Raw genomic sequence first — 52,727 nt, 5'->3', positions numbered from 1 at the left:
ATATATGTATACCTGGATTTGCTTGTGTTCTTCCATGATGTAGGAGAAATTGCATCTCCATAAATGAAACCACTGCTCACAACTCGTTTATTCTGCAAACATTCATTGAGCATCGCTCTCTGGAAGGCCCTGTGTTAGTCGTGGAGATATTAGGATAAGCCCAACCCATAGGATGGTTGAGCCTAGGAGCAGCGGCCATATCGGGAAGGTGGTGAGGTGTCCTCTAAATCCTACAGAACAAGTAGAAAAGGGTTAGGCAGAAGGTGGGGCTCCAGATGAGAGCAGTCGACTGTAAATGTCCTGAGCCAAGCCAGCCTGTGGCTTTGGAAGCTGCACTTCCCTCTATGGGAGTTGCCTGCACTGAAGCTGGGTGGTGGCAGGGGCCAGGCTCTCAGATGCTGTGTCTTAGGGCTGCGAGCAGAGCCTGGATTGGAAAACTTCTCTGAGCAGTTCCTTTTGGATGGTGGATCAAGCAGAGAGAAATCTCCACCAGGGGCAGGTATGGAAAGTGTCCTGCACTCCTGTCCTAGTTGCAGTTGAACACAGTGCAGGAACTAGGTGATTTATACCCACCACGTGCAAGGGTTTCCTGAGAAATAAGAGTGAATCTCCCATGAGGTGAGGCCCAGAAGCCACTGGCCAGGCACTCTTATGCCTGACTGGGACAAGCAGAGCCAGCCCCTTTAAAATGCCATTTTAAGTAGGTTATCTTGAGGGTAATTAGGCCAATTGTAAGCAAGGGCTGGATTTTTGGTGGGGAGGGGGATTAACGAAAGTAGGGGTATGAATGGAAGAGCAGCTGGGAGAATGGGAAGAGTTTTGTCCTTGAGTCAGATTCTACAAGCTTTGAGTTGCATCCAGCTGGGAAAGACTCCCACACAGCCACATGAAATAATAGATCATCTAGGATGGAAATCTTACCTAGTTTTATCTTTCAAGCAACATTTATGGCTGAATTGGTATTCCTTGTACTATTGTGCTGCATACTCTGTGAGGTATCCTAGATGACAACAAAAACAATAACTTTCCCAGAGGAGAGGCTAGGAGGATCTGAGGTCCAAATAGTGATACAGATAACTGCCAAGCATTAAAAGTCTAATACATGTCAGACACTGTGCCAAGTGCTTTGCATGCATTGCATACATTTCAACAGTCCTACAAGACAAACTCATTAGGACACCCATTTCACAGATGATGAACCTGAGGCTCGGAGGGCTTGGTAATTTTCCTGTCACCACATGGCTAGTAAGCAACAGGGCTGGGGCGGGATCCCTGGTGTTATGGGTAAAATTGTGTCTGCCACAAAATTCCTAACCCCCAGTACCTCAGAATGTGACTGTATGTGGAAATGGGATCTTTACAAAGGTTGTTAGGTTAAAATCAGGTCATTAGAGCAGGCCCTACTCCAGTATGACTGCTGTCTTTATAAGAAGAGAAGATTGGAACACAGATATGCACAGAGGAAAGACCAAGTGAAGACACAGGGAGAAGATGGCCATCTACAAGCCCAAAAGAGAGGCCTCAGGAGAAACCATCCCTGCCCACACCCTGATCTTGGACTTCCAGCCTCCAGAACTGTGAGGAAATGAGTTTCTTGTTGTTTAAGCTGCCCAGTCTACTTTACTTTGTTAGGGCAGCCCAAGCAAACTAATACACATGGTCTGAATTCCTGTAGAGCTCACACGGTTCTCACTCCTCCCAACCTAAAGCGGGCCTTCTGTCTCAATTCATTTCTCTTACCATGACTCTGTAATGTCTCTCAGGCAACCAAACGATGGGCCCCAGGCTGGTGGTACTAAAAGCAGGCATAAAGAAGTGCTAGGGATTGAATTGTGTCCCTCCAAAATTTACATATTGAAGTCATCATGCCCATGTGATGGTATTTGGAGATGGGGCCTTTGGGAGGTAATTAGGTTAAGATGAAGTCTTGAAAGTGGAGCCCCTCATGATGGGATTGGAGCCCTTATAAGAAGAGACACCAGACCCTCCCCTCCTTCCAGACACATGGAGAACGTGGCTGTCTACAAGCCAGGAATAGAGCCCTCGCCAGACACCCCCTACACTGGCATCTTGATCTTGGACTTCCCAACCTCCAGAACTGTGAGAAAACAAATGTCTGTTGTTTAAGCTACCCAGTCGATGGCATTTTATCATATATAGCAGAACGAGCTGACTAACACAAGAAGGAAGGTGACAATGCACATCAAACACAAATTGGGGATTGGCTGTGGTCCCTTGAGAGCCAATTCTGCCCAGGTGCCAACATTTTTGCACAGTCCCAGCACTTTTCTGCAATGCTGTGGCCTTCTCCTAGTCTTCGCCCATCTGTCCTCCTATCCAACTCTGGAATCTGGCCTGTTTCCCAGCTCTTCATGGCTGCATCCTCTGAAGGCTGCACCCTGCTCCCAGTGGGACAGCCAAGAATCACCTGCCCTACCCCTAACATACAGCATATTTACTCGTTGCAGACATCCCCTTACTGTTCGTGTCCCTCACTCTGGATCCCCTCTGACAGCAAAATCCCTTTGACTTTAAATACTGATCTTTATACACCTAATCATCCCTTTGGATGTCTTCAGCACATTCTCCAAATGTTTTCCAGATAAGCTGGTGGTTGGAAACTGATTTGGCCCATAAGGTACCAGTTCCTAGGATATCATCCTGAAGTGAGAGTTTTTGAAACCATCCTGAAATTACAGTAGGATGTTAATGGGCTGTCTCATTTGAAACTAGACACTTAACACATACATAGATGAATGAGCTTTCCCACATGGTCAAAAACCAAAGCTTCTTACATTAGTGAGCTCAGACTACCATAACAATATACCATAGACTGGGTGGCCTAAACAACCGAATCTATTTCTCATATTTCTGGAAGCTGGGAAGTCGAAGATCAGGGTACCGGCAGATTCAATGCCCGGTGAAGGCTCTCTTCCTGGCTTGGAGATGAACACCTTCACCGTGTGTCCTCACATGGCAGAAAGAGAGAGCAAGCAAGGTCTCTGGTGTCTCTACTTATAAGGGCAATAATTCCATCATGAAGGCCCCACACTTACAACCTCATCTGAACCTAATTACCTAATGGCTGAAGGCCCCATTTGCAAATACATCACATTAGGAGTTAAGACTTCAACATGTAAATTCATATTTCAACATTATATTAGGGCATAGGGGGGAAACAGTTCAGCTTATGTCATCTCCCTCATAAATGGTAGATGAGGAAAGACCATGGAAATCACTGTGGAGCAAAGATCTACTAAAGCTAAATTTCTAAAGCCCTGAAATCCTCAGAGGAGCAGTTCCTTGGTGTACATGATAGCTCTGATTACAAATGAAAGAAAAGACCATCTTTTCAGTGCTTGTGACCTATGTATCTGCCCCACAGGCAAGTCCTGGCTTTCAGTGTGTCTAATGGCACCTGTACAAGTAGATGTTTTGGTGTGTGGAGTGTAGCAGAGACTGAGGGGTTAAGATTTTGCCCATGCATCAAAAGCAGGAAAAAATTTTCGACCTACTGACATTTGAGGTTACTGCAAAGGATAGTGCAGAAAAGTGCTACTGAATTAAAAAGGCTCCCCACTGAGGTTTATGGGATCCTTGGCAAACTACATGGGGTGATGTATTTGAAAGCATGTGTCATATAGTAGGCACTTAATAGCCAAGATATGGAGTCAACCTAAATGTCCACCAATGGACAATTGGATAAGGAAAATGTGGTATATATACACCATGGAATACAACTATGCCATAAAAAAGAACGAAATTCTCCCATTGGGGCAACACGGATGAGCTTGGAGAAACTTACATTGAGTGAAATAAGCAAAGCACAGAGGGATAAATACCGCATGTATCGTTCACAAGTGGGAGCTAGGAGAGAAAGAAGGAAGGGAAGAAAGGCCACAGTGGTGAGCTGGACTTGCAGAGGGAGAGAATATGCCTAGGGATACAAAGTGGAGTGGGAAAAGGGGGATGGGGAGGGAGGTCGGGGATAATTGGGTGGCGGACTTGGGGTATAATCACCACTTGTGGTAATGGGCATCCTGCCAGTATGGATCTGGCCATCACATCTTGGGCACGAGTGGTGACAATTAGCTTCGTACCCCATGAATATTCATAACCAATAAAAGAAAATGAAAAATTAGTAAAAAGGAAAGAATTGAAAAACTTAGGGGACATCTGGCCTTCTCAGAACCTTCTAGCAATGGATACGGCTGTTTTCCTAACAAATTAAAATAGTTGCTTTTCGTTGAGCACCTATTATGGAACAGTTTATGGGGAATGCTTCAAGTGCTCTTAGACATCTTGCCTTCCTGTCTTTCCTGGACACAGGGACAGTACGTTGCCAGTCCACTTGTAGTTAGCAAGAGTCATGTGACGTTTCCTTACCACTGAAACATGAGCAGGAGCGTTGTTTGTCACATCTAGGCATTTGAGAGCCAGTGGGCCATTTCCATCCTCTCTCGCTCCTTTCATCAGCAGACCCGGCGATCCCACACTGAGACGGTAGGACCCCAGGAATAGAAGCAGCCTGGATCTCTGGGTCACCTGAGACTGGAGAGCCTCTGCCAAGCCACATCAGAGTTTCTGTGCACAAAAAACAAACTTTTGTTCTGTTTCAAGCCATTCAAATTTTGGGTTTGTCTGTTGCATCAGTTTGCAGTTACTTTAAATAATACACAGCTACTATTTACGTTGTTAAGCTTACTTAGATATTTTAATTGCAAATGTAATAGTGCCTATATTCTTGTTGTGAACAATTTTTTTATACAGACAAATCACATTTTCTATCTTTAGAAAGATCTTTCACAATTTAGCCACCTCCTTAGAGGCCACCACAGTTAATAATCTGGCGTATACTGTTTTAAAGCTTATTCTACAATGTTTCATACATTGATGTGCTACGAAAATATATAGTATTTTTTAACACACATGAGTAATGATGTACATGCTGATCTGTCACATGCCTTTGCCACTTAATAAGAAGGATGCAAGGTGTCCTGCAGATCCTGCTCTTTTGGTCTTCTCATGGCTTTCAGTGAATAGGCCAAAGAAAGGAGTTACAGCGTTTGCTGGGGTTAATGATCCTGACTACCAAGGCGAAGTTGGGCTACGACTCCACAAAGGAAGTCAGGAAGAGTATGTCTGGAATACAGATGATCATTAGGGTGTCCCTTAGTATTACCATGCCCTGATATTAAGGTCAGTAAGAAACTACAACAAACCACTCCAGGCAGGACTATTAATGGCCCAGATATATGAAAAATAGAGGCCTGAGTCACCTCACCAGGCAAAGAACTATGACCAGCTGAGGTGCTTGCTGAAGGCAAAGGGAATACAAAAAGGGTAATAGAAGCATATAGTTATAAATACCAGCTACACCCACACGATGAGTATTTTGTCCCTGTTTTGTTATCAATATGTTTGTCAGCAAAAATGCCTTTGAATTGATACAGGATATGTGTTTCACGACTCTCCTTCCTATTGCTCAGTAGTATACCATTGTATGGATGCACCATCGTTTGTTTATCTTTCACCCATGGAAGGATATTCAGGCTATCTTCAGATTTTGGAAAATATGCATAGAACTTTTATAAACCTTCACGTGTGGGTTTTTGTGCGAACATACTTTTTTACTTCTCTCAGGAGTGGCATTTCTGAGTCGTATGGTTAGTGCCTGTTTCTGAGAAATCACCAAATGATCTTCCACATGGCTGTACCATTTCAAAACTCCCACCAGCAATATAAGAGATTTAAATTGTTCTTTATCCTTGCTCGCAACTAGTTGTGTCAGAATTTTTAAAATTTTGTAGTTGTACCACATTTTCCGTATCCACTCATCTGATGATGGGCATTTGGGCTGGTTCCAACTCTTGGCTATTGTAAAGAGTGCTGCGATGAACATTGGGGAACAGGTATACCTTCGACTTGATGATCTACACAATGGAATACTACTCAGCTATAAAAACGAATGAAATACTGCCATTTGCAACAACATGGATGGACCTTGAGAGAATTATATTAAGTGAAACAAGTCAGGCACAGAAAGAGAAATACCACATGTTCTCACTTATTGGAGGGAGCTAAAAATTAATATATAAATTCACACACACACATACACACACACACACACAAACCGGGGGGGGGGAAGAAGATATAACAACCACAATTATTTGAAGTTGATACAACAAGCAAACAGAAAGGACATTGTTGGGGCGGAGGGGGGGAGGGAGAAGGGAGGGAGGTTTTGGTGATGGGGAGCAATAATCAGCTACAATGTATATCGACATAATAAAATTTAAAAATAAATAAATAAATAAATAAAAAATAAAAAAAATAAAAAATAAAAAGAATTTTTAAAATTTTAATCACTTTCAAATGTGTATAGTGTTATCTCTATGTACAAGTCTGGTTTAAAGGCTCAAATAAAATCACGCTGAAACGAATACTATTTTTGAGATACATTTTCAACCTTAAGTGAGAATGCCGTAGATAGGAATCTAGAGTAAGTCACATACTCACTTGCTGTCAAGGACGGATTCTCAGAGTGACTTTGGCAGCATGGGTATCAGATCTAGAAATAAACTGATGATTCCTTCCCAGGCCTTTGTACAGAATGAAAGCATGATTTAGAGAAGTAATTGGACATTATCCAATTAATAAAAATCACTCTCCATTTGTTCTCTTGCCTAGCTAATTCTTGCTAGAATCTAAATTTAAAATAAGGCAACTCAGCCCTGTATGAACGGCATTATAGGCTTTCTTTCTATGTGAAGATCCAAAAATAAATTGATTTGTATCGTGAAGAGTAAATTACCATGTAAAATGCATATACTGAATCTAAAGTTAGATATCCTTATCTATGTACCCCAGCAAGCAAAAACAAAGGGACAAAAGGATAATCTTAAGTCTCTCTATTTTTTAATGAAGTATTTGAGTGTGTTTTCTAGACATCTTCTAATATTACCAATCATGATTGTTTCCAGCAATATGTGAAGTTCTTAAAATAACTTAAGGTTTTCTGACCATAGGGACATTTCACACAGTGCTACCTGGTCTGATTGTTATTCAGGAGTTTAAATAATTGTGTGGTTTCTGAACCTCAAGTCTTTTTTTTTTTTTTTAAGTTTAATCTAATGTAAAGGTTAATTTAAAGCTCTTAATGTCACATTGCATTGTATGAGTGTATTTTCCACCACAGAGGATGCTACCACATTTACTGTTAAAGGTTCTGGAGCCCTTCACTGGTTTTCCCAGTTAGGTTAAATACAGCAGGCAGCAGGGAAGGCAGAAATCAACTGGATATGTTAGCCAAAGCCACAAAACCTCATCTTTATGGAAAAATGAGGTATCCTATTTCTCTCTATATATATCAGCACAAAGAGGATAGATAATTCCCAGCCCAAGGGAAAACAAGAAGGTACCAATATTTGGGTTTACTTTTAAAAGTTCATGGAAAAATAGAATTAAAAGATAGGCTGGCTGTTTAGCTCAGTTGGTTAGAGTGCAGTGTTATCACACAGACATCAGTGGTTTGGTGTTTGGCTCCCTGTACTGGCCAGCCACAAAAAGAACACAAAAAGAAAAAAAAAAATCTACGAAAAAATATATAATAATAGTACTAATCTGTCCACGAACTTTTTGAACTACCCTCATACACTTTTATTTATAGGTGTAAATTCAGGTAATATTTTAAAAATAATTATTTATATAGCAATCTCTGTTTCTATTGGTGTAGTGGATTGAATTATGTCCCCCCCCCCCCAAATTCACTGAAGCTTGAATCGTGTCCCCTGAGTTTTATGTATCAGAAACTTGGCCACCACTGTGAATGTTCGTAGAGTGGGAACTCCTGTCATGGTAATTGAAAGGTGGAGCCTTGAAGAGGTGATTGGATTGCAGGACTGTGCAGTGGTGAATGGATTAAAAATGGTGGTCACGGGCGTGGTTCTGAGGGCTTTAAAAGAAGAGAGAGTCTGCCTGTCTTTCTCTTTCTGTTCTCTCTGCTTCCATCATCTTGCAATGTGAGACCCCTGGGTCACTGTCGCCAGCACCAGATGGACTTTTGACTTCCCAGCCTCGGAAACTGTAAGCAATAAATTTTGTTTTCTTTATAAATCAGCCAGTTTCAGGTATTTTGTTATAAGCAACAGAAATGGACTAATCCAATTGGATTTCCAGGCACACTGGAAATTCAGTCTTCGATTTTCAAGAGTAAGTGCAGAAACAGTTTTTCACTCAAATACACAACAACAAAGGCTGAAATCCTGTGGACGCAGGTCTTTTTCTTTTCTCCTACAAAGTGCTTACATTTTATACAGGAAAGCCTTGTTCTCTGAGTCATAATGTATTTAGTTTCTTAGATCAGCAAATATTTAAACAGCAAAACTTCCTTGTTCATCAGGAAATGAGGATAAAAGAGATTTATTACTTATCCAAATGCATAGAGCTGAGCCCTTTGTATAAACAGAATTAATCTGAATTCCAACTGTAGAATCATGTACTATATAACTTTTCCAGGCATCTTTTTTATGCTCCATTTTAAATGTGACTAACATTCAGGTGAATTCTATGAGCAATTTCTTTACCTGATCACAGGAAAAAATTAATTTAAAATATTTTTGTCCCAAAAAATATACTTGGAAAAAAATTGTAGGGTGGGGCAGAAAATATTGCTAATGATTTTTAAGTACAATACTATCTTTTAAAACTTTTGAGATCTACAAATGGAGTTAAATTGTTTTACAGATGGCAGGTTGGGGTGATTACTACAGGAAAACAAATTCTTAAGTTCCAAAGTCTCTTTGAACAAACTCACTAGTTTTCTTCTCCATTATCTTCACATTTACTGACTTTCTATCATGCACAAGTTTATCCTCAGAGACCATGTTAAGCAGAGAAATGTACCTGTCAATGTGCAAACTTTATGTGATTTGAAATAGTTCATCCCAGTTAGACACAGATTATATACACATCTTATATATAATGTAGGGACTGTGTAGACATTATCTGGAATTTTAACAACTGTGAATCCCACAGAATCTGGCTTTAGCACAATTAGGTTGATAGCATAATTCCAATGAATAGTGAGTAAGGTGTTGACAGAGAGAAGAAAGGAAGGTCCATTTAAAGATGCCCTATTATGGAAATCCACCACTTCATGGTGAAATGGTATCTGATTCAACAAGACATTTTGAGGCCCCTCACAAAATGTATGTCAGGACTCTGCACTCTCAGCAGAAATTGGGGAATCATGTATTTGTTTATTCCATCAGCATCCATCTCTTCTTCATCAGGAGCCACCTCTCAGAGGTAACTCTCTCTAGAAGAAAGCAAGAAGGAAAAGGTGGGATACTGTAAGATTACTCTTGCATAAAGCTGGTGAAAACCTACATGGGTGGATCTTCCCAAAAGGAACTGCGGTAAGAAGAAGCAAAAGTGTATGGAGAGACCCCCAAAAGTGTGTAAAATTATATTTATGTCCTCCTCATTTCTTCTTCCTTAATTCACTCAAATTCAGTAAATACTTATATTCAGGAAGGTCTAAATACCTGGTGGGGGAAAGACCCATCTCTCTCTCTCTCTCTCTCTCTCTCTCTCAAATCTCAAGCAACATTATCAATCTCATTAAAAAACAAAACAAAACACAGGTTCTTCCCAGACAAAATATAGACACGAAATTTTGCTTATTGTAGCAGTCCATTTCTATTGCTTATAACAGAATACCTGAAACTGGGTAATTTATAAAGGAATGAAATTTATTTCTCACAGTTCGGAGGCTGGGAAGTCCGAGGTCCAGGGAACACATCTGGTGAGGACCTTCTTTTGGGTGGTGACTACAGTGACGCAGGGTGTCACATGTTGAGAATGGACTAAGCAAGAGAATTAGGTTTCTCAATTGTTCTCCTTATAAAGCCATCAGAACCATGCATATGATTAATCCTTTCATGATGGCACAGTCCTCACAGTCTAGTCACCTCTTAAAGGCCCCACCTTTCACATATCATAATTGGTTTCCCCATGTACTTAACACTGTTACAATGTGGGTTAAACTTCAGTGAGTTTTGGGGGTACATTCAATCCACACCCTTTGTAATCTTTGAAAAGTTATTGAACTTCTGGGAAAGCCATCCAGCTCACAAATAAAAGTCCATATATACTACATACAGTACTGTGCTAAGCACTTGGAAAGCATTCACAGAAAGAGTAAAACCTTAACCCTGCCATTAAGAACGCTGTAATTAGTGAAACATAAAGAAAAACGTGTAACACTGTTGTAAAAGAAATGAAGTAAGACCTGTCTGGGTATTACAGATAAACTTTCAGAGAAAATGCAGAAAAGAGGATGTGATAAATACTTACTGAGAATGACCTGGACAGGCTCCTTTGGGGACATATTGCTCTTTGGGATCTTAAAGACACCTTAGCTTCGATGAGTAGACAGAGAAAGTCACCTTGAAACCATGGAGTAGCACAGATAACATTTTCACCTCCTGCTACTTACAAAGCATTATCTCCACAACACTGATAAGAACTTTCAGATTCCCAACATTGACGTGTAAGAGAAAAAGCCCAAAGAAACCAAATAGAATGTCAAAAAGTACTGTCAATTAGTGAGGGACTAAGATATACTTTTATGAGAAGGCAGCAGGAAAAAGATTAGGAGAAAACATAACTCATTAAGGGGAAATTAGCCATGAAAATCGAAGTTCAGAGAATCTAGAACTTAATAAATGATTTTGCAATAAGGTCCGCTATTTTAACAGCCACTAGAAAAGTTCGTTAGAATCTAGCTCTGGCCCATAGAAGATTCAAAATGACACAGTATGCCACATAGCTTCTCCTAGTTGCAAGAGAGACCGAAATTGCAATTTTTTTAGCTCAGTACATTGTCACTGGAACAGAATTGCAGCTCCATGAAAGAGAAATAATGGGAGAACGGACACAGATAAGGTGGGTGGCAGCATTTACTATACGATATGATAATTTATTCAAATCCACATGTTATGCATGCTAATCATGCTTGCTAAATTTCTTGCGTTTCTGCATTCAAAAAGGAGGGCAAACCTATGTGGAAAATCACCACCCTCTCAATGAGGCTACAACATATTCACCCTCACTGCATTTAAAACATATTACTTTCAAAAATACTATATATATATAATAGATATTATATATCTATAAGTATTGCATCACAGGTAGAAAAAAGAAATCTGAATCTGTAAATTTTTATCTGTCCCTCATTAGGTTCCCCAAATCTCATGTCATTGAATAAGCTCGACCCCCTTTTCATCCCTCCAAGGCAGAAAGAGAAAAATCCTATTTTCTTAAAGCCAATGAAGGGAGATGCATAAGCCGAAATGATATATTTGCCTCCACGACATTCTTAGTGGGAAACATTCACCCTAGCACCTACTCTTTACACGTTGGAGGATACAATAATCGAATCTGAGAACCTTTATAAATCAATATAAAGTGAGACTCAAGAATATGAAACAGCCCTTAAAGGGAATGTTTGCTACTAGGTCATAGAGCATATTGATCGAAGACAAGTTTTGAGAACGCACTGAGATGGCTTCATTACTCAAGGCTACTTCTCACAAGAGAAGATGGTTACATGTGGAAGACAAAAGTTTGAATTCAGGTCACTTAGAAGGGCTTGTGTTCCCAAATTCATTGAGACGCTTGTTATATCTGAGAGGTGTAAGGAATTTCTTAAATAATTCAGTAGAGAGATGTTTTAAAAATATAGATAACCTTTAATCTGTTTCTGATTTAAGCAATTTATCGAGTGCATGATCAATAAATCTACTAGTGGGCTCTTCTCTGGGGTAATGGAGAGACAAGTTGCCCTAGAGGCTAAATGTCTCCAGCATTATTGTGACCTACACAGCATCCTCCTTGCTAACAGAACCCTAATTTTATGCATGGATTAGCATGAGTGCTTCATGGAAATGAAATCCATTCCTGTCTCCTGGAGAAAGAGTGAGGGTAGGATAGATTTAGATTTGTTGAAGCCAATCGGGTTGATACTTCCATTGTTTGGCTTAACAATGGGATTGGGACTGAATTCTGTCCGAAAAGACAAGACAGGAAGGTTGCTGGAGTGATTCTCTGAACTGTTTTTTTTACAACCCTAAGGAGGAGACACCTTGAAGATTTCCATCTGGAGTGTGGCAGAGAAAGTCTGTGCATCTTCCATTTGTGGCCACCATCTTGGTAAGACCCTGATGTGGAAACCAACATTCAGGAGGACAGAGTGGAAAACTGGAAAGGAACCCCAACAGTAATGACATGGCTGAGCTTGAGCCACTCTTATATATAGAATTATTCAGTTTTTAAAATTTATTGATAATTTGACTTGATGTTTCTGAGCACAGCAGCCAAAAGGGACTCAGATCTTTCTCATGACCATTGATATTTCAGTGGTTCATGATTTCATTCACTGTCCCAAGTGATTGGCCAAGAAAAATGAATACCAGATGATGAGAAGGTAGAAGAGTCACTAAAATACAGAATTGTTTTGAAAAGCATTAAAGTAACAGGCATGAGGTTGTTGTCTTTAGAAAGACCTGTTTCTGGGACTGGCATCTGAAAACTTGATAAGCAGAATAGTCTCTACATTACTAAGTGATAAGGTTCTTCTCTGTGTGTGAAGCACTAAATTCTGCTGTTTTCAGCCTGCCTAGACTGCTTCTACAAACCCCCGATTTCTTTCAGAAAATCCAGAATTTGGGTCATTGTACCTGATGACTCAGGCAGAGATTCTATGTGAAGAGACCCAATAAAAACCATGAACACTGAGTTTTTACTGGGTTTCCTTTGTGCAAAACACAGCACACACATGCTGCTGCATTTCATGGCTGGAGGAAAGGACAGTCAAACACTACAGAAAAAAACATAATCTCAGGTGAGTGCAGAGTTGAGGCCTTCATGCTGGCCAACCTTACATCCCCAACCATAATGTCATTGGGCACCACATGAGGAGACTGGACTCCCACCCAAATTCAGATATTAGTGGAATACTCACTAGTATAAAGAATCCTATTCTTAAAAATAAATAAATAAATTTGTTTTACTGTGATTATACTTTTGCTGTCTGATTATTTCCAAAATGTGTTTGTTTTAGGATGTACTGTTCTTCCTTGTGTAAACAGAAATGCCAAATTCAAGACAATATCAAGCATGAAAGAAGCTTAGAATGGAAACACCCAGCTGTGCATTATCAGTAGAAAAAAATGAAACTGACTACCCCCTTAAGAGTGATTAATGCTGCCAAGAAGCGAGCAGTTCAAGCTGCAGGTCTTGATACTAATAGAGTAATTATCTGCTAACTTTGATGGAGTGTTAGTATGGCGACCGCAAAATACAGCTGCAGAGAAGAAATCTGCTCCATGAGACGAGGGCCCTGGGTAAACCAAGAGGAGAGAATCAAAATAAAGCAATGAGGCAGGAAAGTTGCATCAGGGCTCATCTGTTTTCTTAGCTCCACTACTTTTTGGATAAGCCTGAGAAAAATGCTTAATTTTGCAGAACTTCAGTTTGCAAGAAACTTGCAGAAGAAGGTTATCAACATTGAAATCAGTGTTCAGCACACCACACATCCGCACCCATGAGTTCAGCACTCGACAGACTGATGATTGAAAAGGAAGGTGATATACTCAATAAAACAAATAAATTTGCCATAGTTAGACAGATGAGAAGCTAGTCTACTATTTAGGTGAGACAATGAAACTACATCAGAGACACAGACCTCAAAAACCACTTTTAACCCATTAAAGACAAATACACATACATATATATACACACACATATATCTGTGTGTACCCGTTACTAAACAAAGCATTTGAAAATACACTTATAAACCCTGCAGAAGTGCAAATGCACCCTGGAATTTGTGAACTTTTCAAGATCTTGGCCATATTTTCATTAAAAGTGCAGCTGCTGACTTCTCTCCTGAGCTGTTATTCAATTCCATCTCTCCGCGGTATGATGCCTCTTTCCTAGATGAATATGTTTGAGTCTTGGGTGGATGCTAAACCCATGGTCAAGAAAAGGAAGAAGACAGAAGCTTCTGTCTCATTCTTTCTCTTTTAATCTCTCTCATCCAGGCCACAGACACGGGGGACCCGTTTATTCTCAGTTGCCGATAGGCAACGATATTTGGGAGCAGACTTACAGGTGGGTCAGCTGATCTGCCTGGAGTGTCTTGTCTTTAAAGAATAAGCAAAGAACAGTCATCCAACTGATAGGGAGATTTGGTCTCTTTTCTTATTTTCTACACAGGTGCATCATGGTGGGTTATGGCCTGTGTCCTTCCATGTGTCTAGGAAAAACCTCTTCCCCACTAATGATACCCCAAGAGAAAAGAGGAAGCTCTTTCTTAGGAGAAGGGAGAAACAAAGAAGCTGTCCACAGGAGCCATTTGAGATGTTAAATATTAAATGTCATGATGCCTGTGCTCTGAATGCTAAGATGTATGTGTTCCTCACATGAGACACAGTTTTTCCTCTAGCTTCTCTTGGCCTCTGAAAGGCCAGCTTTCCTTTCCTCATGTAGCTACGAAATATGTTATGCATTTGTCGATCCCTGGAAGTCCTGCCCAAATGTATTTAATGAGACAAGCTGTGAAAAAACCCTGATGTTTACAAGAACCTTATAGGAAAGTGATGTGGGTTGAATCATGCCCACCCAAAGGATATGTCCAAGTTCTAACCCCCATACCTGTGAATGTGGTCGTATTTGGAAATAGAGTCTTTGCAGACATAATCAGTTAGATTAAGATAAGTTCATATTGGAGTTGGAGTAGGGTATGCCCTTACTCCAACACAACTGGAGTTTCTATAAAAATTAGACACAGGGAGAACACCATGAGAAAGACAAATGCAGAGTCTGGAGTGATGAACCTCCAGAAAGATCCAACCCTGAATATACCTTGGTTTCGGGCTTCCAGACTCCAGCATTATGAGAAGTTTCATAGTCCATGGCACCCAGTTTGTGGGAATTTGTTAGGACAGTCCTGCAACAAATACACAAAGTATGGCCAACCCTGCACTATGTACGTTGGGAATTAATTTGAATAGCCCTGGCTGGTGGCTTTCCACTCTGTCCTCTAGTCTCTGTCAACCTGAGGAAAACACACCAAGGACACCTCTATACACCTGTACCAGCCATACATTTAATTTTCTCTTCTTTCTGAAAGAGACAATATTAAGAGCAAAGGAGCAACTTCTGAACTTGGGTGGGATGGTACGGACAAGAAAATCCCCTGATTCACACGCTCTGACAAAATAGAAGCAAGTATGAAAAGAGCCTCTTACACTCAGGGTTCCCTGGAGAAGTTTGCAATCTAACAGAAGATCCTCTCATTTCATTCTGATATTTGTTAGGTCATTTATGACAAGGGCCGTGGAAGTGCGGAGGGGCACCTCTGTGTTGGTAGAAGACTAGCCAAGTTTATCTTCCCTCACATGAAACCAATTAAAATGCAGACGACTAGCAAAAGAGAGCTTTCTGAAGACAGATTTGTTTTCTCGAGGGATTATTTTCCCTCTTAAATGAGCGTCTCTGCTATTTGATCATTTGGAGTTATCTTCAACCTGTTATTAAAATGCAGGGATAACCTTCAAGTCAATAATGTTCTGTCAAATTCTCCATGCCAGCATTGAAACAAATGCTTTAAAAATGCAGAAAAGATCCTCTCAAGACAAACCTATCAGCGTGAAACATTGTTGATCTTTCTCTCTATCTCTCTCTCTGCATGTGTGTGCATGTGTGTAATGTAAACATATTTGTCTGTATAAATGGATGCATGAATGTATGTGTGTGCGTGACTATATTTCATCTCTCAAGATGCTCAGTATCTTGATACAAAAGCAGGCACCTTTTAACTAAGAATCAAAATCACACATTGACAACCCTGATAAAACATTTAGACTAGAAAACACAGCCTGGTGAAAAGCCACGTAGAATGTTTTTACCTTCAAGCAAAGGAGTGCCCAAGAAAGGAAAGCAATGGAAATTTCTGCTTGCTTTGGAAATAGTCAGGAAATGTCACTCTTAAGACAAAGCAGGAACAGCTCTGTCTCAGTCAATTCAGGCTGCTGTAACAAAATATCATAGACTGGGTGGCTTATATGCAGCATACATATATTGCTCACAGTTCTGGAGGCTGAAAGTCCAAGATCAAGGCTTGCAAGATCCTGTGTCTGGTGAGGACCTTCTTTCTGGTTCATAGATGGTGCTTTCTTAAAGTGTCCTCACATGGTGGAAGGGGTGAGGGGACTCTCTGGGGTCTCTTTAATAAAGATGCCCTTCTAGGAGCCACTGTGATTGTACCTGGTGTTTCCCTCCCCTGATGATGGAGAGAAATAAAGACATGTGTTGAGTTCATTTAAATGCCTGAGAGGGAGGAAAACCAGCATGGAATTTACCTAGGAGAAAACAGAAACAAGTAACACAACAGGCTTCTTCCAGAGATTTCACATTTCTGGAAGGAGTTCTTCTTTTCAAAGTTCCACAGTTTCTACCATGTATTGAGCAACCAATCCCATGTGCACCCTTTAAATGGCCACTTCCACCCCTGTACAAAGTTCCCACCCGTGGTGCCATCAAAGTCATGCACAGGACACCCATCTCTGTATTTGTATTTAATTTAGAATAATACCAGCAAAAATTTTAGACTAGCAGTCGGCATTAGTTTCATCAAATGAAAATGTTTTTATGCCTGGACACCTAAAAGTTCAAGATAAGCTTGTATATTTTATAAATGCAAAATGAAAATGTGAACAAGATATTCAAATATAATTAAAGCAAAACATGCCATAATTATTACTGCTATTGCTGAGGATTCCAATCTCCTTTTGTCATTTATCTGCATATCATTGGTGAAAATAAATTTTCAAGTTTTATTTTAGCCATCTGAAGTGATGGTGTTCAATACTGAACCCATCAGCTACATGTGGCTATTTAATTTAAATTGCAATGAAAAATTTAGTTCCTCCTTGGGAACATAAAATGGTGCAGCAGCTGTGGAAAAGAGTCTGACAATTTCTCAGAAAAATTAAACATAGTCTTACTGTATGATCCAGCAATTCCACTCCTGGATATATATGTAAAGTAACTGAATCAGATACTGAAACATACAGCGAGACCTCAAAGTGTCCATGGAAAAATAGAAATGAAAGACAATAGGTATCTTTCCAAAAACTTTTTGAAGTACCCTTGTATTTTTAATTCATGTTCATAGCAGAATTATTCACAATAGGCAAGAGGTGGAAATAACCATCAATTGATGAAAGAATAATCAAAATGTGGTCTATCTATGCAATGCACTATTGCTCCACCTTAAAAAGGGATGAAATTCCAACACACGCTAAAACGTGGATGAACTTTGCAAATATTGTGCTAAGTGAAATAAGCCAGTCACAGAAAAGACATCTACTGCATAATTCCATTCTTTATGAGGGACACAGAGTAGCCAAATTCACAGAGATAGGGGCAGGGGCTGGGGCAGGTAGAGAGGAGAGTCGGGAGTTATTATTTAATGGGTGCAGAGTTTGTCTTTTGCAAGATGAAACAAAAGTCTGGGAGATGGATGTTGGTGATGGCTCCAAAAGAATGTGAATGTACTTCATGTCCCTGAACTGCACACTTAAAAAGGGTTACAATTGTAAATGTGGTTATAAATATTTTACCACAATAAAATGAAAAAACATTACGAAGCTTAGTTTAACACTTGCATTTACCACACTCTAAGTGCTTAATAACCACAGATAGCTAGCGGTACCACAGCAAAAAGGTCAGATCGCCGGGTCTGCTGATGAAAGGAGCGAGAGAGGATGGAAATGGCCCACTGGCTCTCAAATGCCTAGATGTGACAAACAACGCTCCTGCTCATGTTTCAGTGGTAAGGAAACGTCACATGACTCTTGCTAACTACAAGTGGACTGGCAACGTACTGTCCCTGTGTCCAGGAAAGACAGGAAGGCAAGATGTCTAAGAGCACTTGAAGCATTCCCCATAAACTGTTCCATAATAGGTGCTCAACGAAAAGCAACTATTTTAATTTGTTAGGAAAACAGCCGTATCCATTGCTAGAAGGTTCTGAGAAGGCCAGATGTCCCCTAAGTTTTTCAATTCTTTCCTTTTTACTAATTTTTCATTTTCTTTTATTGGTTATGAATATTCATGGGGTACGAAGCTAATTGTCACCACTCGTGCCCAAGATGTGATGGCCAGATCCATACTGGCAGGATGCCCATTACCACAAGTGGTGATTATACCCCAAGTCCGCCACCCAATTATCCCCGACCTCCCTCCCCATCCCCCTTTTCCCACTCCACTTTGTATCCCTAGGCATATTCTCTCCCTCTGCAAGTCCAGCTCACCACTGTGGCCTTTCTTCCCTTCCTTCTTTCTCTCCTAGCTCCCACTTGTGAACGATACATGCGGTATTTATCCCTCTGTGCTTTGCTTATTTCACTCAATGTAAGTTTCTCCAAGCTCATCCGTGTTGCCCCAATGGGAGAATTTCGTTCTTTTTTATGGCATAGTTGTATTCCATGGTGTATATATACCACATTTTCCTTATCCAATTGTCCACTGGTGGACATTTAGGTTGACTCCATATCTTGGCTATTAAGTGCCTACTATATGACACATGCTTTCAAATACATCACCCCATGTAGTTTGCCAAGGATCCCATAAACCTCAGTGGGGAGCCTTTTTAATTCAGTAGCACTTTTCTGCACTATCCTTTGCAGTAACCTCAAATGTCAGTAGGTCGAAAATTTTTTCCTGCTTTTGATGCATGGGCAAAATCTTAACCCCTCAGTCTCTGCTACACTCCACACACCAAAACATCTACTTGTACAGGTGCCATTAGACACACTGAAAGCCAGGACTTGCCTGTGGGGCAGATACATAGGTCACAAGCACTGAAAAGATGGTCTTTTCTTTCATTTGTAATCAGAGCTATCATGTACACCAAGGAACTGCTCCTCTGAGGATTTCAGGGCTTTAGAAATTTAGCTTTAGTAGATCTTTGCTCCACAGTGATTTCCATGGTCTTTCCTCATCTACCATTTATGAGGGAGATGACATAAGCTGAACTGTTTCCCCCCTATGCCCTAATATAATGTTGAAATATGAATTTACATGTTGAAGTCTTAACTCCTAATGTGATGTATTTGCAAATGGGGCCTTCAGCCATTAGGTAATTAGGTTCAGATGAGGTTGTAAGTGTGGGGCCTTCATGATGGAATTATTGCCCTTATAAGTAGAGACACCAGAGACCTTGCTTGCTCTCTCTTTCTGCCATGTGAGGACACACGGTGAAGGTGTTCATCTCCAAGCCAGGAAGAGAGCCTTCACCGGGCATTGAATCTGCCGGTACCCTGATCTTCGACTTCCCAGCTTCCAGAAATATGAGAAATAGATTCGGTTGTTTAGGCCACCCAGTCTATGGTATATTGTTATGGTAGTCTGAGCTCACTAATGTAAGAAGCTTTGGTTTTTGACCATGTGGGAAAGCTCATTCATCTATGTATGTGTTAAGTGTCTAGTTTCAAATGAGACAGCCCATTAACATCCTACTGTAATTTCAGGATGGTTTCAAAAACTCTCACTTCAGGATGATATCCTAGGAACTGGTACCTTATGGGCCAAATCAGTTTCCAACCACCAGCTTATCTGGAAAACATTTGGAGAATGTGCTGAAGACATCCAAAGGGATGATTAGGTGTATAAAGATCAGTATTTAAAGTCAAAGGGATTTTGCTGTCAGAGGGGATCCAGAGTGAGGGACACGAACAGTAAGGGGATGTCTGCAACGAGTAAATATGCTGTATGTTAGGGGTAGGGCAGGTGATTCTTGGCTGTCCCACTGGGAGCAGGGTGCAGCCTTCAGAGGATGCAGCCATGAAGAGCTGGGAAACAGGCCAGATTCCAGAGTTGGATAGGAGGACAGATGGGCGAAGACTAGGAGAAGGCCACAGCATTGCAGAAAAGTGCTGGGACTGTGCAAAAATGTTGGCACCTGGGCAGAATTGGCTCTCAAGGGACCACAGCCAATCCCCAATTTGTGTTTGATGTGCATTGTCACCTTCCTTCTTGTGTTAGTCAGCTCGTTCTGCTATATATGATAAAATGCCATCGACTGGGTAGCTTAAACAACAGACATTTGTTTTCTCACAGTTCTGGAGGTTGGGAAGTCCAAGATCAAGATGCCAGTGTAGGGGGTGTCTGGCGAGGGCTCTGTTCCTGGCTTGTAGACAGCCACGTTCTCCATGTGTCTGGAAGGAGGGGAGGGTCTGGTGTCTCTTCTTATAAGGGCTCCAATCCCATCATGAGGGGCTCCACTTTCAAGACTTCATCTTAACCTAATTACCTCCCAAAGGCCCCATCTCCAAATACCATCACATGGGCATGATGACTTCAATATATAAATTTTGGAGGGACACAATTCAATCCCTAGCACTTCTTTGTACCACCAGCCTGGGGCCCATCGTTTGGTTGCCTGAGAGACATTACAGAGTCATGGTAAGAGAAATGAATTGAGACAGAAGGCCCGCTTTAGGTTGGGAGGAGTGAGAACCGTGTGAGCTCTACAGGAATTCAGACCATGTGTATTAGTTTGCTTGGGCTGCCCTAACAAAGTAAAGTAGACTGGGCAGCTTAAACAACAAGAAACTCATTTCCTCACAGTTCTGGAGGCTGGAAGTCCAAGATCAGGGTGTGGGCAGGGATGGTTTCTCCTGAGGCCTCTCTTTTGGGCTTGTAGATGGCCATCTTCTCCCTGTGTCTTCACGTGGTCTTTCCTCTGTGCATATCTGTGTTCCAATCTTCTCTTCTTATAAAGACAGCAGTCATACTGGAGTAGGGCCTGCTCTAATGACCTGATTTTAACCTAACAACCTTTGTAAAGATCCCATTTCCACATACAGTCACATTCTGAGGTACTGGGGGTTAGGAATTTTGTGGCAGACACAATTTTACCCATAACACCAGGGATCCCGCCCCAGCCCTGTTGCTTACTAGCCATGTGGTGACAGGAAAATTACCAAGCCCTCCGAGCCTCAGGTTCATCATCTGTGAAATGGGTGTCCTAATGAGTTTGTCTTGTAGGACTGTTGAAATGTATGCAATGCATGCAAAGCACTTGGCACAGTGTCTGACATGTATTAGACTTTTAATGCTTGGCAGTTATCTGTATCACTATTTGGACCTCAGATCCTCCTAGCCTCTCCTCTGGGAAAGTTATTGTTTTTGTTGTCATCTAGGATACCTCACAGAGTATGCAGCACAATAGTACAAGGAATACCAATTCAGCCATAAATGTTGCTTGAAAGATAAAACTAGGTAAGATTTCCATCCTAGATGATCTATTATTTCATGTGGCTGTGTGGGAGTCTTTCCCAGCTGGATGCAACTCAAAGCTTGTAGAATCTGACTCAAGGACAAAACTCTTCCCATTCTCCCAGCTGCTCTTCCATTCATACCCCTACTTTCGTTAATCCCCCTCCCCACCAAAAATCCAGCCCTTGCTTACAATTGGCCTAATTACCCTCAAGATAACCTACTTAAAATGGCATTTTAAAGGGGCTGGCTCTGCTTGTCCCAGTCAGGCATAAGAGTGCCTGGCCAGTGGCTTCTGGGCCTCACCTCATGGGAGATTCACTCTTATTTCTCAGGAAACCCTTGCACGTGGTGGGTATAAATCACCTAGTTCCTGCACTGTGTTCAACTGCAACTAGGACAGGAGTGCAGGACACTTTCCATACCTGCCCCTGGTGGAGATTTCTCTCTGCTTGATCCACCATCCAAAAGGAACTGCTCAGAGAAGTTTTCCAATCCAGGCTCTGCTCGCAGCCCTAAGACACAGCATCTGAGAGCCTGGCCCCTGCCACCACCCAGCTTAGTGCAGGCAACTCCCATAGAGGGAAGTGCAGCTTCCAAAGCCACAGGCTGGCTTGGCTCAGGACATTTACAGTCGACTGCTCTCATCTGGAGCCCCACCTTCTGCCTAACCCTTTTCTACTTGTTCTGTAGGATTTAGAGGACACCTCACCACCTTCCCGATATGGCCGCTGCTCCTAGGCTCAACCATCCTATGGGTTGGGCTTATCCTAATATCTCCACGACTAACACAGGGCCTTCCAGAGAGCGATGCTCAATGAATGTTTGCAGAATAAACGAGTTGTGAGCAGTGGTTTCATTTATGGAGATGCAATTTCTCCTACATCATGGAAGAACACAAGCAAATCCAGGTATACATATATATTTTAATTTCACAGAACAACAGAGTTAAAGGGAAAAGGAAGCCAAAAATTACTGATTTCTTACTTTTTTCTCTATTTCTTGACCTCATATTATTTTGTTAAGTTTTTTCATATTTCCAAGTAAATTCCTATTCCGATGCCATGCTCTCTTGTTACAGACCACAAAATAAGATTTCAATTTGTTTTATGAAATAGCAAAACTTTTACTACTGAACTGGATAAAGAGTAATAAATGTGTGATCAATGTCATTCATAAACTTAGTTTCTTAAGCTAATTAAACCTTCCATTTAAAGGAATAACATTTGAAAAATTCCAAACTGAAAACAAGAGAAAGCTCCAAGTTACCCTTATAGTACAGGAAACCAAAGCTGTTTGTTATTCACTCTATTTCTCTAGCCCCACACTATCTTTCTACTTAAAACAGTGACTGCTATTTTCAAACACAGTAGAGAATCTACCTTAGACTTCATCTGGGCTTAGAGAAGCTTCAAGGTGTGCCACTAGAACTGGTACTGGCTGTGGCAGAAGTGCCATTTGTGGTGGCAATTCCGGCCTGGGCGCTTTCTTCCTCATCTCTCAGAGCCATCTGATACAAGTGTGGGAATAAACTGGGGAAAGTAATATTGAACTGGGCCAAATGCTCGAGAACTTCCATCTTGCTGGTTTCAGCGTGGGCACGTGGGCCCCACAGGAACCGATAGCACACAGGATCACTGTTGGGCACCTGCCGGTACTCCAGGTAGTTTTCCTGCACCCAATCTTCGGTGATGAGCTTCCTGGGCTCTCCATAGATGGGGTGCTCCCTCCCAGGACACAACCCCAGCACACCCAGCACATACCACATGCTCTTCTCAGAGGTGCAGTCGCCCTCCATGAAGACCAAGCCCAGGGTGATAATCAGGAGGCCGGTCTTGGGCACGCTCTGGTCATCGCTCTGCATCCCATCGTAGGTGAGGCCCAGGGAGGTGCTGAGGATGTAGGAGTGGCTGGCAGGGTCCACTTCCTTCACTGCAATGCCATAGACAATCTCCATGTACTTAGAGACTTTGCTGAAGATGGCAGGGAATTGGTCCTCGTAATTTTTGAGGACTCCATTCAGCATTTCTTCCTTTGTGATCGGCTCCTTCTTTCGATACTTGAGGAGCAGGAGATTAAACAAATCATACATCATCTCCTGTGGTGCACCCTGGAGCAAGTACTCAGGGAATCCCACATCCTGTGAGCTGCTCGGGCCCTCCTCTTCTTGGATGCTGGGGCTCTCGCTTGCCTGGCTCCATGGAGGGGAGACAGTGGCAGTGGGGGATGAGCAGACACCCTGAGGACTCTGGGGAGGACTTGGTGTTCCAGCAGCAGGCACGCCCTCCGGGGTGCCCGGGATCAGAGGAGAGGTGGAGGCAGAGGAGTTGGAGGAAGAGGAGGTGAAGAAGAACACCTCCATGTCTTCCTCATCACCAGGAACCTGCGCACCCACCAGGGCTGGTGCCTCTCTTTGGGCCCGAAGGTCTTCCTCAAGCTCGCAGAGCTGACTCTTGTCACAATAAGGCATCGCGACTTTCCCTGGGGGCAGAAAACAGGAATGTGGGCTGGAGTTGGGTGACGGGGATGGGGACGCACAGGCCTGGAGGAGGGAGAGAGCGGTTGAGTGGCCTCAGCCTAGAACCACACCCTAGGGGGTTCTGACAAAGGCCTACTTACAGGTCTTCTCTTTAGCTGGTGCTCTAGGGCCTCACAGGGCTCCTGTCCTCCTCGTTGGCCTGTCTCCTGAGGACCTGAAGGGGGAATGAGATGGCCCCTCAGGGTGCAGCCGGCAGAGAATGAGGCTCCAGCACTGACAGTTTTGTGGGCGGGGTCGGGCACTGCGGGGTCCCCTCTGTTCTGGGGCCGGTGGGGCTCTTGTTAACTCATTCAGGGCATGCACCTCACCTTGACGCCTGGCTCTCCTGGGCCTCCTCTGCTGTGACCTGAGGACACTGCCTCAGACCAAGGTCTCACCTCTCAGTTCCTGGAGCTCCTGTAAGAGGAATAGAGGAAGTCCTCAAGCTGCAGACTGCAAGGACACCTTGGACTCCCAGTACCGACAGGAGGGGTGGGCCGGACTCTGTGAGGTCCCCACTGTTCTGTGGTGAATGAATGGTCCCCTTCATACTCACTCAGAGCCCTCACCTTTACGTCGTCAGGACCCGGACCCAACCCATCTGCTGGCCTGAGAAACTCTCAGAACAAGAACTCACACCCCTGATATGGAACAAAAGGCAGAGAGGGGCCCACATCTGGCCACACCTGCCCAGGGCATCCCAGGGAGGACCGCAGGAGGTGCCCAAATTTAGTGGGATCCATGTGTCCTGGAGTGAGCGGTCTGCGTGATATCACCTTTATGTCTGGCAGGTCCTGGGACTCTCCCTCTGCTGACCTGAGGCCACCTTCCTTATGCCAAAGCCCTGTCTCCATGAAACACTGGAAAAGGAAGTGAGAGCGCAACAACCCGCTGTTCCCTGGGTCTTCCCATGGCTGACAGAAGGAACAGGGAGGGGCTGGAGTCCTGTGTGTTCTGGTCTGGGTGGTCCCCTCAGCCCTCACCTTGACTCCTGGTAGGGCCTGGGACAAATCTCTCTGTCGATCTGAGCATGGCCCTCTCAGATCAAGGTCCTCTGCCCTCTGAGACTCCTAAGCCAGAAGTGAGGCTCAGTCTGAAGGCCTCCCCACAGTCTCCTGGGCTGACATCAGGGCCACGGTGGATATTTGTGGGGCCTTCTTTATGTTCTGGGCTGGGGATACCTTCAGTCCTCACCAAAACCTCTTCCCTTGACATATCCTGGGATTCCTCCCTCAGCTGATCAGATGCCTCTCTCCCTTCTGATCCAATCTCACCCCTAAATCCAAGGCCCTCAGCTCCCTGAAAACCCCAAGCCAGAAGTGATAAGGTGTCATGTCCTGGGGGTGTCACCCCTGCCTGGGGTCTCCGAGAGTTGAGAAGAAGGGACCACTGCATTCTATGGGGTCCTTTCTTTTAGGAGTTAGGGGGTACCTTCAACTAGATCGATCACCTTGACTCCTGGCTAAGCCTCAGATGACTCCTTCTGTGACCAGATGTGGCGCTCTCTGCTGACCTGAAGTTGCCCCTCAGACCAAGACCTTCACCTCCCTGAGAGGCCCAAGATAAAAGTGAGGGTGCATCGTATCTGGGCACTTTTGCCCAGGATGTCCCAGGGCAGACAGCAGGGCCTGGGTCCAGACTGTTTTGGGTTGGGGCTTCCCTCAGTCCACCCTCATAGTATTCACCTGTAATCCTGACAGGGTCTAGACCAACCCTCTGCTGAGCTGGCATCACCTCCCTTGGCTCAGGCCAAGCTCTCACGTGCTTGAGGACCCCTTTCCCCACCATGGTGGAATTGACAGCATGTCACACCCAGCTACACCTACCTGGATCCCCTAGGGGTTGAGAACAGGGAAGCTGGACTCTGTGGTGCCTTTTCTGAGATGGGTAGGTATATTTAGTCTTCATGAGGGGTACTTACCTCGACTTCTGAAAAACCTGGCACTTGTCCCTCAGCTGATGTAAGGCTACTCCCCTCAGAACAAAGTCATTTCCTCCCTGACACCCTCCCCAGGCTGAAGTCAGAGGCCGCACATCCAGACAGCCCTATCTGGGTCCTCCCAGGGCCAACAACAGGGGTGGGGAGTTGTTGGGTCCTCGCTATCTGTGGTGGGATGTCCCTACGTTCCTCCCTCTGTGTCCTCACCTGGATGTTTGGCAGGGCCTGGGACTCTTTCCTATGCCGACCTGAGGCTTCAACCCTCAGACCAAAATCCTCACCACCCTCAGAGTCCCCGAGGCAGCAGCGAAGGAGCATCATATCTGGTCACCCTGCCTGGAGCTTCTAGGGCTGACAGTGGTGACAGAGTGGGTTCCTGGGAGGCCTCTGCTGTTCTGGGGTGGCGGTATCCCCAGTCGTCCCTCAGGCAAAGGTGTTCACCTCCCTGACTCCCCAAAAGGAGAAGCAAGGATGCAACACTTCTGGCAACCCTGCCCAAGTTCTCCCAGGGCGGGGCTGGGCCCCAATTTACCTGGGGTCCTGGCTCCCCTGAATCCTTACCTTGACTCCAGGTAGATCCTGGGCCATCCCTCTGCTTTTCTGAGCTCCTGCTCCTAATACCAGGCCCCTGCTCTCTCCCACACCTGGATGTGGAAGTCAGGACACATGCCCATGGCCTCCCAGGCCTGACAACAGGCGCAGGCTTCTGTGGCGTTCCCTCGCTCTGGATTCTAATGCCCCCTGCCTCTTCTCTCTGTGTTCTCACCTGTCTACCCGGAAGAGCCTCGGCCCCCTATCCTCCAATCAAGGCCCACGCCTCTTCCCCATCTCAAAGGCAGAAGTCAGCGGACGTGATTTAGGGCGCCATTCCTGGGGCTTCCGAAGCTGACAGCGGGGGTGGAGATGGACTCTGTGGGTCTCCTCAGTTCTTTCACAGGGTCCCGACATTCGCGCCTGACAGGGCCTGGTCCTGTCCTTATTCAAACCCAGTCACCCATATCACAAAAAAGCTCTGACTTCCAGAGTCGAGTGAAGTGGCATGGGGGAAGGGTGGTTCAGCCTGACAAGTATGTCCCCGAGTGGCTCTCGGCTGACAACGGGGGCACAGCTGGAAGATTCCGGACTCTCAGTCCAGCCTCATTATCTCACTTCGTCTCTAACACAGACAGAGCTGGGTCCCCTCTGCCGACTGGAAGTGTTCACCTCACACCAAGGCCCTCCATTTTCTCAGACCTCCAAGGCGGAAGTGAGAGGACGTGATTTCCGGCACCGTGCTCGGCGTGTCCTGCCTGAAATGGACTCCGTGGGTCCCCTTAGTGAACCCCCTGGAGCCTCAACTTGGGTGCAGGCAGAGGCTGGAGCCCTGTCCCCTGTGACCTGAATCTGTCCCCTCACACCAAGGCCTAACTCCGCGAGTTCCCGAGGTGGGAATGTAGGAGGGGGGCTAAGCCTCACAAGTCTGCCCCGAGTGGTCCAGGGGTGGCAGCAGGGGCACAGCTGGATGATTCTGAGTCCCTCGCCCCGCTGAGAGTCTCACCTCGACTCTAGCACAGACTGATCACGGTCCCCTCTGCCGACTGGAATCATGCACCTCACAGCAACCGCTCAGGTTTCTCAGACGCCCCAAGGCGGAAGTCAGAGGACGTGACTTCCGGCAGCATGCCAGGAGTGTCCCGGAAAAGTGGACTGTATGGGTCCCCTTACTTCACCCTCAAGGTCCTCACCTTCATTCCTAGGAGGCCTGTGACACCTCCCTGGGCCTACCTGAATATGCCCCTCTTGGACCGAGGTCCACACTTCCCCGATTCCTTGAGGCAGAAATGGACTTGTGTAAGTGAATCCTTGTATAGGTGAAAATTGGGGAATTGGTCACCCTGACACCTCTGTCTGGGTCCTTGCAGGGTTTACGGCACGGGCGGAGATGGATTCTTTATTTATGTTGGTGGCTGGATGGAGAAGAGATCCAAAGCCCTGATCTTGGTGTTATCAAAGCACTCTGTAATCAACTGAGCTAACCAGACAGCACGAGATGGAGTCTCTGAGGTTGCTTTGGTTTGGGGGAGTGGACCCCTCCGACGTCACTCATGAGGGCCCTCATCTTGGCAACTGGCTTCAGGACCAAATGCTTTCTGGGAGATATCATCCCTGTCACATCTGAGAATTTGTCTAACTACAGCCTTTGTGAAAAATGACTCCAAGTCTGGAGCTGCAGCAGGGAAGACCTGTGGTAGACAGTCATATCTATAGTGGTGCCTTAGAAACACCTCTCCTGCATCTATATTTAACATATATATTTTAAATTCTATTCTTTGTTTATGCCTTTTTTTTCTTAGTAATTGATCATCTTTGCAAAAAATGTCTATTTTATAAGCATTTTCAAAGATCTGGGTTTTGTTAGTTATCTCGGATATCTGTTTCAATATTAATGCATTTATCTTTATTATTTCTTACTCTCTTCTAACTTCGACTTGATATTGTATTTATTCCCCAGCTTCTTGATTTGCCTGGATGTTTTAAATGTTTTTTTAAGTTTCTAATACATTTAAGGATATACTTTTGCCTCTGAGTATCACTTGAGCTGTATCACACAGTCAGTGTTAAATACTTTATGTGTATTGCTTGAACCCTTTAAAAGTTGAGTATATTACTCTGTTACTTATCCTATTATTTTCTCCATATATATCCCCATATAAGGGGGTGTAAAATTATTTTTGAGAAGATTGTGTAAAGTTTGAGAGGGATAGAATGTCATTTGGAGGAGATCTCAGGATCCAGGGGCGTTTTGTTTTGTTTTGTTTTAATTTTGTCATTAGTTATAGAAGGGAGTTAATCATATTCAAATGCTGTTGACAGAGTTGGTTTTGTTGCAGGAGTGCAAAGAAGTTTAACACTATAAGATCAATCAATATAATTGCCAAGTTGTAACAGTTAGGAAAGTAGAAACCCTTCTGAACATTTAATACAGAGGGAATATAATGCAGGGGACTGGTTACAAAGTGTAGGAGAAGCCAAAGATGGCAGAGGTGGAGAATCCAATAATTAGCAACATGAAGTAGTAAATCCCACCTCTAGGCTGAGAGGAGAGGATGTTACTGGAGCCTATGTGTTGAGTTCGACAGGATCTGAAGTCATGGTGGGACAACGTGATGGTGGCTCATGGAAATATGTGATGGAGCCAAGGAAAATATGTAGTCTTTAAGAAGAAGCCACCTGATGCAGAGGAAGAATGAGGAAAACTCTGGCTGCTCGGTCCTGGTTTTATCTCCTGTGGGTCCCTCCAGTTGGTTAAACCAAAATGGCAGCCAAATGTTGGTGAGCTTAGAAATTGAAGCCTACAGGGGTCAATCCCTGTATAGCAGAGAGCAGAGCAGAAGAATGAGTGATGGGTCTGTGGGCAAATAGTACTAAGACTGGCTAACTATGTGAACATATTGAGCGAGAAAAATCATATCTGCATTAATCTTAAATGTATTTAATAAAAATTAACATACATTAGTAGTGAAAGAAATGTTAGTCTAAAAGCATAAAATGTAGTGCTATGAGTCCATACTGATATAAATAAATGACCGAATAAATAAAGAAATAGAGAAGAGTAGACAAATCTCCTGTGCAGAAGAATTGCTGAGCATTTATGCAGGTACTCTCTACTCCTCAAGTGTGGGCTGTGCATTAGTGACATTCTTCCAATGAGAGTACAGTGTGGATGGGGGGAAAAGGGTAACTTTACAGTAGGGAAGCCTGACAAGCACCACCTGGGGGAGGTGGTCAAGATTAACATCAACAGTGGTAAGGCACTGTTGGTAGTATATGTCCTTAATACCATGCCATGAGAATAGCACTTTACCTCTGTGGTCTTCCCCTTCCCAAGTTCATAATCCCAGTGTAATCACGACAGAATCATCAGAAAAATTCCAAAAGAGGGTCATCCTAAAATATGCCTGACTAGCATGGCACTCTTCAAAACTGTCAAGATCATCACAAACAAGGAATGCCTGAGAAACTGTCACAGCCAAGAGAGGAGCCTAAGGAGGCATCATGGGTAAATGTTGTGTGAAATGCTGGGTAGAATCCTGCAACAGAAAAAGGGTATTAGATAAAAATGAAGGGAAATCTGAATAAAGTGTGTATTTTTGATAATAACATTTTATTAGTTTTGGTTTATTAGTTGTGACAATTGTGCCATACTAAGATGATAGTAACAGGGGAGATTGAGTGAGATATATGCACCCTCTCTGTCCTATCGTTGTAATTTTTCTGTAAATCTACAATTATTCTAAAAGAAGTTTATTAAAAATTGAAAAAAGTAAATTGAGCCAACTAGATGAAGAATATGTATGAAAAACCTATGGCAAACATTATACTTATATGGGGAAAAGTTGAAAGCTTTTACTCTGAAATTGGGTACTGAATGGACCCTTGATTTATGAAAATGGTGCTACTGAGAAGTAATGGGGAGAGGACAGTCATTTTAATAAATCACAGTGAAACAACTGTGTCTCTAAATAGGATAGAAAATGCAACTGGAACCCTCCTGACGCTATACAAAAGCTAATTGCAGAGGAATTAAAGACCTAGTTTCCAAATTGTTGTAAAAAATGTCAGCCATACATGAAATTATGTAGAATAGTAAAATGAACCTTCATATATTTCTGTCATCTAGAGAGCTAGCAGCATGGGTCAAATAGGGCATTGATAATGCTGGACGGGAAAGGACTGAAGGAGGCTGGGGACGCTGGTCAGGTCAGTATCAGAAAGGATGCACATGATATGAGTGGGGGAACGAGAGGAACTGGCAGCTCCTTCTGCCCTTTGTCTCCAAGGTTGATTGCCTTGCCACCTTCATGGGCCTTTCTTTTCAAAGAGCACAATTGGGAATGTAGAGGTGGCTTGGGAAAAAGCTACCTGGATCGATGATCTGTTCATTCCACCTCCCACAGCATCCCCTGCTGAAATCTGGAGCCCTGGAGCTTCAAGAAGTATGGCCTGACAGCACGATTCAGAGACTCGTGACAAGAGATGTTGGGCTGACACTCTGAACAAGCCCAGGAAGATTTTACCCACCTGGAGGCAGTGCCAGGTTATCCACATGTGACAGGAGTAGGGTCCTACCTCTGTCCTCACCAGGATGTGAGCTCTTGATGGGAGGAAGGGTTTCAGGGATTTTGCTTCCTTCATTATATGCTCATTTCAAGGTGTCCTGCAGATCCTGCGCTTTTGTGGGAAACCCTCTCTGGGAATCCCCACTATTGGGACTTGGAGTACTTCACAGAGCAAAGGAAGGGGTCTCTCCTGAGGTCAGAGGTACTCTGAAGGTAGAGAAGATAAGTATCATGGGATGACCCTGAGCTAATTCCACAATGGGAGGGGGCCTCCAGGGACAGCAGTGCATGGGCTTCTTCACCAGCACATCAGCTACCACCAGTCTGGGCAGGATATGTCATGGAAGTCTTAATGAAGACCCTTCACCATTAAAATGGGATTTGGAGTTCCTAGTTGGAAAGGCTCCAGGTTAGCAGTCAGTCTCAGAATGAGAACGGGGTCACCCAAACTGGAGCTCCAGGTGATGGGCTGAGAAGGCACTGCAGGAAGGAAGCACGCCATCTTGATTATCACATCTGCCCATGGATAGTTGCTGGCCCAGATCAATGTGTGCCCCGACCTCTGCTCCACCTACTTCCCCTCAGCTGTCCTCTCTCTCTCTTTTTATTCTTTTCCATTTACAAGTTGGATTATATTATATTTTGCTTTATTTTATTTTAAATTTTTAAATTTATTATTAGCATATTCATTCTTACAAATCATTATATTTCTTTATGCCCTTTTTTGGCTAAGATCAAGTGTAGTGCCCTCACTCTTGACAGGGCCCTCACGGAATTCAGGAACCTCAAGGTTCCACAAGTGGTTGAATTGTGGTTTTTGTCAGAGATTTCACTGAAGGTTTGGGTCATCTCCACATCTACTCCGCCCAGGAACAACTGAGCTCTTGTGGAGGTTGCTTTCTTCCTCAGCTTTGGCTATCAGTGTCTCGGGTGTGGTTAGCCTCTCTTGTAGCCAGAATGGGGTACACAATGTCAGAGGTGAAGGTAGAAAATCTTGGGTGTTTATTTCAAAATGGCTCCTCTTTGCCTCCCCTGGCCAGATCCACAAGGAGATCTTTCTCAGTTCTTCATTTTGACAACCTATTGGGGTTTCTGGGGGTAAGGCCCACGAATTTTCCTCTAAAGCCTGCAGCCCCAGGTAGCTTATTACTCTCATAGTACCCCACACTCAACCTTCAGAAATTCATCAGAGTTACCACTTAGATATTCTTACCAGTTTATGGCTCCAGCAGCGTTTGCTCCAGGTAAACAGATCTTTCCTGTGGCTCTTTGTACGCACCTGTCTCTCCACATTTTGGGTTGGTGGTTTGCCCTAAAGTCTCAGTTCTCTGATGGGTGTAAGAAAAGTAGTTAGTTTTTCAGTTTGTCAAGCATTTTCTTGTTGTAAGAATGGGAGTGTAGACAGCTGTACAGATTTTTGGACTGCTTAGGTATTACATATACATATTACCTCCCTTCATGTCTTTTTACCCTTCCCAATTTATGTCTTCATTGTCTTAAATATTTCTTCTATGTACGTTTAGAGCCACATCAATGTGATAACTTTTGCTTAACCTGTCAAACATAACTTAGAAAACTCAAGGGGAGAAAGAAAGTCTATTGTATTCACCCTTATTTTTGCTTACTATGTTCTTTCTTCATTCCGGATGATCCAATTCCACATTAACCTTTTCATAATTTTTATTTTTCTGTTTGGGGAACTATCTTTTCCTTCATCAGAAAACATCTTGATTTCCCATTCATCCTGAAGGATATTTTACTAAATATAGGATTCTTTCTTCACTCTTCTTTCCTTTAAGTAATTGAGAGATGTGCATTTTTCCTTCTGGCCTTTGTGATTTGTTTTGAAAAAAAAAAAAAAAACCCACTGTGATTTTAATTGTTTTCCCTCTGTGTTAGGCTGTAATGTGCAAAGAAACAACGTTTATTGCTTATAGTTTCAGAAGCTGGGAAATCCAAAGTGCAGGGAACACTTCTGGTGAGGGCATTCTTTGGTGATGACTTCAGTGTAACAGGGAGAACTGGTGGATGGCTTGAACAGAGAGAGAGGGAGCTTCTCGTGTGCTCTCCTTTTAAAGCCAGCAGAACTACACCAATGACCACCCATCAACGGATTAATTCTCATATAGTCCTCACAATCTAATCACCTCTTTAAGGTCCCTCTTTCAGTGACCATAATAGGATTTCCATGCTCTCGACATTGGCAGTCAGGATTAAGCTTCTAATACACAAACTCGAGGGACATAATTCAATCCATATCATCCTGTAAGCTGAGGTGTGGTTTCTTTCTTGCTGCTTTTAAGATTTTTTCTTTGTCTTTAGTTTTCGGAAGTTTGAGTGGTGTGTCTTCACTTGGATGTTTTTGGGTTTTTTTTTTTTTTTAATTATTATTTATAGTATTTGGCTACTGAGCTGCTTGAATTTGTACGTTTATGGCTATTCTAAATTTGGAAAGTATTCTGCTATTTTTTATTTGGGAGCTTTTCAAGCCCTATCCTCTTTTTCATCTCTTTCCTGTGCTCCAGCAACATGAATGTTAGATCTTTTGTTATAGTCCTGTAGGTTCCCGAGGCTCTGTTCATTTTTATATCAATGTATCTTCCATCTGTTGTTCAGACTGGGAAATTCCTATTCTATCTTTCAGCTCACTGATTCTTTCCTCATTGTCTCCATGCTCTTGTGAGCCCATCCAATGGGTTTAATTGCAGTTTTTCATTTGAGGAAACTTCACTGGATTTTTCTTTGTATGTGCTGCTTTGTTAAGACCTCTTTTTTATTTTCCATTTGTTTCAAGTGTGGTCCTAATTTTGTATTGAAACATTTTTATGACGGTTGATTTAAGATCTTTGTCAGATAATTCTTTCGTATCTGTCACCTTGGTGTTGGCATGTATGGATTGTATGTTTTTACTTGTTTAAGATCTTCCTCTGTATTTTTGCTTTGTTTAAGATTTTTCTGCTTCTTGTTATGTGAGTGAATTAAAATTTTATTGAAGGATATTGATTGTATGTATTTATGGAGTACACAGTTATATTTCAATATGTGCATACAATGTGGGATGATCTAATCTGGTAATTAGCATATTCATCACTGCAAACCTTCATCATTTCATTGTGATGTGGACATTTGACCTCCTCTCTTCTAGTTGTTTCATAATCTGTGTGAAACCGTTGTTATTAAAGATTCTTGGGTCCACGGCATAGCAATAGAATTTATTTTTCCTTTCTAGCTGTAATTTTGTGTCCATTAACCAGCCTCTCACTTCCCTCCCTCCTCCCTGCCCTTTCCCACCTCTAGTAACCACAGTTCCTCCCTCTCCTTTTACCAGTTCAATGTATTATTTTTTTGTTTGTTTCCTTGTTTGTTTTTAGCTCCTACATATGAGTGAGATCATGCGGCATTTCTCTTTCTGTGCCTGGCTTATTTCACTTAATTTTCTCCAAGCCCATCCGTGCGGCTGGAAACAGCAGATTTTCATTCCTTTTTATGGGTGAGTAGTATTCCCTTGAGTCTATATACCACATTTTCTTTCTTTTAGTTGAAAGATAATTGATTATACATATTTGTAGGATACAAAGTTGAATATCAATACCTGTGTACAATATGTGATCAGTATATCAGGATAATTACCATATTCATCATTTCAAAATTTGATCATTCTTTGTGACCCTTAACCAACTTATCGCTAACGCCCCTTCCCCTCTCCCTTTCCCACCTCGAGTAACGACAGTTCTGTTCTCTCCTTTTGAAAGTTTAGCAGATCATTGGGATTGTTGTTTCTTTCTTTGTTTCTTATTTATTTGTTTGTTTGTTTGTTTGTTTTTTAGCTCCAATTTATGAGTGAGGTATTTCTCTTTCTTTGCCTGGCTTATTTCACTTAACATGATTTTCTTGAAGTTCATCTATATTTCTGCAAATGACAGAACTTCAATCATTTTTATGGCTGAGTAGTGTACATATAATTCCTTTGTGTATATATACCACAGTTGCCTTATCCAGTCATCTGTCAATGGACGTTTAGGTTGGTTCCATATCTTGACTATTGTAAATAGATCTGTGATAAACATTGGAGTGCAGGTATCACTTGGACATGATAATTTCCATTCCATTGGGTATATACCCAGTAGGGGGATTGCTGGATCATTTGGTAGTTCTATCTGTAGTTGTTTGAGAAAACCCCATTCTGTTTTCCATAATGGCTGCACTAATTTACAGTGCCACCAACAATGTACAAGGGTTCCCATTTCTCCACATCCTCACCAGCATTTGTTATTAACAGCCTTTTTGGTAATAGCCACTTGAAAGGAGCAAGAAGATATCTAAATGTAGTTTTGATTTCCATATCCCTGATGATTAATGACATGGAGCATTTTTTCATATACCTGTTGGCCATATGTATGTCTTCTTTTGAGAAATATCCATTCACCTTATTTGCCCATTTTTAAATTGGTTTATTTAGTTTTTTACGATAGACTTGTTTGAGTTCCTTCTATTTTCTGCGTATTAGTCCATTGTCAGATGCACAGTTTGCAAATATTTTCTCCCGTTCTGCAGGTTGTCTCTTTGCTCTGTTGATTGTTTCCTGTGCCGTGCAGATGTTTTTTTAGTTTGATAAATCCCATCTGATTATTTTGCTTTTGTTGCCTGTGCTTTTAAGGTCTTATTCATAATATCTGTGCCCAGTTCTACATCGTGGAGGGTTTCCCCTGTGTTCTCTTCCAGAAATTTTATAGTTTTAGGACTTACATTTAAGTCCTCAATCCATTTTGACTTCATTTTTGTATGCGGTGAAAGATAGGTGTCTAGGATCATTCATTTACACATGGATATCCAGTTGTATCAGCATTATTTATTGAAGGGGCTCTTCTTTCCCCAATGTTATGTTTTCAGGGCCTTTGTCCAGGATCAGTTGGCTATAAGTACATGGATGTATTCCTGGGTTCTCTATTCTATTCCATTTTTCCATGGGTCTATTTGTATCCTGGTACCAGGCTGTTTTGGTTACTACAGCTTTGTAGTACATTTTGAAGTCAGGAAGTGTGATACCTCCTGTTTTATTCCTTTTGCTCAGAATTCCTTTGTCTATTCGGGAATTTTTGTTTGTTTGTTTCATATGAATGTTAGGATTTTTTTTCTATTTCTGTGAAGAATGTCATTGGGAATTTGATAGGGATTGTGTTGAATCCATAGATCACTTTGGGTAGTATGATCATTTTCACAATATTAATTCTAGCAATCCATGAGCATAGAATGTCTTTCTGTCTTTTTGTGTCCTCCTTAATTTCTTTCAGCACTGATTTGTAGTTTTCATCGTAGAGATCTTTCACCTCCTTGGTTAGATTTATTCCTACATATTTGACTTTTTTTGATACTGTCATAAATGGGATTGCATTCTTGATTTCTTTTTCTGCTAGTTCATTGACAGTGTGTAAAAACACTACTGATTTTTGTATACTGATTTTGTATCCTGCTACTTCACTGAATTCTTAATTGAGCTCTAACAGTTTTTTGATAGACTCTTTAGGCTTTTCTCTATATAAGATCATGTCGTCTGCCAACAGGGACAATTTTACTTTCTCCTTTCTAATATGGATGTCCTTTATTTCTTTCCTTTGCTCAATTACCCTGGCTAGAACTTCCAGTACTATGTTAAATAGGAGCGGTGAGTGTGGGCATCCTTGTCTTGTTCCAGTTCACTGAGGAAAAGCTTTCAAGTTTTCACAGTTCAGGATGATGCTAACTGTGGGTTTGTCAAATATGGCCTTTACTGTGTTGTGACACTTTTCTTCTATGCCTAGTTTGTTGAGAACTCTTATCTTGAAGGGATGTTGAATTGGATAAAGAAAGTTTTTTTTGCATCCTTTGACATCATCATATGACTTTGTCTTTCATTAAGTTGATGTGGTGTATCACATTTATTGTTTTGCTTATGTTGAAAATTCCTTGCATCCCTGGGATGAATCCCAGTTGATTAAGTGACGTATAATCTTTTTGATGTTCTGTTGGATTTGTTTCCTAGTAGTTTGTTGAGAATTTTTGCATCTAATTCATCACAGATATTGGCCCGTGGTTTTCTTTTTTGGTTGTGTCTTTGTCTGATTTTGGTATCAGGTATGCTGGCCTCATAGAATGAGTTTGAAAGCCTACTGTCTTCTTTAGTTTTTTGGATAGTTTGAGAAGAATTGGTATTAAATCTTCCTTAGAAGTTTGGGAAAATTCAGCAATGAAGTCCTCTGGTCCTGGGCTTTTCTTTGTTGAGAGACTGTTGTTTACTGATTTAATCTCATTGCTCATTACTGGTCTGTTCAGGTTTTCTGTTTCTTCTTGGTTCAGTCTTGCTGTGTTATATATGTCCAGACATTTATCCATTTTCTCTAGATTTTCAAATTTGTTGGCATATAGTTGTTCATAATAGTCTTTAGTGAGTCTGCATTTCTGTGGATTCAGTAGTAATGTCTCCTTTTTCATTTCTGATTTTGGTATTTGTGTCTTCTCTTTGTTTCTTGGTTAGTCTAGCTAATGGTTTGTCAATTTTGTGTATCTTCTCAGAAAAACAAGTGTTTGGTTCATTAATCTTTTGTATCTTTTTTTTTTTTTTGCCTCTTTTTCATTAACTTATGCTCTGACTTTTATTATTACTTTCTATCTACTAATTTTGGGGTTGGATTTTTCTTGCTTTTTTAGTTCCTTGAAGTATACTATCAGGTTGTCTATTTGAGATCTTTCATCTTTATTTGACATAAAAACTTATTGCAATAAACATCCTTCTTCATACTGCTCTTGCAGTATCCCATAGATTTTGGTGTGATGTGCTTCTATTTTTATTTGTTTCAAGAATTTTTTTAATTTCCTGCTTTCCCTCTTTTTTGACCCACTGGTCATTCAGGAGCATGTTGTTTAATTTCAGTGATTCTGTATAGTTTACAAAGCTTCACTTGTTATTGATCTCCAGATGTATTCAATGTGGTCTGAAAAAAATACTTGATGTAAGATCAATATTTTAAAATTTGTTGAGACTTGATTTGGGCCTAATATGTGGTCTACCCTGGAGAATGATCCATGTGCTGATGAGAAGAATGCATATTCTGCATTTGGATGAAATGTTCTGTAAAGGTCCGGCAGGTGTGTTTGCTCTAACGTGCGGTTTAAATCCAATGTTCCTTGGCTAAGTTTTTGTGCAGGTGATCTGTCCAATGCTGAGAGAGGGATGTTCAAGTCTCTAACTATTATCATATTGGGGTCTATCTGTCCCTTTAGCTCCAAGAATAATTGGTTCATATATCCAGGGGCTCGGATGTTGGGTGCATGTATATTCATGATTACTACATCCTATTGCTGAATCATTCCCATTATCATTTTATAATGTCCTTATTTGTCTCTTTTTATAGTTTTTGTTTTAAAGTCTATTTTATCTGATAGAAGTGTACTTATTCCTGCTTGTTTTTGGTTTCCACTTGTGTGGAATAACTTTTTCCATCCCTTCTCTATTAGTCTATGTGTGTCTTTATGTGTGAAGTGAGTCTCTGGAAGGCAGCATATATATTTTGTTCTAGACTTTTAGTTCATCAGTCATTCTACATCTTTTAATTGGGTAATGTCATCCATTTATATTCAGGGTTGTTATTGAAAGGTTTTGCCTTACTCCTGGCATTTTATTGACTTTTTTAATGATTGTTTTATGTTTGTTTTGCTTGTTCCATTCCCTTTGATTACTTTTCTTTTATGTTTTTTGTTTTTCCTTTTCTTCTAGTGATAAAATATAGGTTTTTTCTCTTTCTTGTTTGCGTATCTACTCTACCAGGGAGTTTTATTCTTTCTCATGCATTCATGACAATGATTATTGCTCTTTTGATTCTGAATGTAAAACTCCCTTGAGGATTTCTTGTACAGTCAGTCTCATTGTGGTCTCCTTTACTTCTGAAGGATAGCACTGCTGGTTATAGTGTTCTTGGTGGGTCATTTCCTATAAGGTTTCTGTTGAGAAGTCTGCTGTTAGTATGCTGGGGATTCCCTTATAGGTGACTTGACACTTTTCTCTCACTGCTCTCTCTCTCTCTCCCTCCTTCTCTCTTCCCTCTTTTTTTTTTTTTTTTTTGACTTTTGACAATTTGACCATAGTATATCGTACGAGGGCTTTTTTTTTTTTTTTTTTTTTGAGGGGGAGTTTGAACCTGTTTGGGGATCTCTGAGACTCTTGAGTCTGGACGACCATATCTCTCAGAATACTTGTGAAGTTTTCAGCTATCATTTTGTTAAATACATCTCTAATGACTTTTCCTTCCTCTTCTTTTTCCAGAACACCCATAATCTGTATGTTTTCATGCTTAAGCTTGTCCGATAGATCGCATAAGCTTTCTTCAGTTTTTAAATTCTTTTTTCTTTTTGGTCCAACTCAGTTAATTCAAAAGCCTGTCTTCAAGTCTAGAAATTCTTGCTTCTGCTAGTTCTAGGCTCTTGCTTAATCTCATGGTGGTATTTTATTATTTTGTTGAATGAATTCTTCAGTTCCAGGATGTTGCTATGTTCCTTTTTATGATATCCATCTTTTTGTTGAATTTCTCCTTCAGTCCCTGGAATGTTTTTCTCCCTTATTGTTATTTCAGTCTATTTTCTTGCATCATGCTGAGTTTCCTGAAGATTATTATTTGGAATTCCTTTTCCGGCATTTCATAGATTTTCTGCTGTTTGGAGTCTGGTATTGGAGAACTATTGCTTCCTTTAGTGGAGTCACGTTTCCTTGTTTTTTTCATGCTTCTCATCTCTGTGAGTTGATGTCTGGGCATCTGGTGTGGCAGTCACTTCTTCTAACTTTTGGAGTAGTTCTTGAATGGAGAAACTTCCTGTAGAAGTGTTCTATATTACCAGTCAGGTTGAGTATTTCAGGTTTGGTTTCAGGTGAGCACCATAGGGTAGTCTTCGTGCAACTTCTTCAGCTGCATTCAATCTTGGAGTTCTCTGTGGGTGTCTTCATGGCTGAGGCAGTGGGGCCTTTGGCAGTTTCTTCTTGGGAGTGGGTAACACTGAGTAGGGTTTTTGTGGCTACGGGCACAGCATTAAGTACCTTGGGGGTAGGCTGGTTCGCTCAGTGGTTCCTGTGCCAAAGTGAATGACTCTGTATGGTGTCGCTGTGGTCACCAGTCGAACTTTGATTCCTTGGATAGGTGTTGTGGTAATGGTCAGTTCCTCTGGTAAACTGGGCAGGGTTGAAGGGGTAGTGAGCAGAGTGTACAGTACTGGGCAAAGTGCTGGTGCACTTCTTTGTGCCCCTGAGTGAGGTGGGCAAGCTTTCTGAAGTTTCCCCACTGGAGTGTGTGGGTCTATGCAAGTTTATCAGGGCCACAATGCACTGTGCATACCTGGGAGAAGCCAGCATGCTCCCCTCAACCTCTCAGTTGGAGTGGGAGTTCCCAGCAGGCTCTCCAAGGTGGGTAGGACACTGCATTGCCCAGGGGAGGTGGTTGGGCTTTCTGAAATTTCTCTGCTGGAGTAGGTGGATCTAGACAATATTACCTGAGATGTGCCCGATTGTGAGCACCCAAAGGTGCTCCAGACCATCATGCTCCTGCCACCCTGTGCACTGTGTTGGGTGATTTTTGTTTGAGATGTTGCCTTTTGGTTGTCATGGTATTTTACTCTGGATCTTATTTAATGCTTCTATTGTAGCTGGCTTCCTCTGACACCACTCTAGCAAGAGAAGCAGGGTACCCTTTCATTACTGCCATGTGGAAATGGAAGACCAGGTTCCCGTCCTGACCTCCACTGACACCCAAGTCTCTTCATTACTGCTGAGTGGGAGTGGCTGCTCTGGGTCCCCACTAGGCCTCTACTGATACCTCCTTATATGGGAGTGGTTGGTATTTTCATTCATGTCCCCCATGTGGCCTCCACTGATACCATGGTTTGTGGGGGATGCCCTCATTATTGCTGGACAGTAGTGAAAGTCTTCACACTTCATTAGGCCTACTTTGTTGACATCCCAGTTGACAGAGGAAGGGGTAACTTGTTATTTTTGGATGGAAGACCATGTTCCCCACATAAGCTGTACAGACAAGCTGGGGTTGGGGGTAGGGGAAGGCCTCATTTGTACCTGGTGGGGAAGAAACTCCAAGCTCCCACTCAGACTTCTCTGACACCAATCTAATGGTGGTGAGGGGGCAGTTGGAGCACCATGGTATATCCTGATGAGGGTGAAAATCTAGGCTTCCTACTTGGATTTTGTTGGTGTGTGTGTGAGGGAAGCCTCAGATTATTTAAAACATTTTTTTTTTGGTCGTGGTGTTTGGTGGGAGTAGGGCAGTTGTTGTGTAAAAGATTTCCATCCTATTCGGCTGACCCCATCCTTTTTTGCATAGACAGAGCAGGCTTTTGGTGAGGCTTTTTTTGCCCCCTGAACCTGCTGGCCTTTTCATTTGCTAGCTTTTAAAGCTCCATTTCTGAAATATATGAGGCATAAGGATAACCCAAGGAACTCACCACTGTGTTATTCCTTGGACGCCAAGGTCTTCACCAGCCTGCATTTCTCTCTCCACTGTTAAGTCTTCTTATGCTTGTTTTACATATATTGTTCTGAGTGTTTAGTTGTACTTAGCAGGAGAAATGGGGGAAAACACATTTACTCCATCTTCCCAGAAGTGGAAGTTGAATCCCTATCACAACAGTGATAGGACTGAATAAAAACCAGCCTTGACTTTGGTCACCACCATATCTCGGTATATCTACATAATTCAATTGACAAAATACTCTCCCCACAAATCTCTTATCTTTAGTCTTTTAAAAAGTTGCTTTACTCTGCAGAGAATATAATTTTAAAATAGAGTTTTTTTAAGGTATTTTTGACATTGACATTCAATGAATTTCCCAAAGTGTCTAATTTGAAAATTTTACATATCTATACACGAGGAAAACCATCACCATTGTCAAGATAGTAAACATATCCATTACGCTTAAAAGGTTCCTCCTATCCCTCTGTAATTCCTCCCTCCAGCCCCTTCCTGTGTCACCAGTCCCAAGCAACTATTGATCTGCCTGTCATGGTAGATTAGCTTGAATATTGAAAAGGCTTATATGAATACTTGAGAGGGGGATGGTTGCAGTGTATTGTAGGTATATGATTAACTTTTTAAGAAACTGTCAAATTGTTTTGAAAAGGTGTCATTTTATAATCTCACCAGGTATGTATGAAAGTTTCAGTATTTTGCATGCTTGTCAACCTTTAGATGGGATGATCCTTTCCAATATCAGCCATTCTAATAGTGTATAGAATTCTAATTGTGATTTCGATTTTAATTTTCCTAAGAAATAGTGATGTTGAGTTTATTAATGTGACTATTTCCCAGCTTCTTCCTACATAATTCTTATTTTCTAAAGCTATTTTAAATGACACTGTTGTCTATTTTAGATAGGTACAGCTTTTTGCATAGACTAACTTGTGGCCTGTGAAAAATAGTTTTAGTTCTCCTTTTCCAATCTGGAAGCCTAAATTTTTCTTGTTGCACTGAACAGAATCCCAAGTACAATACTGAGCAATCCCCCTCCCCGTATCATGAACTTATTATTCTTGGATAATAGTTTCCTGCATGCAAACATCCACCACAACTTCTGGCATGTAAATGTCTGCCTCACTGCTGCACACTCACTATTAAAATCCAAGTCTCGGTACTACACCTATTGAGATAAGTAGGTCCCCCAGATTTGAAACAAGACTGGGATACGCAGAAGACCGAGTTTATTTACTGAGTCTGCCAGCCTGAAGGCAGTGATTTCAGACTGGAAAACAAAACTGAGGGGACCTCTGTGGACACTGGGAAAAGCGAGTAGGATGGAAAAGTTTCCTGGTGGCAGCCAGGAAGTGAGTCTTCATCAGGGTTCCTAAGAGAAATTTTTAGGAAGGTAGTAGGATGATTCATATCTCCACACAGACTTAAGCGTGGCCACATTACTGTGGGTGGATTGTAGGTAGGAAATAGAAAAATCAGGTAATGGTGAAGGGTGGGAGAGAACAGAATGAGCCACTGAATCAGGTGGCCCTGGGGAAGGGCTTGGAGAAGACACCCTCTCCTTGCCATGTGATCCCGCAGAATTGAACCATGCATGAGGAGTGTGGCAGGTCTGTTCGCAAGGCGCTGTCGGTTGCTAAGAAAACAGCCCATTTTCCAACCAGGGCACCTTGGCCTCCCCCCACTCCCAGAGGAGTCAGGATGGGCCACTGTGATGTCTGAACCACCCCTGCCAGGACAGGGCTAGACAGGCTGGGGGACTGGCTTGCTGACCAAACAAAGCGGAGGGTGTGGCTGCTCACTGTCCTGTGCAGGGCGTATATAGGGAGGCCAGGGGCCCTGGGACAGACCACTGGGCAGTGCTGACATGGCAAAGGAGACCAGGAAACCACAGCTCACCGGAAACACCAAATCGGGGAAGAAGACGAAGAACCCCTCTCCACCCAAGTCCAGAGGAAAGGGCAAGTTTAGATGACCACCCAAGCTCCTTCTCGTCTTCCCCTTGACTCCTTTCTCCCAAGTTTCCTACCCTGTCCTCACCTGGTACAACCCCCTCAGCCCACACGCATTCTCAGGAAGCCCTTGTTCCCATCCCTTCTCCACCGTCTTCCCCAAACCATTGCCCTTCTGTGATCTCCCTGTTGTCCTTCCAGGGACCCAAGACATCCGTGAAACTTAAAAGACTCCTTCAAGGGAGTGTAAGGACAGAAGGCACTGCAATAATTATCGCCCCCTGAATTAAACCCCAAAAAGGTAAAGGGCCAACACTATTCAGCCACTATCAACAGCCGAATGAGGAACTGCAGTAAAAAGAGCCATAGATCCAAAAGGACAACGAGATTTGTCGTTGCACCTCGGGTGAAGAGGAGATCCCAAGTACCAGTGATGACCTGGACACCCGCCAAATTAAGAGTGAGACCGGAAACCTCGAAGTTATCTGCCCTGGATTGTGGCAATCGAACCTATGAGGACTTGCCTGAATTTTGGTCCCCCTTGCAGCTGCAGCCCAGCCTCATAATCGGGCCCCGGTACCTTCCATGCGTCAGCAGGTGGCTCAGCGCCCTCCTGTGTCTGCATCTCCGCTTAGTGACCAGGCTGCACATTCAACTCTATCTGGCTCCACCGCCTATGCTAGTCCTGTCTCCCGACCTTGTGCTCGGGTTCAGATAGAACCTCACGTTTGACTGGTTTTTGTAAGCAAACCTTGGAGGACCAGAACATTCCTGCCCTGCTGTCTCACCATGCCTGACATTTTCTCCTCTCCTCACCGCTTCTAGCAGGCCACTTTGGGGTTCTAATTCCACTCTGGCACTTGCTGCTCCAGGTTGAGGATGAACGACAAGGCCTGATGCAGGAGGAGCAGGTTGGTCTGGGGCTTCTCACCGTTGAGGTGCAGCTGGCACATGCACCCCAGCTCCTTAAAAGCTTCTTCGGTGTCTCTGATCCCCAGCGGCTCATGGGGGTTACTGGTCAACCGGCCGTTCCTTCTCCCACTCGGCCTTCTGCTCTGGGGGCAGAAGGTCGTCCTCATCTGGGCTCCTGCGTGTCCGGGGGCCGTCGACTCCTTCTCTTCCTCCGAGCTGTCAGCCACCGACGTGTTCTCCTCGTCCTCCGTCTCCTCCCGCTTGATTGCGCTGGCACCCGCCGCGGCACCCCTCGCCCAGTCCATTGTAGGAGGCGGGAGCGCTCAGGGAGGGCGCTGGGCTAGCTGGGGAGGCTGCGATGGCAGGCGGCCGACACTGCCTGCGAGGCCCTGCTCAGAGTGGGCGCCTCCCACCAGGCCAGCGTGCCGCCCGCCCTGCAGCAGGGGGCCTGCAAAGCCCGCGGCCAGCGTCCTGTGGCCACACAGCAGCCGGTGCACATTGCACGCCCTGCCATGGACCACGTGGATGCTTTCGTCCCGGTGGTCCAACATCTTGTTCAGGCTGTGCGGACCCCATCGCAGCTGGGCTTTAAGGCACAGGGAGCTCCTGCTTGGGGCCACTGCGATGTTCCTGCCAGCCCTGTGGGGAGCCCACGTGGGTCAAGGGGCTAGAGGAGAAGTTATTGCTTGAATGATCCGGGGAGTAGGTGGAGGCCAGAGCCTTCCCAAGGGCGTCGTGCAGCTGCAGGCTATGGTCTCGCAGGAGCCCACGAGGCTGTTGGTCCGCTGATGGCCCGTGGTTGGAGATGCTGCTGTAGGCGGCCCTGAGGGCCAAGGAGAAGGTGGACACAACCCAAAGCCCGCCGTTCACCTCTGCTCCCTGCAGCTGGTAGCCCACGCGCTGGTGCTGGTGCAAGCGACCAAACACACTGCCACAGCTCACTGAGCTACGGGCCTGACGGGAGGGGCAGGGGAGACCAGCTTTTGCCCAGCACGGTCTGAAGCCCACCCGGCCTGGCGGACTCCAGGCTGCTGTCGGCGGCTCTCCACTGAGGGTTGCCGGGGTAGGTACTGGGAGTCACCCTTGATGCCCAAAGGGGACAGTGGCCTGGGGCTGCTGAGGGCCAGCTTGCCCGGCAGGAAGCCAGCCTGAGTCAATTCGCCAACACCCGCGTCTCTCCTAAAAGTGGCATAGGCATTCTGCTCACCGCCCTCGCCTCCAAGTTCAGGTCCCAGGAATGTCGTGGGAATCACCTAAGTGGGCCCTTCACTGTAGGTGGGGCTAGGGTCAAAGGGCGAACTGTTCTGGTTGCTGGTGCCCGAGGAACCCGAGCTGGGTGTGTCCTGGAGACCCGAACCTCCAAACCGCTCACCTTCAAGGAGGCGGGCAGGCCCTTCCCACTGGCCACAGGCAGCAGAAACACCACGCTAACGTCCACGAGGTCGCTGACTTCCTTGTCTGTGCCCGCAGGTGCCATCCTCTGTGGCTGACTCATTCTCCAGCAGTGATGGTGGGCACAGAGGCCTAGAGACAGCCCCGCACAGCACTGCCTGGCACACAGAGAAGGGGGATGGGGTGTCGGGGGCGGCAGTAGCATGAAACTGGGGGCCCTTCCCCGACAAACAGGCATCACTACCCGGCCCCTTACGGTCACATGTTGGCGGCCGTGCGTGGCCCTGGCCCTCTCCTCCATGTCACCTGGGGCGTTGGGGCAGGGTCGTGCATGGTCCCTGCGGTGCACGGATCCTGATTATAAATTTAGTTCCGTTTTAAAATAATTTAAGATCTTAGTTTATATTTTGTAAAGTTTTTTCTGTGCTGTAGTTAACTGAAGTAAATGGAGAAGAGATTCCCTGTCTAAAAGGCAGGTTTAGATTTTTTTGTTTCTGGGTTAGATCTCCACTGTAGATAAATGACTGAGTTATTTAAATGGAAATGGGCAGCAATTAGTAATTGGGAATAGATTTCGGTCAGAAGTAAAACGGAAACATTGCTGTAATTAAAAAATTTTCTGTCCTGCTTTATTAATTTTTGTCTAACCTAACGTCATCATGACATTCTTATGGCTTGTTTTTTAAGAGGTCATTTGTTTTTGTGTGTGTAAGCTCTTACATTTTATTTTTTCTAGCTTTATCGAGGTGTAATTGACAAATAAAATGGTCTATCTTAAAGGTACGGAACGTGGTGATTTGATATACATATGCACTATGAAATGATTACCACAATGAAGTTAGCACATCCATCACGGCACACAGTTATTTTTGTGTGTGTGCTGAGAACACGTAAGATCTACTCTTAGGAAATTTCAAGTATACAAAACTGTATTAACTATTGTTACTATACTGTTCATTAGATCCCCAAAACTTACGCATCTTGTCACTGAAAGGTTGTAGCATTTAACCAACATCTCCCCATTTCCCCCACACCTGAGCCCCTGGCAACTACCATTCTGCACTTGGATTCTATGAGTTTGACTTTTCCTATCTGCCCTTTATTATTCTGAGGTACTGTTCTTCTATACTTATTTTGTTGAAAGTTTTTATTGTGAAAGGCCATTCACATTATTTCAAATGATTTTGATGATATTCAAATGATTTTCCTGCATCCACTGAGATGGTCATATGATTGTAATCCTACACTCTGTTGATGTGGTATATGCCTCTTACTGATTTGCATATGTCGAACCACTCCTGCATCCCAGGGATAAGTCCTACTTCACCACGGTGTGTGAACATTTCACTGTGCAGTTCCATTCGGTTTGCTGATATATGAGGGTTTTTCTGTCTATTTTCATCACAGCGATTGGGCTGTAATTTTCTTTTTGTGTAGTGTCCTTGTCTGGATTTGATGTCAGAGTAATGCTGGCCTCATAGAATAAGCTGGAAAGTGTTTTCTCCTCTTCCATTTTTTGGAAGAGTTTGAGGAAAACTGGCATTATTTCTTTAAATGTTTCATAGCATTCAGCAGTGAAGCCATCAGGTCTTGGGCTTTTCTTTGTTGGAAATTTCTTGATGAATGATTTAATCTCTTTCTCATTGATCTGTTAACATTTTAAATTTCTTCATGACCTAGTCTGGGTAGGTTGCATGTTCCTAGGAATTTATCCATTATATTCTGGATTATGCACTGTGTTGGCATACACTTATTCATAATAATCTCATAGTACTTTGTATTTCTGTTGTAGCAGTTGTAATGTCTTCTTTTTCATTTGTAATTTTGGTTGAGTCCTCTCTTTTTTGTTGGTTAGCTAAAAGTTTGTCAATTGTTTGTATTTTCAAAAGTCCGATTTTTAGTTTTGTCGAGTTTTTAGATCGTTTTTTTTTTTCTCTGTATTTTTACTCTAATCTTTATTATTTCCTTCTTCCTGCTAACTTTGGGCTTAGTTTTTTCTTTTTGTAGTTCCTTCAGGTGCAAAGTTAGGTCTTTATTTAAGATCCTCCTTTTAATTTTTTTAATGTAGGACTTTATCGGTGTAAACTTTCATCTTTGAACTACTTTTGCGGAACTCCGTAAGCTTTGGTATGTTGTATTTCCGTTTTAATCTGCTGTAAGATTTTTTTTTTTTTTTTTTTTTTTTTTTACTTTTTATTTATTTTTTCAAGTGGGTTAAGTGAGCCTTTATTAGAATGTTGTAGCAGTTGTGTTTGAAGGAGGCAGGCCTACAAATTAAGGATTTTAAATTAAAGTCCCTAACTGCATCAACAGAAAAACAGGACTGGAGCTGCACTGGGGGACAGAGGGACCCAGTTCTCACATGGACGTACACCTGTGCATGGACACCAGACGCCCTCACTATGCATGGAGCTGGACCAGTTGGCGGTAGACACAGAACGACTTCTGCCTTTCATCGTGGAACTGGTTTTTATTTATTTATTTATTATTTTTTATGAAGGCTATGGGAAGCAGAAAGAAGCAGCAAGTACACGTGCTCCCCACCCAGGTAGTAGAGGATGAGGTATGTGGCAGAGAAGAGACAGCCCCTGAGAAAGCGTAAGGGAAAGCCACGTCCTTGGGAAAGAGCCAGGTATGCGCAAGAATATTAAGAGAACATTTGTAGAAGACGCAGAGAGGGGACAGACGGGGACAGACGGGGCCTCCGAAGTGAAAGAAAAGATGGGAAAAAGGGCTGTGGAGAGCCTGACGACGGCGATGGCAGCCGGTCAAAGGGCCCCCCGGTTCTAGGCGGGCACGCAGCGCTCGGCGGGACCCCGTCAGCCTCCCTCTCACGGCGGACAGAAGAGGATCAGGCCACACGCGAAGCAGCTTCCCGCGAGTCTAGCCCTCGCCAGGCGGAGGGACTGCAACCCCCCTCTCCCCACCGTCTCTGATCTTGCGTGACCAGTGCTCATGTCCCCAAGGGGGTGCACCTGTGCCTGGAGACACTGCCATACCAGGCCGATGCGTGGACTGGACGGAGCAAGCTCCCGTTCCATGTCCCTGCTCCCAAAATACATTTAATATACTGTCCTCCGATACAGGACGTATCAGATATTAAACTGATAAGAATAGATACTACACATGATCTTGGCCAAAAGGCCGAGAAGCGATGTGGAACTGGTTTTTAGAGAGTGGGAGGGGAAAGAAAGAAAAAAAAAAAAAAACAACCCCAAACTAAAAGAGGACCTGATCCTTTACAAAACATTTCTGTAGACACTAAAGGGGGTGGGGTAGGGGGAGGAAGTGTGAAAGCGAGCCCTGCCAGCAACCTCAGCTTTAAGGAAAGGCTCTAGCTAGCTAGACCCAAACAGAAATCCTCAGTCTGGGGGAGCAGCTCACCGCACACCTGGACTGCGCCTCCCAGCCCAGACGCAACTGTGCGAGGTCACCAGAGAGCAACGCAGGCCAGGGTGGCCTAAGACTGTGTCCATCAAAATGAATAGGAAAAGAAAAGGAAAAAAAAAAAAAATACAGTAAACCACCACCAGTAGCCGCACAAGAAAAAACCACACAGCAACCCTCCCCTCCGACTTCCTGGCCAGGCTTCAGGGCGTCGCTGCGGATTCTCTCCTCCCTCCGTTGTGGGCAGCGCGCAGCTTCTGGGATCCCTACTCTCTGGCCGGGTCTGGATTTCAGTTTGTTCTTCAGTTGAGCCTGGGGGGGTTGGGGGGTCTCAGGAAGGCGCAGCAAGGGAGGCTTTCTGGCAGGAGCGAGGCTGCGCTGGCGCTTCCTGCCTCTGCCACTCGTAAGGTTCATGTAGCCGCGGCCGCCCACGCTCCAGCGCACGGGGGCGGCCGGGACTACGTGTGCACAACAGAGACCCCGGGTCTGCTCGGTTTACTTTTAACTCCATCATCATGAGGTGCTTAAAGAAACCAAAAATCTTTCAACCTACAGTTTGCCATGAAGAGACGCAGCCACAGATTGGGGACCGAAGACAGGGAAAAACAAAAACAAAAGGAAACGCCCTGCTGGAGTCAGGAGCCCCGAGGAACCAGCCTTGCTCAGACATGTCACGGTGTCCACGGTGAGCCTCCCTTGCGCCCTGCTGGGGGCAAAAGAAGGCGGCCTGGGGCAGAACCAGCCCCGGAGGTCCACTTGACTGCTGGTGTTAGGCAAAGTAACGGGAAAGAGATCGAGGAAGAAAGCCCCGTGGAAAGGTCCCCCAGTTGTAATCCTCATCCGCCTGTGAAGCAGCATCTCCCAGCCGCGAAGAGACTTTGCAGCCAAGAATCGAGGTGTCGCTTGTGCAGAACGGCCGTCACTCACTCTGTAGGGTGAGCACAGTGGAGGGCGGCACAGTGTGTCCTTCCAGACCGGGGCCAGGTAACAGTGAGGAGGGAGCCTGTCCTCCACCGGTCCTGGCTGGCACTATCCCACGTGGCTGACTGGAGGGTGGAGCGTGGCGGGATCACGTCAAGGACGTACTCTCGCTGGCGGTCCACGGCCGAGGACGTCTTGGGTACTGCCAAACTCTGGGGACAAACGCAAGGGTACTGGGTGTTCAGGGACGTCTTCTTCCAGGTGGAGGCGGTGCTGCCCCTTCCGGCGCTCAAGGCTCTCTTGGAATGTCTGCCAGTCCTCCTGACCAGGGCCGTGCCCGAGGCCGTATTTTGCAGTTTGGGGGCTGGGTAAACCTGTACAGGACACCATGGGTCATCGTGCCTGAGCCCCAGGACAGCTGGCTGGAGGCCAGTAGCACAGCTCTGTTACTCCAGTCGCGAGCCTCTCCTGAGCCGAGCACCAACTTACAGTGGGGTTTTATGAGCTGCTTCAGTGTGGGTGCAGCGCGGTGGCAGGCGCGGCGTCCTGCTGCAGGAGGCGCTGCTTGATCGCACGCTCCCGCTGTAGCGCCTTCACAAAGGTGGCCTTGAGCCAGCTAGTGCCCTCCACCTTGAGCGCCTGTTCTCGCACATGATGGCCCCGCCCTTGCGGCTTGCGAAGGCCATCTTGCAGTGCACGCACATGGAAGGTTCCTGGGACAGCACAAGGGCGGCCAACATCCGGCTTGCTTGCGTCTCCAGTAGGTTCTGCACCACTTCCTCCAGGCCAACTAGGTAGACGAACTTCTTGGCAGCACTGGGCAGGAAATTTATCTCTGGGGTGAGGGGCTTGGGAGGGGGAATCTCAAGCAGCATCTTCTCTAGCTGTTTGCACAGCCCGAGCTCGGCGGCCACCTCTTGGCTGCCTGGAGACTCAGTGGAGGTGATCATGGAGGCCACGCTGGTGGAGGTGGAGTTGGTCTGAGCGGAGTTGGTCGTGAACCCTTTAATGACGCTGAGGAGGGCTGCAGGATGTTGATGAGCAGAATGGTGTTGGGGACGTTGGCGACACGGATGAGTCCTTGCTCGATGACTCTCTATCCCTGAATTTGAACTCTGGGCACGGACACCCTGGGGTCCAGGAGGAGGGGCAGTGCCCCATGCTAGAATGTTGTCTGATGTTGTGGATTTGCTGTGATCCCCTGACGAGTGGGGCCATGACCACCTGTGAGGTCACCTGCAGCACCAGCACTGAGGATGCCTGCTGCCCTTCCCGGACCAGCAGAAGTGGGATCATGCTGTCCGGCATTCAAGTTGAAGAGGTCAGAAGTGACGGCTTGCTAGCAGGAATGTTTTGGGTGCCCTGCACAAGCAGAGGACGGGTGGTCATGGTGCTCCCAGTGGAGCCTGTGGGCTTCTGGGCAGTGGCTTCCTTCTGCATTTGACACTGTGGCAAGTTTTTCAACAAGATGAGTTTTGCTTCCTCTGATCTTAATTCTTCTATCAGTTGCTTGATCATCCTTTCTCATTCTTCAGGACTACTTTTGATGAGGGCCTCATTGCTTGTTTCCATCAAGGCCAGTGCCACTAGCCACATAAGGCAACCTTCGGCCGCACAACTGGAGACCAGCATTGGTGTTACAACCTGAGACATGCACAGCAGGTCGATGAGCCTGGCCTGAGGCCCCCAAAACACTAGAGGGCTCTGAAAGGCAAGGTCACCTGTCCACACTAGCTCATCAGCGCCCTTGCTGTAAGACTTAAATATAACTTATTATATATATTTAAGGTCTACAACATGATGCTTTGATATGCCTAGAAATAGTGAAAAGATTACTATAGTAAAGCAAATGAACATATCTCACATCCCCATTTTGTGCGTGTGTGTGTGTGTGTGTGTGTGTGTGTGTGTGTGTGTGTGGGTGGGTAGAGCACCTAAAATCTACTCTTTTAGCAAAATTACCAAGTACGGTAGAATATTAAGTATAGCTCTCATGTTGGACATTAGATCTCTAGACTTCTCATCCTACATATCTGCTACTTTGTATCAGCTTTGTTATCAGGTTAAAATAGACTGTTATTACTATAATATATTTCACACAAGGCACTTGGTAATCACAAATAAAATATTTATAGAAGTTACATTAAAGAAAAAAAATACAACTCCTCCCCCCACACACAAAGGAGGACAGGAAGAGAGAAACAGAGGAGCAAGAGAACTATAAGAGAAACAGAAAACAGATAACAAAATGGCAATAGTAAATCCTAGCCTATCAGTAATTACTTTAAATGTAAATGGACTAAACTCTCCAATAAAAAGATACAGAGTGGCCGAACGAATAAAAAACAAAAGTCAAAGATTCATCTGTGTGTTGTTCTCAAGAACTCCCTTTAGATTCACATACATACAGAGGCTAAAAGTGAAGAGAAGGAAAAAAGTATTTCATGCAAATAGCGATCAGAAGAGAGCAGGAGTGGCTATACTAGTATTAGACAGAGTAGACTTTAAGTCAAACACTTTTTCTAGATAAAAAAGAAGATTATTATGTAATGATAGAAAGGGTCAATTCAACAGGAATACATCAAAATTGTAAATCCATATGCACTCAACATCAGAGAATCTAAGTATGTAAAAAAATTGACAAATCTGAAAGGAGAAATTAAACAATACAATAATAGTAGGACTCTTCAATACCACATTTACAATCACGGATAAAATGTCCAGTCAGAAAAATTAATAAAGAAACAGCAAACTTGA

At 43.8% G+C, this 52,727-nt stretch overlaps 1 non-coding gene and 3 pseudogenes across 1 annotated transcript; all 4 read right to left on the bottom strand.

The window, feature by feature from the left end:
* Positions 1-22,744: 22,744 nt before the first annotated feature.
* On the bottom strand, positions 22,745-23,824 carry LOC134368360 (melanoma-associated antigen 8-like; annotated as a pseudogene).
* Positions 23,825-23,996: 172 nt separating this feature from the next.
* Positions 23,997-45,765, bottom strand: LOC134368359 (transcription factor E2-alpha-like; annotated as a pseudogene).
* Positions 45,766-48,626: 2,861 nt separating this feature from the next.
* LOC134368851 (U2 spliceosomal RNA) lies at positions 48,627-48,818 on the bottom strand. The gene has a single exon (XR_010022541.1). It is a non-coding gene; the product is annotated as a U2 spliceosomal RNA (small nuclear RNA).
* A 1,154-nt stretch (positions 48,819-49,972) lies between these two features.
* LOC134368358 (transcriptional repressor p66-alpha-like) lies at positions 49,973-51,545 on the bottom strand (annotated as a pseudogene).
* Positions 51,546-52,727: the final 1,182 nt, after the last annotated feature.

The sequence above is a fragment of the Cynocephalus volans genome, chromosome X (genome assembly GCF_027409185.1).
Source record: "Cynocephalus volans isolate mCynVol1 chromosome X, mCynVol1.pri, whole genome shotgun sequence".
In the NCBI taxonomy this organism is placed as follows: domain Eukaryota; kingdom Metazoa; phylum Chordata; class Mammalia; order Dermoptera; family Cynocephalidae; genus Cynocephalus; species Cynocephalus volans.
The sequence above is the reverse complement of the archived record's forward strand: the minus strand, read 5'-3'. Positions and strand labels throughout refer to the sequence as shown.